Source organism: Setaria italica, chromosome II (assembly GCF_000263155.2).
Source record: "Setaria italica strain Yugu1 chromosome II, Setaria_italica_v2.0, whole genome shotgun sequence".
NCBI lineage: Eukaryota > Viridiplantae > Streptophyta > Magnoliopsida > Poales > Poaceae > Setaria > Setaria italica.
Window position 1 is genome coordinate 19,257,626 of NC_028451.1, and position 72,089 is coordinate 19,329,714.

General features: G+C 45.7%; 1 protein-coding gene across 2 annotated transcripts; it reads left to right on the forward strand.

The window, feature by feature from the left end:
- The first annotated feature begins 22,721 nt into the window (after positions 1-22,721).
- Positions 22,722-41,283, forward strand: LOC101785847 (sulfate transporter 4.1, chloroplastic). 2 transcript variants are annotated; one of them, XM_004956281.4, is made up of 17 exons: positions 22,722-23,239; positions 24,158-24,206; positions 24,311-24,512; positions 26,613-26,781; positions 27,673-27,738; positions 27,849-27,956; positions 29,932-30,039; positions 30,114-30,179; positions 32,953-33,013; positions 33,134-33,261; positions 38,602-38,643; positions 38,915-39,031; positions 39,126-39,177; positions 40,031-40,169; positions 40,265-40,350; positions 40,502-40,593; positions 40,690-41,283. In XM_004956281.4, exons 1-17 carry the CDS (start codon positions 22,946-22,948, stop codon positions 41,014-41,016), a joined length of 2,106 nt encoding a protein of 701 aa, XP_004956338.1. In that variant the 5' UTR covers positions 22,722-22,945; the 3' UTR covers positions 41,017-41,283. The 2 variants fall into 2 exon arrangements, with proteins under 2 accessions (XP_004956338.1, XP_004956339.1); XM_004956282.4 differs by having other exon boundaries at positions 40,517-40,593.
- The last annotated feature ends 30,806 nt before the right edge of the window (positions 41,284-72,089 follow it).

Sequence of the window (72,089 nt, forward strand, 5' to 3'; positions counted from 1 at the left end):
TTCCATTTTGTATCCATGATTTGTATATTGTGTTCATTGAATATCCATTAAAGGCTACTTGAATTGATTTGCAATTATGTGAATTGTATGTGAAACTCTTTACTTGTATGGTTATTCTAAAGTTGTCCCTAGTCGGAGTTCATGTGAGGACGCACATGAATATTAGACTAGCACATGTATTAGTTGATGACTATGTTTCACAAGTCATGGACATGGAGATGTTGAACTAATAGTGTGGACACATGTGGAGACATGTGTTAGGACTGACCCAACACGAGAAGTAGTTCTCTTTTTAAACAACATATACGCTTTGTCCTTAGACCTGAGATTGTCGCATGTTTTCAAGATGTGGATCGACCTACTTAGGGGCTATCAAACGCTACGCCGTAACAGGGTAGTTATAAAGGTAGCTTTCGGGCTTGTCAAGAAGCATGCTATGAGACATGGTCAATCAAGATGGGATTTGCCCCTCTCTGATTGAGAGTGATATCTCTGGGCCCCTCGAGTGATCGGATCCGAAAATGCATGGCCATGCTACGTACGGTTAAGAGTTAACCTACAAAGGGATTCCGAATCACAGGATCGAGAAAGAGCGGTCGGCTTGAAGCTAGACCAAATATCGTGAGGCAAAGGGAATAGCATGTATATTATGTTGTGATGGTTCGTCTGATATGATCTTCGTGTGCATATAGGAGTTGGCACGTCTTGCTAGAGGCTGCTACCGACTATTGGGCCGAGTAGGAGTACTCGGGCCATGTCTATACGTATCCGAACCTTTAGGGTCACACACTTAAGGGGCTAGAAGCCCAATTCGGATCTGATCCGAGTTGGATTAGGTTTAGAAGTGCTAATGGGCCTCGGATCCAGAGGCCCGTCAGGAACCTCTATAAATAGAGGGGTGGGGGCGTCCTAGGGTTTACACCTTTTGGCGAAACACACCTGCCGCGCCTCCCACGCCCTCGCCTGTTGCAACTCGCGGATCTAGCAGTCCGGCTTGCGACGCTTCCTCCCTGCACGTGTGGATACCTTGGAGGTGTTGCGCCTGCAGCACTTGGATGAGCCATCGACGAGCCGCCGACAAGCCACGACGAGCCGACGACGAGCCGCGGCACCGGAGGCGATCTTGCTGCACGTGGACGAGCTGCTAAGAAGCTGCTGGACGTGATCGACTACGTACGACTACGTTGATTGACAACGTAGGACTACGTGATCGTCTTCACTGCATCGACGCATATCTACATCTTTCGCACCAGTAGTGCGTCGAGTGGTAATCCCGTGATCCTTATACGGCAGTTCTTCCTGGTTATACGCGGTAGAATTTTTGAATTGCGCTAGTGTAGCCTACCTCGTATCTCTACAGTCTTCACTGCATCGACGCATATCTACATCTTCCGCACCAGTAGTGCGTCGAGTGGTAATCCCGTGATCCTTATACGGCAGTTCTTCCTGGTTATACGCGGTAGAAATTTTGATTTGCACTAGTGTTGCCTACCTCGTATTCCTACAATCTGACCTTGGAATCTAACAACACCTCACTGATGAAATAAACAAGCCTCTGTATTCTGTATACATGGCCTGGTTCTGGTCTTTCAACCATGATTGACGTGCTGACTATGTTAGTAGTCGTGGCGATGTAAAGCAACAAGTCTTCATTGGGGTTTGGCACCATGAGGACCAGTGGCATCAATAGGAAGTCCATTAATTGTTGCAAGGCTTGATCTGCCTCCTCAGTCCACTAAAATTTGTCTTGCCGCTTGAGTAGTTTAAAGAAGGGTAGGCCCCGTTCTCCAAGCCTTGAGATGATTCTATTGAGGGCTGTCATGAATCCAGTTAGCTTCTGGACGTCCTTGATGCATGTGGGGCATGCATGTTGGTGATGGCGAAGATCTTCTTGGGGTTAGCTTCAATTCCTCGATGACTAATGACGAACCCGAGTATTTTCCTGGAAGGTAAGCCGAAGACACACTTTGTCGGGATGAGCTTCCACTGAAATTCTCATAAACTTGCGAAAGTTTCTTCCAAATCCACAATGAGATTGTCGGGATTTCTGGTCTTTACGACCACGTTGTCCATGTACGCCTTCGCATTGTGGTGTAGCTGCTTTTTGAAGCACTCCTGGATTGCTCGTTGATATATAGCGCCTGCGTTCTTCAACCTGAAAGACATTGTTGTGTAGCACAAGGCTCCGTTTGGGGTGATGAATGCGGTCTTGATTTTGGTCTTCTACCTTAAGAGATAACTAGTGATACCTCAAGTAGCAATCGAGGGAACAGAGTAGGGCGCATCCAGCTATGGAGTTGATGACTTGATCAATCCTAGGGAGCCCGAAGGGATCCTTTGGGAAGTGTTTGTTGAGGTCTGTGTAGTCCACACACATCCTCCATTCATTGTTATTTTTCTTTTGCACCAGGATGGGGTTAGCGAGCCATTTTGGATGATAGACTTCTTTTGTGAAGCCTGCAGCGAGTAGTTTGGCTAGCTCTTTCTTGATGGCTTCCCTTCTATCTTGGGCGAATCGTCACAAGCGTTGCCTTTTTGGTGTAGGTCTCAAATTCACGTTGACTGAGTGCTCGATCAAGTCCTTGGGCACCCCCGAGATGTTCGCTAGTCTCCACACAAAGATATCTCGGTTGGCCCAGAGGAAGCTGACAAGGGCGCTTTCCTATTTAGGATCTAGCCTTGTGCCAATTAGGGTTGTCTAGGAGCTATCACCAGTCTCAAGGTCAATGGCTTTAATGTCTACTTCACTTGCCAACTTGACCTTGGTTGCCCTCGACTTCTTTTCTGGAATTTTGAGTTCTAACGGGGACAATTTCTTGGATGTTGCATCATCAAATTTGGTACTTGTGTGGTTGCTGCTAGCTCAACGGCTTTAGTGTCGCAATTGTACGACCTCTTCAAGTCTCCGCGGAGGGAGAGTACTCCCTTGGGTCCTGGCATCTTGAGTACTAAGTATGCATAGTGCAGGATGGCCATGAATTTGGCCAATGCTAGTCTTTCGAGGCTAGCATGGTACAATGTTTCGAAGTCTGCTACCTTGAACCGGATGTATTCTATCCTGTAGTGTTCTTTGGTTCCAAAGATAACTGGCAAAACCACCTGCCCGAGGGGTATAGCCGCGTTGCCCAAGACGATCCCATAGAATGGAGAGTTCGTTGGGGTGAGCGTATCGGTGATGTTGAGACCCATCTTCTTGAGTGTCTTGGTGAACAATGCACTAAGACCGCTACCACCATCGATGAGTACTTTAGTGCATCTGGAGCCAGCGATGACTGGGTCCAAGATGAGGGGATATTGTCCTGGGTCTGAGAAACTAGTTCATTAGTCCTTCTTGGAGAAGGTAATTGGAACTACGGACCATTTGACGAACATTGGTGCTATAGGTTCAATGGACATTATCTCTCGAATGGTGAGCTTCCGAGACCGCTTAGTAGTGGTACCCGGAGTTCCGTCAAAGATGACGTTGATGGTGTGGGATGGATTCTTGAACTTGCCATTGTTACCATCATCTTCATCTCCCATGGCCTTGCTGTTGTCTTTGGTGCCAGATGGTTCTGGCAGGTCCTTCGTGACTCGGCATAGACTGAAACAATCTATCGTAGAGTGCTTGTGATATGGGTGCCATGGGCACTGTTTCTTCAGAAGCTTGTTGAATGAGGGCCTTTCTTGATTCTTGCTGCCACCTTTCTTGGACGACTGTGACATTACCGCGACAGTATTGTCTGGCTTTCACTTGTGGTTGTGACCAGCGGAGTAGTTATTTTGGTTATCATTGTTAGGGCAATTGTTGCGGTTCTTGTCATTGTGTTGGCCATTGTTCTGATTATTGTTGCTCTAGCCCTTGTTGCAATTGGACTCAAACCTTTTGATCTCCATGTCTTCTTCATCTGCCCACGCCTATAGCATGATCTTGAGAGATTTGACATCAGTAGGGCGTCTTCTGCTGAAATCCTGAAACATTAGGCGGTCGTAGAGGCCATTCTGGAAGCAGTCTATAATGTCGTGCTCTGTGATGTCCATGAGTGTGGCTTTCTTGTCGAAGATGCGACGTAAGTAGCTCCGCAGGGTCTCACCTTCTTGTTGTTTAACTTGAGACAAGTCAATCCTATTACCAGGACGCTGCATTGCCCCTACGTAGTTGTTGGTGAACACTACCTTGACATCTTTCCACGAGTCGATGGAGTTCTTATCCAATGGTTCGAGATATGTGAGTGGTGCTTCTTCCATGCAGACAGGGAAGTAGATGACTTTGGTGTCCTCATTTCCCCCAGCTGCTTGTACTGATAGCGACTAGCACCGTAGCCATTTGGCTGGGTCTTGCTTGCCATCATACTTGGTGGTACCTGGAGGTTTGAAATTTTTAGGTAGAATTGTCCCCTTCACATGTCTTGAAAAGGCGCGGAACCCATCAGAATCATCTCCTAGGTATTCGACTTCTTGCTCACGCTCGCGGCACCATCCATCGATGATGGTATGGGCATCGCGACTGGTGTTGATCTTGTTGCGGAGGTCATCTACTGGTCGTTCAGGCTTTGGGTTAGCTCCACGGTGGCCACAGCCTCCCAAGGGTCCCGCCCTACTACCCTTTGCTCTAGCTTAGTTTGGTTTGGCACCTCCAAGTTGGCTTGGTCTGGGCGGAGGGCCTCTATGGTTGTTGCCATGTTGACTATGTTGGGATGGGGAATGTTGGACAAACTGTATCAAATTTTGCTAATTGAGTTGTTCATAAGTGAGTTCCGTCAGTTGAGCCAACTGTCTTGTGTACTTGTTTTGAGGCATCACGCGGGTGATGAGATCATTAGATGCGATGGTGGCCAGAGGAGTACGACAATGATGCGTTTGAACTGCTTCAAAGGCGTTATCCATGTTCTGGATTCGTAAGCTCTCTACGAGGCAGCGGCACTCTGCTCTTGCAGCGTTTCTTGCTTGTCATCGAGTTCTTTGAGCTTCAATCTCTTCTCCAACAATGTTGGTGATGAGCTGATCCTACGAAACATCATCTAGGTTTCTATCTCATTGCTTTTCTTCTGTGTTCTCTTATCTAGTAATGAGTTCTCGTTCTGGAGAGTAGCTTCCTAAACATGAGGTGATGACCTCCGTGGTGCCACCTTCTTCGTAGATGGTCTACAAGGGAGTTCCCTCCTGGTACAAGAGGGTGTCGAGGTAGGTGATGGGGCGTGAATCATCATCCTTGGCGAGAGCCGGTGACTTCATGTTGGACTAGTAGATGAATCTGCCTTTGGGGGTTGATGTGATCACCAAGCCCAGTTGCGCACCTGATAAAGGGGTCTCCTCGTCCGAGTCTGAATAGTAGTCGAGGTCCTCGATCGTATCCGTATCAGGTTGTGATCTGGATAGGACTGCAGTGGTCACGTTGCCGAGTCCGAACAAGAATTGACTCTGGTGGTAGTTTGATTCACAGGATGGCTTATGTGCCAACTCGTGCGAGTCAATCCGTTTGGTGGAGAAAGTCAAGTTGTACTCGGACTCGTCCTTCCAGCCTCTGACTAAGTTAGAAATTGAAAATTCATGAAAATTCTTGACGTGATCCTCCAGAGCTTGACGCTTGAGCTTCATGGTTTGCTGCTTCTTCTCCGGGTTCAACACAATGTGGCGGTGGATATTTCCAGCACCGTCTGTGATGCAAACCCAAGAGCCGAAGATGAATGTCGCGCCTACTTCAAACATGACAATGGGCTTGATGACGACTTGGGCCATCGAGTTCTCCAATGGATTCTTGCCAAGTTCCCCTACTTGGTGTGCTAGCTGTCGGTGTTTAGACCTGACAACCTACCGAGAGGGGTGCCCGAGGTAGTGTTTTGGTTAGTGAGGCTCGTCGAGATCAGGAACAAGAAGGTAAACGCAAACACACGATTTAGACAGGTTTGGGCCATGGAATAGCGTAATAGCCTATGTCATGTGTGTTGGTTGGATTGAATTGCTTTGGAGGGGGTCCCTGCCTCACCTAATATTGTGGAGGGCAGGGTTACAGGTCAATTGTTTACAAGAATACTAGTTGGATTCGACTAGACAAGTTCTACTCCTACTACTAAGAGTACTTTTCCTAATCCTCGACTTGTTCTTGTCTTGCCACGTATACTATGCCATGTTGCACCATACTCTCCATGGTAGATACGTCTCGGTGTCTAGCCTTGTATTTAAGACCGTCCAAACCTACTAGTGGGCCCATAGATGTATGTACAACAACTGGGCCCTTGGGCAATGGCTTTGGGGCTGGCACTTCTACATTTGCCATTGAATCAACTACCTTGTGCATCAATGTAACCACACTAGCTACAGCACTTGGAGTAGTCGTTGTTCATTCAGGTTCCTCTTGAGGCATGAGAATTGCCAGCGCCGGGGTAAGACCTTTTGATGAGGGGCCAAGGCCATCAATACTTGATTTTTCGCCAAGCCTCGATAATTCCATATTAGAGGATTTCCTGCATAAGACAAAGCATTAGCGACACAACAAGATGATTTTGAGTTACAATTACTACTCAAAAGGAGCATAAATATTACTTTGAAGAGCTCCTTAGTTGTAGGGTGGGTTCACCAAATAGTCACAGTGGCTTGGCAGTTAAAGATGTTGCTTTCAGCACGGCCTGCACATCCACAATGGGATCTTGACCACCCTTGACCTTCGCCTCGACTGCTTGAGTTGTGTCTGCACTAGTAGGGTTCACCACCTGGGGATCGACCTGCCGGCATCTTGAGGCTATGGATCATTCTCAATCTTGATCAACTCCTTGGTGATCGGCAACTGGTTTTGAGCAGCCATAGCAGCCGTCTTCTCCGCTTTTATCGCCTTGTCGAGTACCTGCAACCTACAAGTATCATCTTAATTAGACATGGTAGTGATATTGGAGACACCTTTTGGGAGTATACGATACTCAAAACCTTGTCCTTCCTCATAGGTAATTACCTTGGGGGGCACATTATTTGCAGCAATGGATTTCTTCACGGCCCGTTTTGTAGCAATGGTCCATTTCTTCTTCGAAGGTGGAGGGATTGCAGTTTCAAGCTCATCTATAGCCAAGCGTTTCTTCACTATAGAGGAAGACTCAACCTTCGCAAATGGTCGGGCCTCAACTTCATATTTCTCCGTGGCATCAGAACTAGTGTCGCTCGAGGACTTGACTACTTCCTCCTCCTTGTCATCACCTATCACGCCTTCCCGTGTAAACACATGAGGAGCTGCTTCACAGACTTCTTTGGATTCGGGAGGAGGAGGCGCAAAGAAGTAGAAAGCAACATCTTTCTGCAAAATGAGACAAGTCAGTTGACAAGTACATTCAAAATAAGTACTTGGGGGCTGAGGCCATGGGTACTTACAGGCTTTGGCGGGTTGGCGGCACTAAATTCCCACACAATAGTGGGGATCTCACCCACATTCTTAAACATTCGCTTGAGCCTCACCATTACTTCATCCGTGCTGATTTCCTCTGGGAGAATCTGGAAGGATCATCCATGCCGGTGTACTCATAGCCTAAGTGACAGCATTGTTGCAGTGGCTAAATTCGTTGCTTCATAAAGCTGAATGCAACGCCAAGACCGGTCAGCCCTTGTTCCTTCAGATCTCCTATCTGCTTCAACAGCTCGGGTACTTGTAGGCAATCGCCATGCTTTGGCTCATCAAGCCAACAGTTGTTCCAAGAGAGACGATGCCCTATCAACTTTGGTAGTTTCGGATCATGGTTGCCAATGTAGCACCACTTCTCCTTGCACCTGGCATTGGAGTCTATCAACTCATAATTCATATACTAGCTACTCATTGCCTCCCACATCTAGATCCCGGTACCTCCAACCAAGAGGGTATGATCTTTTGCATGTGGAGGCTTCACACAGAATAATTTCTGGAACAATTGAAAGTGCGGCTGATCCCTAGAAAGGCTTAGCACAAATGAGCAAACATTGTAGTATGGAGGATCCCATTGGGGTTCAGATACACCAACTCCAATTTATAATAATGCAGTAAACCCCGGAAGAAATCTGAAGAGGGCAATGCAAGGCCTCGCTTGATGAAGTGGGCAAAAATTACCGTCTCATCGGGGTAGGACTCCAAAGGGCAGGCGTTGCCATATGTAGATCTTCAGTTGATGAATTCCTAATCTTGGAGTAAATTGGCAGCTACGATTGCCTTGATATCCTCCTCCTTCATGATTGACCGCTTCCAGGCACATACAGGATTTGGCGGCATAGTCTGATCGGTCCTCCCATACTTGGGTGCTGGCAATTGCGGCTCCTTCTTCTTGTCGGACCTCTTATTCTCCTCACCCTTGCCCACTTTGGATGCAGCAACCTTCCTTCCCATCTTTGATGTCACAAGTGTTTTCAATCGAATTCGCTCCGGGGCTGCTTGGTTGGGAGATGCTGGCGCAAGTGTTCGAAGATCGAACAATGGCGGTGGCGCTAAGGCTACTGTGTGGAGGTTGGAAAGACAACTGGTAGAAGTAAAACAGAAGGGATAACTTGCTCCGTTATTTATCCCAGTGGCGCGGTAACAACGGCACAAATAAAGAGATTTTGGTTTAAAGGATCACGGCTACCACGTCCACCGCGGCGGCCGCTACGACAGCGAAGAAGACAACAGCCCGAGCCCCAACCCGGCGGGGCCCCGGGCCTTCTCCGCGCGCATCCTGAACGCGTCGTTCCGACCACGCTTCAGGCAACCGACGAACGTGGACAAGTACTCCGGGGAGACAAACCCCAGGCTATGGCTCAGCAACTACCGGCTTGCATGTCAGGCCGATGGGGCGGACAATGACCTATTCATCATCCACAACCTACCACTCTTTCTGGCCGACTCGGCGCGAGCCTGGCTGGAACATATCCCATCTGGTCGCATCCGCAGCTGGAATGACCTGAAGGAGATATTCGTGGGAAACTTCCAGGTCATGTACATGCGCCCTGGCAATTCCTGGGACCTCCGGAGCTGCCGCCAGGGGACAGACGAGTCCCTCCGGAAGTACATCCGACGCTTCTCTAGGAAGCGCACCAAGCTCTCCAATGTCGCAGATGCCGACGTCATAGGGGCTTTCCTGGCAGGGACCTCCTGCCGGCCCCTCGTCCACGAGCTGGGACGCCGGGGCCCGAGGACCACGGAGGAGCTCCTCAACATCGCCACCAGCTTCGGCTCGGGCGAGGAGGCCGTCGGAGTGATGTTCGATCACTCCAAGGGCAAGGCGAAGCGAGAGGAGGACGCCGATGAAGGTACCTCCAACCGTCAGCAGAAGAAGAAGAACAAGCACCGGCGTGAGGCTCCCCTCGTGGCCACTGTTGAGCGCAAGCGGGGAAAGCCGCCCCCTGAAGGCACCCCTGGCTTCTTCAACAAGCTACTCGAGGGACCGTGCCCGAACCATGAGTTCCCCGTGAAGCACGCCTACAAAGACTGCAACCTCATGAAGAGGTACTTTGTAGGCAACCTAGTGAAGGGCGACCGGAGACGGAAGCCCGATGAGGAGAAGAAGGACGGAGAAGAGAATGAAGACGGCTTCCCCAAGGTGGACGGCTGCTTCATGATCTTCGGCGGCCCAGCGGCTTACAACTCGAAGCGCCGCCAGAAGCTAGAGCGCCGCGAGGTCTACGCGGCCGAGCCTACTACACCGGCTTTTCTCGACTGGTCGGGATCTGCCATCACCTTTGACCGGTCTGACCACCCGGGGCACGTCCTGCAGCCAGGACGCTACCCGCTCGTCGTCGACCCCATGGTCGGCACCACGCGCCTCACCAAGGTGCTCATGGACGGAGGCAGCGGCCTCAACATCCTCTACGCCGAGACCCTCGATGCCATGGGGATCGACCGCACCCGCCTCCGCCCCAGCAAGGCACCATTCCACGGTGTCGTGTCGGGGAAATAGGTGATGCCTCTCGGGCAGATCGATCTGCCCGTCACTTTCGGGACCCCTTCCAACTACAAGAAGGAGGTCCTTACCTTCGAGGTGGTAGGTTTCCGTGGAACCTACCACGCCATCTTGGGGCGGCCGTGCTACGCCAAGTTCATGGCCATCCCCAACTACACCTACCTCAAGCTCAAGCTGCCGAGGCCCAACAGGGTCATCACCGTCGGTACGTCTTTCCAGAAGGCGTACGAATGCGACGTAGAGTGCTGCGAGTACACCACAGCCATCACCTTCATGGAGAATTCGGTTGTCCAGCTGACGGAGGGAGCCGAGGATCAGCCTGACTCCAAGCAATCGGCCACCTCTTTCAAGGCCACCGAAGGCGCCAAGGAGGTCCCCCTCGACCCCAGCAGCTCCGACGGCCGGACCGTGCAGATCGGCGCTACCCTATCTCCCAAATAGGAAAGCGCGCTCGTCGGCTTCCTCCGCATGAACAGCGACATCTTCGCGTGGAAACCCTCGGACATGCCCGGCATTCCGAGGGAAGTCGCCGAGCACTCCTTGAACATCAAGGCCGGCTCCAAGCCAGTGAAGCAGGGTCTACGCCGCTTCGACAAGGAGAGGCGCAAGGCCATCGGCGAGGAGCTCCAGAAGCTTTTGGCAGCTGGATTCATCAAGGAAGTATACCACCCTGAGTGCCTAGCTAATCCTGTTCTTGTACGAAAAAAGAATGGGAAATGGAGGATGTGTGTTGACTATACCGGTCTCAACAAGGCGTGCCCAAAGGATCCGTTTCCTTTGCCACGCATAGACCAGATAGTCAACTCAACTGTCGGGTACGAAACCCTTAGCTTCCTTGATGCGTATTCCGGCTACCAGCTCGCAACCTCTTTCAGCACCCCCTTCGGCCCCTATTGCTACGTAAAGATGCCTTTCGGCCTCAAAAACGCGGGGGCTACATTCCAGCGATGCATGCTCAAATGTTTCGGGGACCTCATCAGGCAAACCGTTGAGGCTTACGTCGACGACATAGTAGTCAAGTCCAAGAAGGGCGACCAGCTCATTCCCGACCTTGAACTAGCCTTTGAAAGGCTAAGAGACAAGCGCATCAAGCTCAATCCTGAAAAGTGTGTTTTTCGGGTTTCGAGGGGCATGCTGCTGTGTTTCATCATCTCCGTACATGGCATCAAAGCTAACCCAGAGAAGGTAGCGGCCATCAGCGAGATGGGGCCGATCCAAAACATAAAAGGAGTCCAGCGCGTCACGGGATGCTTGGCGGCCCTGAGCTGCTTCATCTCGCACCTCGACGAATGAGGGCTCCCTCTCTACCGACTCCTGAAGAAGACCGACCGCTTCGAGTGGACCGCCGAGGCCCAGGAGGCACTTGACCAGCTCAAGGACCTCCTGACGAAGGCCCCAATCCTAGTCCTGCCGACTGACAGCGAGCCCCTCCTGCTCTACATCACAGCGAGCACCCAGGTGGTTAGCGTGACTCTGGTGGTGGAGCGAGAAGAAGAGGGACACGCCCTCAAGGTGTAGCGCCCGGTGTACTTCGTCAGCGAAGTCTTGTCCAAGTCCAAGGCGCGCTACCCGCAGATCCAGAAGCTCATCTACGCCATCCTCATCATGAAGAGGAAGCTACGCCACTACTTCACCTCCCACCTGGTAACGGTTGTTTCGTCGTTCCCTCTCGGCAAAGTGATCCGAAACTAGGACGCCACGGGACGGATCGCGAAGTGGGCGCTTGAGCTCATGGACCAAGGCATCACCTATGCCTCCCGCACTGCCATCAAATCCCAGGTACTCACCAATTTTGTAGCAGAGTGGGCGGAGATCCAGACACCACCGGCACCGGAGAAGCAGAAATACTGGACAATGTACTTCGACAGATCGCTGATGAGGGACTGCGCCGGAGCGGGCCTCGTCTTCATCTCTCCCCTGGGCGTGCGCATGAGGTACATGACCTGCCTCCACTTTCCTGCATCTAATAATGTCGCTGAGTACGAGGCCCTCCTCAACGGGCTTCGCATCGCCATCGAGCTGGGCATCCGGCGGCTGGACGTCTGGGGCAACTCTCAGCTAGTCGTCGAACAAGTCATGAAGGAGTGGAGCTGCCATGACCCCAAGATGGCGGCCTACTGCAATGAAGTTCGCAAGCTTGAAGACAAGTTCGACGGACTAGAGCTCAACCACGTCGCAAGGCGTTTCAATGAGGCAGCCGATGAGCTGGCAAAATCAGCGTCCGGCCAAAAGCCCGTACCCAACGGTGTCTTCGTTAGCGACCAGTTCAAGCCCTCAATCCGTTGCCAAGAGCCGGGGAGGGTCAGCGACGCGCCACCTGCCCCGGACTCGGGCCCTAGCCCGGGAGGGGTCGGCAACGCGCCACCTGTCCTGGGCTCGGGCGTTGACCCTGATAGGGTCGGTGACGCTTCGCCTACCTTAGACTCAAAGGCCGACCCTGCCGACCCCGAGGTCATGGAGATCGATGCAGACCCAGCAGCGGGGCCCGACCCCCCGCCCGACTGGAGAGCCCCGTACCTCAACTACCTCATCGACGACACGCTCCCGGCAAACAAGACGGAGGCACGTAGGATTGCGCGCCGCGCCAAATCCTTCGTCATCATCGACCAGGAGTTCTACATGTGGAGCCACATCGGCATCCTCCAGCGCTGCATCCCGATTGAGCAGGGAAAGGAACTGATTCAGGACATCCACGCTAGAGCCTGCGACCATCACGCCGCGCCAAGAACCCTCGTGGGAAATGCTTTCCTGCAGGGTTTCTACTGGCCGACGACGGTCGCCGATGCTACCCACGTGGTCCGCACCTACGAAGGGTGCCAATTCTTCGCGCGCCAAACCCATCTGCCCACGCAGGCGCTCCAGACCATCCCCATCACGTGGCCCTTCGTGGTCTAGGGGCTGGACCTCGTCGGGCCCTTCAAGAAAGCGCCCGGGGGCTTCACCCACCTGCTTGTCGCCATCGACAAGTTCTCCAAGTGGATCGAAGCACGACCGGTCACGCAAATCAAGTCCGAGCAGGCGGTACAATTCTTCACCGACATCGTCCATCGCTTCGGAATCCCCAACTCCATCATCACGGACAACGGCACGCAGTTCACCGGGAAGAAATTTCTCTAGTTCTGTGATGACCACCACATCAGAGTGGACTGGTCGGCCGTGGCACATCCCCGCACGAACGGACAGGTTGAACGAACCAATGGCATGATACTTCAGGGTCTCAAGCCACGGATCTTCGACTGCCTCAAAAGGTTTGGCGGCCAGTGGGTCGCGGAGCTCCCCGCAGTCCTACGGAGTTTTAGGACAACCCGCAGTCGGGCGACTGGCTTCACCCCGTTCTTCATGGTCTACGGGTCCGAGGCAATCCTGCCCACTGACCTGGAGTATGTTTCGCCAAGGGTCAAGGCGTATGACGAACAAGGGAACCAGGCATCACTCGAAGACACACAAGATCAGCTCGATGAAGCATGCGATGTGGCCCTGCTGCACTCGGCCAAGTACCAGCAGGCCCTACGACGGTACCACAGCTGCAAGGTGCAAGGTCGAGCCTTCAACGTCGGCGACCTGGTGCTCTGCCTCGTCCAGGACAACAGGGGTCGGCACAAGCTGACCCCTCCATGGGAAGGTCCCTTCATCGTCACGCAAGCACTGCGACCAGGCACGTACAAGCTGGCGACCCTTGACGGACAGATCTTCGGCAACGCTTGGAACATAGAACAGCTACGACGCTTCTACCCCTAGCTTTTGTTTCCAATTTCTGTACATAGACACTTCTGTAAATTAAAAATTTACAGAAAAAAGAATTTTGAGTTGGTTTCATTCAAGTTTCACGTTGAACTCAGGCATATCCGACCCTGGCTCTGCCTCAGGGCCGCATATCCCTCGGGGGCTATCAGGGGCTCCGGCCCAAGCCACTTGACATCCTCTCAAAATGCTTTCTCTTTCCGAGCCGACCCTCTTTCTGAACTTTCGGGCATGAAAAGGAGAGAGTGCACGAACGGTGCTCAGGCAAGACTGATCGGACTGCGAAAAAACCTACGCCCCAGCGGCTACGGTGCCTTCGCCCATCAATGCTTACTGACACGCCCGACAACACGCTCTAAACTTTCCAAGTACAAAAAACAAGAAAGAGGATTGAAAACTTTTTCGCGACAATTTATAGAAAAGGCCTCTATGGCCATCACAAAACAAGTCCAAAACTAATGTATTTACATCTGGGGCGCCAGCCCGATACAGCTAACTCGTCCGGGGATCTTCAGGTGGGACAGCTTCATCCTCCAGAAGCTTTGCCAAGGCCTCCGCCGGGTTGAGCACCGACGCGTCGATCTTGTCCAGCTCAGCCTCAGAGTAGCAGGCTGCATACCCCCCGCTCATCCCGGTGAAGTTGATGCTGGAGTAGTGGGAGCCAAAGACCCCAAAGGCCCACCTCACGCTGGTGCGGAGCGCTTCCAGGGTGATCTCGCGGGTCCAGCGGTACGTCCCGAGGACAAGAGTTGCCATTGAGCTCGTACCCTCCCCCTGGACCACGCTGAGGCCATCGCAGATGACACGGACCGCATCCCGCAGGTGTAGCATCATGCTATTCCCTTTGCCTCACGATATTTGGTCTAGCTTCAAGCCGACCGCTCTTTCTCGATCCTGTGATTCGGAATCCCTTTGTAGGTTAACTCTTAACCGTACGTAGCATGGCCATGCATTTTCGGATCCGATCACTCGAGGGGCCCAGAGATATCACTCTCAATCAGAGAGGGGCAAATCCCATCTTGATTGACCATGTCTCATAGCATGCTTCTTGACAAACCCGAAAGCTACCTTTATAACTACCATGTTACGGCGCAGCGTTTGATAGCCCCTAAGTAGGTCGATCCACATCTAGAATACATGCGACAATCTCAGGTCTAAGGACAAAGCGTATATGTTGTTTAAAGAGAGAACTACTTCTCGTGTTGGGTCAGTCCTAGCACATGTCTCCACATGTGTCCACATTATTAGTTCAACATCTCCATGTCCATGACTTGTGAAACATAGTCATCAACTAATACATGTGCTAGTCTAATATTCATGTGTGTCCTCACATGAACTCCGACTAGGGACAACTTTAGAATAACCATACAAGTAAAGAGTTTCACATACAATTCACATAATTGCAAATCAATTCAAGTAGCCTTCAATGGATATTCAATGAACACAACATACAAATCATGGATACAAATGGAATATCATCATCTCTATGATTGCCTCTAGGGCATACCTCCAACAGTCTCCCACTTGCACTAGAGTCAATCTAGAAGGTACCTAATACCCATAGCTCTTACATGCGCATCATGCTTAGCCTGCGGGAGTGGTTTTGTCAACGGATCAGAAATGTTCAGATCCGTGTGTATTTTGCATATCTTGATCTCACCCCGGTTAACAAAGTCTCGAATGAGATGAAATCGCCGCATTACGTGTTTGTTCTTCTGGTGGTTCCTTGGCTCCTTTGCTTGAGCAATTGCCCCATTGTTATCACAGTAGAGATTCAATGGGCTAGACGTATTTGGGAACACACCAAGCTCAATGAGGAAATTCCTTATCCAAACACCTTCCTTCGCGGCTTCCGAAGCCGCGATGTACTCGGCTTCTGTCGTAGAATCGGCCACCGTCTCCTGCTTGGAACTCTTCCAACTAACAGCACCACCATTCAGTGTGAACACAAATCCTGATTGTGACTTTGAATCATCTCTGTCGGTTTGGAAACTAGCATCGGTGTAACCTGTTACAATGAGCTCCTCCTCACCTCCATAGACGAGGAACATATCTTTAGTCCTTCTCAAGTACTTAAGAATGTTTTTCACCGCTGTCCAGTGACTCTCACCTGGATCAGATTGGTGTCTGCTTGTCATACTTAACGCATATGAAACATCTGGGCGAGTACTTATCATTGCATACATGATAGATCCAATAGCCGAGGCATATGGCACTCTACTCATGCGATCCCGCTCATCAGCAGTCGAAGGACACTGAGTCTTGCTGAGATGTATGCCATATGACATAGGCAAGAACCCTTTCTTTGCCTCTTCCATGCTGAACCGCTTCAACACTTTGTCAATGTAAGTATCTTGGTTTAAATCTATAAGCCTTCTCGATCTATCTCTATAGATCTTAATGCCCAGAATATATGCCGCTTCCCCTAAGTCCTTCATCGAAAAACTATATTTCAGTGAAGTCTTTACGGACTCAAGCATAGGAATGTTATTTCCAATCAGTAATATGTCATCCACATATAATATTAGAATTACTACAAAGCTCCCACTAACCTTCTTGTAAACACAAGACTCTTCTTCGTTCTTGGTGAAGTCAAACCCTTTGACCACTTCATCAAAACGAATGCTCCAACTCCTAGATGCTTCCTTCAATCCATAAATGGATCTCTGAAGCTTGCATACCTTTCCAGCATTTTTCGGATCGACAAAACCCTCGGGCTGTATCATATACACGTCCTCAGTTAGGTTTCCATTCAGGAAAGCTGTCTTGACATCCATCTGCCATATCTCATAATCGAAATATGCAGCTATAGCTAGAATAATCCGAATGGACTTAAGCATCACTACGGGCGAGAAGGTCTCGTCGTAGTCAACTCCTTGAACTTGTCGAAAACCTTTTGCGACAAGTCGTGCTTTATAGATGTGAACATTTCCATCCATGTCCTTTTTCTTCTTATAGATCCACTTGCACTCTATGGCTTTAACACCATCAGGTGGGTCAACCAAGTTCCAAACTTGATTGTCTCCCATGGACTCTATTTCGGATTGCATGGCACTCTGCCATTTTTCGGAGTCTGGGTCCATCATTGCTTCTGGATATGTCGCAGGCTCATCATTGTCCAACAATAATATTTCCCGCATTTCGCGGAGCCTTGCCGACCTTCGTGGTTGTGGCGGTGCTTCTCTTGCCATGGGTATCTACACTTGTTCTGCTACGTTAGCATCACTCATTGATTCTTGCCCGATCGGCTCATCTTGAACTTCTTCAAGATGCACTGTCTTTCCACTCTTTTCTCCTTTGAGAAACTCTTTCTCTAGGAAAACCCCGTTCCGAGCGACAAACACTTTGCCTTCTGATCGGTTGTAGAAATAATATCCCAAAGTTTCCTTTGGATATCCCACGAAAATGCACTTATCCGACTTGGGTGTGATCTTGTCCGACTGAAGTCGCTTGACAAACACTTCACATCCCCAAATCTTTAGAAAAGACAAACTAGGAACCTTTCCAGTCCATATCTCATATGGTGTCTTAACTACGGATTTAGATGGTACCCTATTAAGTGTGAAAGCTGCTGTTTCTAGAGCGTATCCTCAAAATGACAACGGTAGGTCCGACTGGCTCATCATTGATCGAACCATGTCTAACAAAGTTCGATTACGTCGCTCGGACACACCGTTTCTCTGAGGTGTTCCAGGCGGCGTAAGTTGTGGAACAATTCCGCAACTCTTTAGATGATTGCTAAACTCGTGGCTCAAATACTCGCCTCCACGATCAGATCGTAAGGCCTTAATTTTCTTGCCACGCTGATTTTCAACTTCATTCTGAAATTCCTTGAACTTTTCAAAGGTTTCAGACTTGTGCCTCATCAAGTAGACATAGCCATATCTACTAAAATCATCAGTGAAGGTTATGAAGTATTGGAATCCTCCTCTAGCCGTCGTGCTCATTGGTCCGCATACATCACTATGTACGAGTTCCAACAAGTCTACTGCTCTCTCAGGAAATCCTGTGAAAGGCGTCTTGGTCATCTTGCCTAGCAAGCAAGCCTCACATGTCTCGTATGATTCAAAATCAAACGAAGTTAGAAGTCCATCAGAATGGAGCTTCTTCATGCGCTTTTCACTTATATGACCCAAACGACAATGCCACAAGTAGGTAGGACTCAAATCATTAGGCCGAGGCCTTTTAGCACTTACATTACAGACAGGTGAACCATCAAGATTTAAAACAAATAATCCATTCACAATGGGTGCAAAAGCCATAAATATATTATTCTTAGAGATCACACAACCATTGTTTTCACTCGCAAATGAATAACCATCCTTCATCAAGCATGAAGGAGATAAAATATTTCGACTTAAACTAGGAACAAAATAACAATTATTCAACTCCATAATAAATCCTGACGGGAGGTGGAGTTGCATCGTCCCGACGGTCAACGCAGCAACTCTTGCATTATTGCCCACGCGGAAATCAACTTCTCCTCTTTCCACGCTTCTACTTCTTATCATTCCCTGCATCGAATTGCAAATATGAGCAACCGATCCGGTATCAAATACCCAAGAATTAATAATTGTATCAGCGAGAAATATGTTGTCTATAACATTAACAACAAGCGTACCTGAGGTAGAAGTACTCTTACTTCCGCCATTCTTCAACGAAGCTAGGTACTGCTTGCAGTTTCTCTTCCAGTGACCAAGTTCATGACAGTAAAAGCACTCTTTGTCTGGAGCAGGTCCAGCTTTAGCCTTGGGCGCTGGGTTTGGCTTGGACACTCCAGCCTTGCCCTTCTTCTTCCAAGAATTGCCCTTCTTCTTAAAGGTAGGCTTGTTCTGTACAGCCATCACATGGCTGGTACTAGCGCTTTTCTTAATGTCTACCTCTGCTGTCTTGAGCATACCACACAGTTCATTCAGACCCTTCTCCGTCCCATGCATATGGTAGTTCGAGATGAAGTTCCCATAGCTAGGCGGAAGAGATGAAAGAATGAAGTCAGTGGCCAACTCTTTGCCCATTGGGAAGCCCAGCTTCTCCACTTGCTGAGTGTAACCAACCATCTTGATTACATGTGGTCCTACTGCTGCGCCTTCTGCTAACTTGCACTCCAGAAAGGCTTTGGACACATTGAACCTTTCGGTCCTAGCATGTGTCTGGAACATGTCCTTGAGCGCCACGATCATATCGTGTGCCTCATGATTTGTTTCGAACTGCATCTGCAGCTCGGGTTCCATGCAAGCAAGCATAAGGCAGCTTACCTCAAGATTAGCATCAAATGCCTTCTCGTAAGCAGCCTTAACGGCAGCAGATGCATCATCAGCAGGTACTGGTGGTAGTGGGGTGTCTAGAACATCTTCCTTTTTATCGGCCCTGAGAACAATTCTCAGGTTACGGATCCAATCCGAGTAGTTTGTTCCATTCAACTTGTCCTTCTCAAGGACCGAACGCAAAGCACACGATGTGGTGGTGTTGCTAGGTGCCATTTAATCTACAATAAAAGTAATGCAAAATACACTAAGACAAACGTATCCATGATAGAGCAAATTACATTAAACTATTTTAACAGAATCTACTCCCACTAAAATCAATATCCATCTATTGAAACTTAGTGATTCAGAATCCACAACTAACAAGTCTACTAGTGAGCTTTAGCATCACCGCTAGCAAACGAGGTAGATCGGTAAGCAACTTTTGCTAATCATATCACATATGACTCCTGTTGTTGGGTGACATCTCTATGTCTCGGCGCCCAACCTTTATGCCCCAAGGTCCTTAACCGTTAAGATAACCTTGTTAAGCAAACCAACCCTTATGCGTGTAAGTGTCCGACACAAACCCGTCTAGTCAAGGAAAACTAGTGGCACCCTAATTTCATAGACCCACCACTAATTGTACAAGACATGGGACGGTGCAAGTTTTAGTTGGGAGGGCATACTAACTTAAACTTTGTGAGGGATCGTTCTACTTCTAACATCACAGCATGCAGAAAGTAAAACATAAACAGAATAGCATTCACACAGCTCAGTATGGCCCGTTTTCATATGGTGATCTCCATCTCCATAGAACCTGTTCATCATGGTGATCTCCATCTTCATGTTCCATGTGCGCCATCCTCCTGGTGATGAGTCCTCCAAGAACTAGAACATGCTATTACGCCTAATAGCTAGTAAAGAATCTAGTAATGAAGATTACATAGTTGCTTGGATCATCACAGATTGGTACGCAGACCATTAAATACAATAAAGTGACAACACATATGGCTCCTGCCGTGTTGCCGTACGCGCGACATGCAGGTCACGAATGAGTTACACACATGCATCACATACACAAGGGGGCTATACTGATCACAAGATACATACATACATCCTGCAAAACAGAGTTAGGCGTCCTAACGTTCCAAACTTCGGAGGCCCGAAACTCCATCTTCCAAGCCGAATTTGGGAAATCTAATTTCGCCGAAAATGGCAAAGCAATTGAATTTCATGTGTAACTTTTTCTGTAGATCAATTTTCATATAAAATTCACCCCGATCCGAGATCGTACCGAAAAGTTACGGCTGATTTACCGAAGCATACGCATACGGCAAAAATCCTGACCCCGGCAGTAGATCCCATCTACTATTGCACATCTAATGCGCCTGGCGTATGACCCTGGATTTTGATTCGACCAATCATATAGATCTTCACTCACTGCAACTGAATTTACGTGTATCACTTAACTCCGATGGCGGAAACCGACCGGTAGGAGTATGTCGTTACACTACCATTGTAGCAAGGGCACGAAAACAGGACATAGATCAAACGGAAAACTCGCATATCTCCATATGCACACATCCCGAATCCAAAACTAAGTAGCTACGGCTCTGATACCACTGTTGGGATACGAGGTAGGCTACGCTAGCGCAAATCAAAAATTTCTACCGCGTATAACCAGGAAGAACTGCCGTATAAGGATCACGGGATTACCACTCGACGCACTACTGGTGCGGAAGATGTAGATATGCGTCGATGCAGTGAAGACGATCACGTAGTCGTACGTAGTCGATCAACGTAGTCGTACGTAGTCGATCACGTCACGTCTAGCAGCTCATCAGCAGCTCGTCCACGTGCAGCAAGATCGCCTCCGGTGCCGTGGCTCGTCGTCGGCTCGTCGTGGCTCGTCGGCGGCTCGTCGACGGCTCGTCCAAGTGCTGCAGGCGCAACACCTCCAAGGTATCCACACGTGCAGGGAGGAAGCGTCGCAAGCCGGACTGCTAGATCCGCGAGTTGCAACAGCGAGGGCGTGGGAGGCGCGGCAGGTGTGTTTCGCCAAAAGGTGTAAACCCTAGGGCGCCCCCACCCCTCTATTTATAGAGGTTCCTGATGGGCCTCTGGATCCGAGGCCCACTAGTACTTCTAAACCTAATCCAACTCGGATCTGATCCGAATTGGGCTTCCAGCCCCTTAAGTGTGTGACCCTATGGGTTCGGATACGTATAGACATGGCCCGAGTACTCCTACTCGGCCCAATAGTCGGTAGCGGCCTCTAGCAAGACGTGCCAACTCCTATACGCACACGAAGATCATATCAGACGAACCATCACAACATAATATACATGCTATTCCCTTTGCCTCACGATATTTGGTCTAGCTTCAAGCCGACCGCTCTTTCTCGATCCTGTGATTCGGAATCCCTTTGTAGGTTAACTCTTAACCGTACGTAGCATGGCCATGCATTTTCGGATCCGATCACTCGAGGGGCCCAGAGATATCACTCTCAATCAGAGAGGGGCAAATCCCATCTTGATTGACCATGTCTCATAGCATGCTTCTTGACAAACCCGAAAACTACCTTTATAACTACCCTGTTACGGCGTAGCGTTTGATAGCCCCTAAGTAGGTCGATCCACATCTAGAATACATGCGACAATCTCAGGTCTAAGGACAAAGCGTATATGTTGTTTAAAGAGAGAACTACTTCTCGTGTTGGGTCAGTCCTAGCACATGTCTCCACATGTGTCCACATTATTAGTTCAACATCTCCATGTCCATGACTTGTGAAACATAGTCATCAACTAATACATGTGCTAGTCTAATATTCATGTGTGTCCTCACATGAACTCCGACTAGGGACAACTTTAGAATAACCATACAAGTAAAGAGTTTCACATACAATTCACATAATTGCAAATCAATTCAAGTAGCCTTCAATGGATATTCAATAAACACAACATACAAATCATGGATACAAATGGAATATCATCATCTCTATGATTGCCTCTAGGGCATACCTCCAACAAGGTCTCCCTAATGGAGCTTGGCTCCCACTCGCGTACGGGTTCGTACACACGGACAGACGAGCAACGATGTCAATGTGGGTCGAGTGCGTCCGCTCGATTTGGCGGATGTATTCGACTTGCATTTTAGGGGAATATTCCCCTTAGGGATGGACCCAACCCACTTTATTTTTTAACTAAACGTGGGTCGAACCCGCTCCAACCTACTTGAACCCCGAAACCAAATACACCCTTATTGCGCAGCTCGAGATAAAGGTGGAGAAGCCGCTCAAAAGTCTCAATAAGGGAGTGTTTGGATGCACCCGCTAAAGTTTAGTACCTGTCACATCGGATGTTTGGATACTAATTAGGAGTATTAAACATAGGCTAATTACAAAACTAATTGCACAGATGGAGTCTAATTCGCGAGGCAAATCTATTAAGCCTAATTAGTCCATGATTTGATAATGTGGTGCTACAATAACAATTTGCTAATGATGGATTAATTAAATTTAATAGATTTATTTCGCAAATTAGTCGAGAAGTTTTGCAATTAGTTTTATAATTAGCTTATATTTAATTTTTTCCTAATTAGCATCAAACATCTAATGTGATACTGTTAAAGTTTAACACCTGGTCTCCAAACACGTTTTTTTTTCGACCACGAGCACTGGAATGCACTGGTCCACGTATCCCGTCCAGGTACATCACAATTATAGGACAATGCCCGGATTCGCGTATTCCGTGCAGTTATCTTTTACATCAACGCCTCAGCGGTCAACCTCATGGACGAGTTGTCCAATCAGCATCGTCGAATCGCTTCTCCTGCTCGGGGAGACGTACAGATACAGCCATTCCAGGCCGGCAGGCCGCCCCCACACCGTTGGAATTCGGGTGGCAGACCAGTGCTCAAAAAAAAAAAAAAAATCCCCGCCGTCGTTCGCTTCCGCCTCCCGCCTCCCCTTCACCACCACCTCGGTTGTCCGCCGGCCATCTTCGCTGCTGGCTCCCGCGTCGCCCCGCGGGCAATTGAAGCCAGAAACTCAATTGATTCTTTTGAAATTGAACAAGGGTGGAACCGTCAAATCAAATGGAGAGGTCTTACGCGTCAAGGAGCTCCGGCGAGCTAGCCACAGCAGCTTCTGGAGGCGGAAGGCCGGTGAGGGTGATACCGCTGCGGCAGCCACCGGGTTTTGGGTCGATCTCCTCCTCCTCGCCGCCCTGGTGGCGGGCGGCAGTGGGAAGGGCTCGGGACATGGGGCCACTGGAATGGGCGGAGGCGGCCCTGCCGTGCGTGGCGTGGATGCGGAAGTACAGATGGAAAGAGGACCTCCAGGCCGACCTCGCCGCGGGCATCACCGTTGGCGTCATGCTTGTGCCCCAGGTACCCGCCATACGATAGATTTTTGTGTTGCTTGGTGATCATTGAGTATCTCCTTGGAGGAATGAGCTTCCAATAGTTAGTGATGCAGAGTCGCAAATTATTTGCAATCGACACAGATTAGAGTTTTAGGATAATCGCGTATTAGAAAGATCATCTAGCTAGTTTGTTGTGTGTTCTTCAGTCCTTAATTTATTGGTTGCTCCTTTGCTTGTCTTTATACTAGTGTATGTTTGGTTTTCCGTTTGTGCCAAAGTGGTCACAGAATGTTGTAAAAGGCTATTCTAAGTATGTGTTAGTGCACCTTAATGGAGTTATTTGGGTGCATAACTAATGGATCCTTGCCTTTATGTTGTCATGTGGCTTTGAGATAAACATTGTTCTTGATAAACATTTGTTTTCTACTACATTACCGAGCTTGCCTAAATGACAAGTTGAATGGCCCATTGTTAAACCTTAGGACTACAATTTGGATGGTTTGCTTGTGTCCAGTCTTTTCATGTCATTGTTTCTTGGTCGTGTACTGCTGCTGCTTGATTAGGTGCAACTTTCGATAGGGTTCATCCTTTTCTTTTGTTGAGCCTCTAAATAGAATGATAAATTGTCTATTAGTTTTCTGTTGCAGACTGCAAATATTCGATAATCTTTTATTTTCATAAATGTGGTCAATAAAACAACCAAGGCCTATGATAATCAAAGCAACATCCCATTAGATGAATCATCTGTACTTATTCGGTCTCCTCAGTTCTTGCTACAAATGGTCCTTTCATATTTTTCACTTGACTTGATTGCCAAAATTTCCATACTAAATAGTAATAAAGAAAGCATTTACACAAATATGTTATTTTTTTAGTGTACCCTCCATTCCATTTTACCTTTTCTCCAAAAATCAGAACATAAAATTTTTGTGCTATACTCTAGGCAATGTCATATGCAAAGCTGGCTGGCCTTCACCCAATTTATGGGCTCTGTAAGTGTTCCCATATTTAAAGCTCCTCTCCATATTTTCCTCTATGTTCTCAAGTGATCTCAGTTGGTAATGCAAACCATATCTTTTTCATTTCTTCTGAACAGACACAGGCTTTGTTCCGTTATTTGTATATGCAATATTTGGCTCATCACGACAACTAGCAGTTGGTCCAGTAGCACTTGTTTCTCTGCTTGTATCCAATGTTCTTGGGGGTATAGTTAATTCATCTAGTGAGCTGTACACAGAATTAGCCATATTGCTGGCATTCATGGTTGGGATATTGGAGTGCATGATGGGTTTGCTAAGGTAATTCTGTTTACCCAGGAAACTTGGAGCTCATGTTTATTTTTCATGTCAGAGCATTTGAAATTTCAAGCATTGATGTTGACCTTTACAGAGAAGAATGTTTGAAATATGTATACAGATTTACCCTTGTACCACAATTCCAGAACTCCAAAGGTGGAAACATGAAAATAATCATCTATTGCTTATTGTCTGAGGCTCTAAACAATAGAGCACTGCCAATGTCAGTAGTTTAAAATCTAGTTTAACATTTTAAACTTCTAGCTAAATATCTCCATTATTTATAATGTTATCTTTTGCAATGGTTTTGGCCAAAGTGCTACGGTGCTATTCCTGGTAAATTTAGAAAAAGTGCACCTGAAGTCTTACATTGAAGGGGAAAAAGAGCATATCCAAAAGCAGCATTTTCTCAGAAGGTTGCCTGTAGGTTACTCTACTTGAAGACACAAACTTTAGTTTCCTCCCTCTACATGTTAACAGAAACTTTAATCCCCAGTCATTGTAGAAACAGAGCACTAAGTTCCCATATCAACACAATATCTCCTGGAGATAAGTTGGCTTTTTATTGTAGTGTCTGCCTGTTTGCTCCTCCTTTTCTGTCTATGATGGACCCACAACATATTAAACAAGAATTTGAGAAAAGAAAAAGAGCTACATGCAGTCATACGCATTTGCAATTACTATTATTTTGCTTTTCGGGGTGTCAAGCACAGCTATATAGTCATACCACCTGGTTTACTCAAAGCTTAAAGCTGAACTGTTACATCGAGAAGTACAAGGTTAAATCTACTGTGCAGCATAATCTTCAAAAATTAAAGATAAAATTAGTTTACCTATCACTAGATTTGCAGTTAACACTACTGCATTTGTTCGTGTGGTTATTAACCCCGCCGTTTGCGTTTGTGCAACTGAAAGACAAGACCCTCAGGAACAAGGTCCTAAGGACCACGAGGCATAGGCACAACCAGATAACACCATAGCATAGTTCTATAGCTATGAAAAGTACCTGGTGTCTGTATCAGGAAAAACAGCAATATGTGGAACATTTGACGGGTAAAGGATTCACTGTTTTAAAAAATTGAGTGAAATTATAGGTGTAGAGAGCTATGGAAAATATTAGTTATACACTTAACACTTACATGTCCAGCTGGTCCGTTATTTCTGGTCTTGGTTGTTGTACGAAGATTGAGGATTGGGTGCCAGCTACTGACCTAGATACCAGCAGGCCAAAGCCAATTCGATTTCTTACATGAGCACAACTACCTTGAGAACATCTCCTATGTTACCACCCATTAGGGTGTTACCATGTTACCAAATTCAAAATGCATGTCTACAGTGATCGAAAAATTCAAACAAAAATATGAATGGACAGCTCATGTCATCTTCTACCATCATGCAAAATTTGAGATGCAACCGAAACTTGTACCAGATGCAACAAAAAAGTGAAATCTGCACATGAACAGTTGTGGGTTATGAGTCTGTGAAGAATAGTTGCAACTAGCACTATTCATGTGCAGATTTCACATTTTTGTTGCATCTTGTACGAGTTTCCGTAGCATCTCAAATTTTGCATGATGGTTGAAGATGACATGAGCTGTCCATTCATATTTTTGTCTGAATTTTTCGATCACTGTAGACATGCATTTTGAATTTGGTAACACGGTAACACCCTAATGGGTGGTAACACAGGATATGTTCTCAGTAAGAGTAAACTTCCAAGGAACATCAGCAGCCTACAAAATTTGCTGGTCAGCACCATATCTGCAGAATGGAGCTGCATATTTTGCAAGGCTGAATAGCAGTCTACCAAATTTGCTTATATGGTGCTCAAGCACAACACTCACCTATCAATAGTTGCTTTTCAAAATTATACTCAGACAGGAACCATTCTATTTTTAGTGTAATAAAGAGACATATTTTTTGTAATTAGAGAGAGATAAAATGCCCCCATTCTAGCTAGTATTACATCAACGTAAGTCATACTTTTCCGTGTAGTTGCAATGCATGACTTCATCCTATGCTAGGAAAACAAATATGTCATCTTGATATGCTTATTCTCACTGAGAATGTATGACCATTTCATATGTTTTATTTTGTATACAGGCTTGGTTGGCTTATTCGTTTCATTAGCCATTCTGTAATATCTGGGTTCACTACAGCTTCAGCCATTGTTATTGGTTTATCCCAGATCAAGTACTTCATAGGTTACAATGTCACAAGAAGCAGCAAAATTATACCACTTATTGAGAGCATAATTGCAGGAGCTGGTCAGGTGGGTTTCCTTGTGTGTCCATGATTTTATTTATTGCCTTTACGCCAGCCTATATTCTATTTCCCTGTTCTCTTCTTAGTTTTTTTTACCTTTTCATTTCCCTCAATCTTGCATTGCATTGGATTGTTGATATTAAATTGTGGCTTGAAGGGAATTGAAAAGGTAAATTAACTGTAGGTTAAGAGTTCATTAGACTATAGAAACCCTTTATTATCCATGCTTCACTATGAAAGGCAAAACTCTTGCCATTATTAAATACTCCCTCAGTCCCAAATTACTTGTCACTTTAGTTTTGTCCTAAGTCAAACATCTCTAACTTTGACTAAATGTAAGTTTCCATAATGCTAAACATATACACTATCAGTATATCTTACATTGTAGATTTAATGAAAATAATATGATATTGTAGATGTTGGTACTTTTTTATATAAACTTAGTAAAAGTTAGACAAGTGACTTAGGACAAAGCCGAGGTGACAAGTAATTTTGGATGGAAGGAGTATATGACAATTAGGACAAGCAAACTAGTTTATTTTTGAACTAATTAGCTTGTGCTAAACGTCATTTATTTAAGGATGAAGGTAGTATAACGCTATCCATTTTTGTTTCTAGATGGAAAATAAAAACCGAATAGCAATAAAACCATTTACTTTATGGGCCTCCAGACTGCCTTTGCGCCATTGTGAAACCAATTGCTTTAGTCCCTAATTGCCAGCTATCAGTATGGCTAATAGTACTGCGAAAAATTGCTTAGACTACATCGGTACCACCTTGCTTAGTCACATCGCCAAATAATATTAATGCATTATTTGTTTCCTTCAGATTGTTATATTAGTTCTGATGTTTAATTTACACACGTTCACTATCTTAACAAAGCAGTTCCTTTTTGCAGTTCTCCTGGCCTCCATTTGTCATGGGATCAGCTTTTCTTACGATTCTTCTAACTATGAAAAATATAGTAAGTTTCTATTTTTTTTATTTATCATAGAAATTTTCAGTTAACTGTTTGACTCCAAATATTTTGTTCAATTATTTTTATGTCATGCTTGTGACCCTAAAACCTTGCAGGGAAAATCTAATAAAAGATTGCGTTTCCTAAGAGCTTCTGGTCCTCTTACAGCAGTTGTGCTTGGAACGATTTTTGTGAAAATTTTCCATCCACCAGCCATATCAGTGGTGAGACAAGCTCATCAGTTTATTTATTTATAGTTTGGTTAGGAGATATAAACCATGCATGGTCTTTACAAGAACAAATTGCAAATTTAATCTGATAACAACATTCTGTAATGTTTTGGGCCTATAACTGCCAATGATGTGTTTTATTACCATACCTTACTCATTCAAGAGCCCAGTATGTATAGTTTGCCTTATATTTGTCTAATCTGCAGTGTGGATTAGTTCATGTGTTCACGCATGACATGTACTTCTGTGATTTTTTTACATACTTGTAGAATAATCCTTATGCACTTGCCACAAATTTCACCAACGGGGGTCTTTTGCCAATATGCCACTAGATAATCTGATTCAAATTTTAAATATGTGTCATTTTTTATTCTCTTATTCTTTTCACTCTTGTAGCTTACTTTCCTCTCAAGAAAACATGTGATAACAATTCCTTCGATGATTGGTGGGAGACAGCAAGTAGTAGAGTAGAAGGCCAAGTTAAAAAGGGTCTGAACTCCATTATCATTCTTGGGGCCTGGTTGGTTTGGAATCACCGAAACTGTTGTGTTTTTTATGGGATTTCTCCTAATCTTAATGGAGTTCTGTCAATTTTTCGGGAGGAGCTGCTCATGTGGAAGCTGGCTGGGGCTAGAGGAGTTTCTCATCTCCTTGCCATGGTGCCTTCCACAGTTTAGTTTAGCAGTGGTCTTGTAGGGTCTGGTCTTTTCTTTTGTATTAAAAGGGTGAGCAGTTTTTTGTAAAGTGTTCTGGTTTTTCTGCTCAGGTTTTTCCATAAAAACCTGGCTGTATCCTGGGTTTTCCTAAAAGCCGTTTCTTCTTAATATATTGATACGCAGCTCTCCTGCGTGTTCGAGAAAAAAGATATTTTAGCTGAAAAGAAATGCTTGTTTGTATACATACTACAGTAAAAAACAACAAAACATCTACCTTGCGTGCTTCATTATGTAGTTTGTAGGTGTGGGTTACGGGAGTGGGGGGTCGGTTTTACAGACTACTTCTCAATTTCTTTCATTTTTCTTATGGTCAGCAACCACTTTGGCCCTTAATGTGCTGCCTGGACATACTTTTGCTCCCTGACCTCTCAAGTTCACCCATCAATATTTGTATTGGTTCCATATTGTCTCTTTACTTGCTGGGATCACCGCCTAAATTTGCTGATTAACACCCAGTACCTTAGGCAGCGAAGGGAAGGAAAAAAATACAGGCAGTTTTGGCCCTTTATCTACTGCTAGTTTGCTGAATATCAGTGAAGCCGTAGGCCTACTCTTTTGATCCAATTTCAACAGTCCTACCCCTACTTTTCTTAATGCCCCGATCCCCTTGCTGTAATTAACTTCTTAGCATCCTTAGTTCCTTAAAGAATGAATGACAGGCAAAATACCTTGTCAGTGACTCAGCTGGACCTGAATGCCCCGACCCCCTTGTGCTCACATCTTCCATCAAAAGATTTAGTTGGTCAAAAATAAGAATACCTTTTATGAACAATAGAGATATTTCCCATACTATTTAAAAAATATAGATTTATGATCCTATATCAAGGAACTATAGATTTAGTGCTACAATGTTTCACAAACCTACACATTTTAATTGCCTATCATCATATTATTGTTACTTGGATGCCCAACTTGCAGTGTAAGAAAACCTTCAAATGCATCATCTTGCATTCCATGGTTCCATCAGACAGTGTGCCTCAATGTTATGTTTTGCTGTAGGTGCAGCATACTATTTAGATACAGTGAAAGATAACAGCAATGGTTAAACCTGGTGTTTTATGGTGCAATGGAGTCCAGTAATTATATAATAGTTTCTTCAAAAATGGTTTTAATTATGGAGTTTTCTGTTAGTTTAGACATATAATTATAGTTACATAAAAAATTACTCAATTTATTACCATGCTTATGTCAAAATACGCCACACTATGATGGATAACTACATCATAAGTAACTCTATGTCTCTCCTATTTTAGGTTGGTGAAATACCACAAGGTCTTCCCAAGTTCTCAATTCCTCGAGGATTTGAGCATGTAATGTCGCTTATGCCAACTGCAGTACTTATCACTGGTGTTGCCATTTTGGTAAGAAATTTTTTTAAAACTAATTTCCTTAACTTTCCTTAGTGGATATTAAGCAATTGACCATATAATTTCAGGAATCTGTTGGTATTGCTAAAGCTTTGGCGGCAAAGAACGGGTATGAGTTGGACTCCAACAAAGAGGCAAGCCATTATCATTGACTAGCCTAATTAGTGTTTGTTGATAGAGGCTGATGAGCATTGTTATCACATATGCAGTTTTCTTTGTATCACTTCATGTTATATAACTAAACAATGAAATTTCCATGCACAACTTGAGGTAATAACTGTTAGACTGCTGTATAGGTCGGCCCTATGGGCCATGGGTGGTAGGCTGTGCCGGCCCCTTTGGCCGTGCGCCTCCCCCTTCAGGGGATGTATAGATGGATATTGGATTAGGCAAGGATCACTGTCGGTTGGTATTGTTTTCCAAACCCTAGGTCATCCTTGCCTATATATGTACACGAGCCTAGGCTCTCCATAATCAATCTATTATTCCTGAGCCATATTACTTTCAATAACTAGTGAACTAAAGCTTTTCTGCAGGAGCAGTCAATGTACAACTATAAAAAGATTTTTTGTTTGTGGGCCGCTCCCCTCTTCAGCTCTCCGCCCTAGGGTTCCAACGTTCCCTCGCCTCCTCCTGGCCCCTCCGGCATCCTCGCCAGCAGTGAGGAGCAGGGAATCCCTCCAACCTTATTTTTTTCTCCAACACGCAAGACAGCTGCGTACCATTTCATTAATAAGAAGAAAAACCATGAACAAAAGGTACAATAAAAAGAAAGTGTCTAAGCCCCACAAAACACACCCAGCACACCCACACATAGGACTAGACTACAGAAGTGCCAAATAAAGATTACAGCGACGAAAACGACCAGGTCTGCACTACTGGTCTAAGTACCTGAGGCAAGAGACCTAAACAGCAATTCCCTAAGCAACACCAATCTTATAGATCTACTAGTTTTAGTACCTGTTAGAGCATAAATAAAGTTTCCCCAAGTGGATTGTAGCCCTATGTGCCGGTTCCCCAAAATCTCCATGACTTCGATGTGCTGGTCCACGTCTGGGTGCCCAATTTGCCTTAATCTAGTTCTTCTATTCTTCATCCTGCTGCTATTCCTTTGGAGAATCCATGGAGCCTCAGCCCTACCTCCATCGGTGCTCGGCGGCATCGCTGCCATGCACGGCTTCACGGGCTGAGTCCACCCGAATGGTTCAACTCACGGTCATCCACCTCAAAGCAGTCAGTGTCGTGGTCGCGGCCATCGACCACAAGGGCCACGGCTTCTCCTAGGGTCTGCATAGCCACCTCCCAGACGTTGGCCCGGTCCTGGATGACTGTGATGCCATCTCCATTCCCTTTCGCGCTGACTACCTGCCCCCGCTCCCCTACTTCCTCTATTGGGAGTCACTCTGCAGCGCCATGTTGCTACTGTTCCACCTTAGGCGCAAGGACCTGTGGCGCGACAAGGCCGTGCTCAACAGTGCCATGGCGGGGTCAGCCCACGGTTCAATCCACCCTAGCTGTCCAAGCACCTGTTTTGCGGTGACCATCACCGTGTTCTCCATCAAGTCTGAACCACGTTGCCGGCTCCTCCCTTGGTTCCCAGATCCGAGTGCACTCATGCCAGGGGAGGCCCTGCTGTGGATGGTCCTGTGCTGCCTCTCCTCCACCGCGCGCGCGCCGCCCTCACTACCTCTGTTGCTATCAACATGGCCCTTGCCATTGGCATCTTTGTGAGGCTCAACAAACTTGTAGCTATGAACTGCATCAGCGTTATATAAGCGGCCATGTTGAACCTGTTGTTCAGGTTGAGCACCGACCATCTCCAAGAGTGCAGTCAGTGATCCCTGGATTTGACAATGGGTCTTATGTTCTCTATGACGAGCCCAGTGAAGCATCTACGAGATACATGGCTCATTGCTCCTATACCTCATCTGCCAAGTCTGTGGAAGCAGCCAGAGGGGTCACCGGCAGGTCCAGCAGTGAGCACGGCAAGGTCCTAAAAGAATGTCCTTGTTGCAGTCCACCTCAGACTCCTCCTTTGCCGTGGACACAGTGGGTCCCCAAAGAAGACGTCTACTATATCTGTGCGCAATCTCCGAGTTCCTCTTGCTATTTCAAATGCCTGGTCATTCTTAGTTTCTAGTTGCAGCAAGGACTTCCAGGATGAAAAAAACTTGAGTCTATGGCGTCTAGTGACTCCTTTTCAATAGCTGAAGCTACGTCTTCGTAATCAAGGGCAGTCAACTCTGATCCATGTATTCTTTCCTTATCGAGTAAATACAAGAGTTAACGAAACAAATCTATAGTAAGATTTAACTTCGTAGGCTGCAACATTTAATATGCCAATAAAGAATGAACAAAATATTATCTAGCTGTCTATGTATCTTCTTGATCACTTAAGCTTCTATTAATCACATATTGAGCACTTCAAATTTAACAATAACAATTTGACACCAAAGTATATTATGTTTGAGCTAGTGTGACACACAGCTGTCCTTTTTTCTCAAACTACGCAGGAGAGTTGCGTGTCATTTCATTTAAGATAGAAAGAAAAGGAATACATGAGTCCAGGGCAGACCCCCGAGTACAAAGAACACCCCCCACACACACACCGGAGCACTACAATACAGACATGCCACGAAACAGAAAGAAAACTACAATAGACAGCTGTGCTAACTGGTAACTACAGAAACTTAGGTCTCTTTATTTCATAGCATATGAAATCTTAGAATACTGCACAAACTCAACTGCTATCTGAAAGGTGCTCTTATGATTCAGAAATTTACCATGGTTGAAATAACAAATTTGGTTTACAGAATTATATGGAACTATATGTGCTTTTGTATTTAGAAATACACCTTTCCTCCCTCTCAATATATAAATGTTTCATTCGTGTTTTCTTTGGCACAGTTATTTGGTCTGGGTATAGCAAATATCTGTGGTTCATTCTTCTCTGCATATCCTGCCACAGGTAAAATATTTTTAATAATATATAATGAGAAATAACCCAGTTCTCTTCTTGATATGAATATCGTGTTTTAGCTGCTAGAGCAAAACTTTGCAAAGCTAATATTGCTGGCTGTCCATGCAGGCTCTTTTTCTAGATCAGCTGTGAATCATGAAAGTGGGGCAAAAACTGGGTTATCTGGAATCATAATGGGCATAATCATTGGTAGCGCTCTCTTGTTTATGACACCATTATTTACTGACATACCTCAGGTAAGATAGATATATGTCATTATGGTACTGTGTTTTTAACATATGCTTTTATGTTTTTTTTGGTGTGGAAACCCACTTTTAGCCATTTGTATTGTTAATGTTTCGAGATAACTTCAATACGGAAGTAGACAGCATTGCTTGAAAGGATTAGGGTATTGGACGGGGTAGATAGAACATCGGCTTGGAATTTTTTTTCAACAAATGAAGGTTTATCGATCTTGGAACAATACCTCAAGGTGATACAATCGAACCAAGACCACTTCCAGCCTATGCATCACTAAGACACAAGCGGTCTAAACCAAAGTAAAAAAACAAACGACATGACAGCTACCATGCCAGTCATCAAACACAAACATCGTGTTCAACATCATCCATCACCATTTGCAACATTTGTACCGCATAGTCCTCATCATCCCACCAGCACCAAGCTCAAGGTGGAAGGGGAGGATCTGGAACATTGAGTTTGAGCAAGTGAAGCTGATGTTGCTCTTAAGTTTGTGCTTTAGTGAAATAATCTGCCACGGGCAGTTCTGAGGGCAAATACTTCTTGAGCATCAACGCTAGTATGCTTTGTCAGCTCATGCTTCATAGGATCATTCGCAATATGTTGTCACAGAGAAGAGGTGTGAGGCATCACAAGAGATACTAAATTTAGCTAACAACCATCGAAACCACACCATCTCTGAAGTGGAAGTAGCAAGTGCTCAAAGTTCTAGCTCTCTACTAGATCGAGATACAGCTGCCTGCTTCTTGGACTTCCACGTAAGAGAAGAGCCAAGAAGGATATGGTAACCTGTGACAGAACGACGATCTGTTAGTAAGCATGAAGCGGAAGCAGACTGTCACGAGCATCGGACAAAAAATGAGATGAAATTCCCCTGATGTAAAATAAACGGAATTAGAAGCACTCTCAAACGTGGGCACTATCAGGTATTGTAGCGGTGAGATAAACAAGGTGGCCCACAGTATGCCTCTATTGTGAGGGGTCCTCAAGAAGTGTACCATCAGTGCAAGTGAAGATCCATAGGTATTACAGTCGTCCTATTGTCAGTAATTCCAGAACTAACAATAAGATCATGTGTTTGAACTGAGAAATATAATATCCCTTGCAGAATGCAAAACTTCAATCCTAAGAAATAATTGAGAGGACCCAAATCAAACATATGAAATTTCTTACCAAGCTGCTTTTTGACATAAGTAATTTGTTCCACAGATCTCTCGTAATCTACATATCATCAACATAAAGTAGAAGTAAATTTCGTCCACGTGGAGAGAGATGAATGAATAGAGCATAATCATGATGACTAGGTGAAAACCAGCAGGTCGTGTCACAAAGACAAAGAGATCAAAACAAGCAAAAGGAGCTTGTTTAAGACCATGACGAAGACGACAAACATGTCCTGAAGGAGCATTAACTGCAACCAGAGTACAGACGGTAGTCATATGAGCAACAGGAGCAAAAGTCTTATCATAAGCTTGTCCCTGAGTTTGTTGGAAAGCTTAGGCAACAAGACGAGCTTTATATCTCTCAATAGAACTGTCTGACTTGGTCTTAATTTTGAATACCAACTTGCATGTAATGAGAACTACATGTGATGGTAACAGAACAATATCCCCCGTGCTTGTATGACCAAGAGCAGCAAGACATAGCAAACTGCTATTTTGGAAATTAAAAGCTTCCTGACAGGTGGATGGCTCATGAAAACAACATTTAGATGTGGAAAACCTTACTTGTCAGCTAGCTCAATAGTGGCATATCCTGTAAATTATATCTGGACCAGCCTTTGATTCATCAGAAATAGCATGTAGACCAGCCTCATCAGAAATAGCTTGACTCATCAATATTGTTAGATTCATCAATAACAGGAGCGTCAAGACTGGATAAGGAGGTCGGATTAGGCAGAAGCTCTTTGGGATGATGAATGAATACTTGTGTGAGGGTGAAGCTTGGGCTGGAGTTGGAGTAGAAGGTGAAGGCCCAACAAGAGTGGGTGTGATGGAAGGAGTGGGGCCAGGAATTAATATAACGGGTGGTGATGTTGTAGTGACAGCATCAATGGATGAAGTAGGAGAAAGACAGAAACGATGTGGACTCTATTGGACAATTGAAGGTTGAGTAGAAGGGTTGTAAAAGAAAGGATGATCCTCAACAAAGTTCACATCACGAGAGATTTGTATGCGAAGAGAGGAAGGATCATAACACCGATAATCTTTATGCTCAGGTCTATACCCTAGAAAAACACTCATCCAACTGGGCAGTCAACTTAGTCCGCTCATAAGGTGCACACATACATCCAAAAAACCCAAATATGATTCTAGCTAGGAGAAGTACCCAATAGCACTTCACCTGGACATTGGCCAGATAGATTGGATGATAGTTGTCTATTGATGAGATAAATTGCAGTAGAAATAGCTTCACCCCATAAGTGAAAAAGAACAAAAGAGGAAATGAGAATCATTTGAGTAGTCTCTACGGCATGGCGATGTTTGCATTCAACAATGCCATTTTGAGCATGAGCACATGGACACGACAGTTAAACAACAGTGCCCGCAGAGGTCAAAAGTGGCGGAAGACATTAGATAAATACTCACCACTAGAGTTAGAATTAAAAATTCTAATAGGAGAGTATGAACAATGTGAGTGAAAGACATGTAAATGGAACACAACTGGGAGAGATGTTTCATGAAATAAATCCATGTATAACGAGAATGATCATCAATAAAAATGACATAACATTTTTGACCGTTCAGACCCCATACATATGATGAATAAGATCAAAAAGGTCTAGCCAAATGAGGAACTAAAAGAGTATGGAAGTTGAATATGTTTTCTGAGCTTGCAAGCCTTACAATGAAAGCTAGACTCGAAGGACGTATGGCCTAAACAACCTTTTATTTATGAATGTAGACAAGTGAGATCCACAAAGATGACTAAGACGATGATGTCACTTGGCGAAGGACAAGCCGGACGTGTGTCGGATGACACACGGGCGGAAGATTGAGGAAGACATTGGGTGTTGAGAACATAGAGGCTAGGGGATCCTCTATGGATATGGCTAGTCCCAATCATAGTTCGGGTTCGACGATCCTGAATAAGGCACGATGAGTCATCAAATCTAACAAAACAATTGTGATCGGTTAGTTGACCAACTTAAAGAAGGTTCATAGACAATTGGATACAAAAGAGACATCAGGCACATAAAAATGAGATGTGCAACGAGAACCCTCATGAGTGATATAGCAAGATGTACCATCGCTATCTGAATACAAGCACCATCAGCAAAGCAAAGCGTAGCTGGGATCTGTCAGATATCATATGAAAAGAGGCCCCTGAATCAAGCACCCAAGATGAAGATGGAGCACTAACAGGTGAAGCGGCAGCAACAGGCACGGAGCCTTTAGGAGTAGGTGCTGTACCATGACCACGAGCAGCATGACATGCACGATACTCAGCCACCATCTCTGAAGGCGTTACTTTAGGAGGGCATTCTTGTTAAGCATATCAAAGCCCATGTATACTATATGCCCACATGGCCCACGAGGACTATATATGCATCATCCCTAATGGACAACATAACTGATCAAACGTCAGGTCAAGGTCAGGTTCGGGTCGGGCTGAAAAAACCTGACAAAAAATAATGAGCCTACCCGTGGTCGGACACGAAACGAAAAAAATCCAACCCGTGCCCACCCACTAGATGGCCCAATGCTAACATAGCAACAAGCTAGGCCTTGTTTCGTAGATCTGAATGTACATAATTCAATTGATAGGTCAACAAGAACAAAAGTACACAAGTTGACTTGAGAACAGCAAATCACAAGTCAAAAAATACTCGTTCTCAAATCAACATGAGTTCACAAATGACACATCACAATTTGGGAGCTTCAACCATCACCTATTGACATACCCTTATAGACAATGCTTAGACTTATGTGATAATTGTCTCAATTAAATGGAAAATATCTATAAGGGCATAAATCCAATTGACAAGGAAGCTGTAATGGGCTCAGGGGGCCCTGCTGGGCCTGAGGTGGCTGGCAGGCGTGCTAGACCGGTGGCGTCTCTTCCAGGGGCGCGCCAACAAGTGCCCTAGGAATGGGCAGCACTTGGCCATTGCCGGGTCCACCAACGCGTATCTTTGGAAAGTTGATTCTTAGTCATTGTAAGAAAGGTAGATGGCATATGAATCGTTGGTTGCATTGAGCCTCAAGGTAGAATATAGGCGTACAAGACTTGTGCGACAAGAAGCCTACCTGAGATATTTCCTATACTACCAAATGTACTCTAACATCTCCACCCAATCATAGCGGTAGCAACACGAACAGACAGATTGGAGAACAGTGGAGACATCCCCTCGCGGTCGAATGAGTAGCCCCTTAGTGCTGAAGTAGCCGAGGTCGAGGTGGTTTTGGTTGAAACCGTGGAGGGTCCAAAGCGTCAACGTAGGCGCACAAATGCACAAATTAGCAGCTTCTTGCCGAAAAGTTCAACGGCACGCCGGCTAGATGGCGATGGTAGATGGTGCAGCCATACAGCGCAAATGCGTCTTCCTTCAGAAACATCGACAATGGTGTCCACGAGCTTACTGCAATAGACGCAGGCAGACGAGGACCAGCAGCATTGATAGCACCAAGGCCTGAAAAGGTGGCGACGCCGGTGGTGATGGCTCGATCACAAGCGTCGGATTAGGAAGGGATGGGTCCTATCTATAAGGAATCCAATCCGAGCCATCTTAGGCTGCAAATAATAGAGTCCTTATATAATTGAGGGAGATGTACGCATTGGAATTCAAGGAAGAAAGCAATTCCATTGCCCCCAATCTCTCCCTCCCCGCGTCCCATCTGCCCTAGCCGCACCCCCTCCCCCACCGGCGACCCTAAACAGAAGCTAAAAGTTCTTACTAGGGGCACACAAGTGGGTTCTAATACCTCATGAATAGATATATTGTTGCTATAGTACCACTACAGCACCCACTTCACAGCCGTGTAGTGTAAATGTTCATAACTTTGAGTTTAGGTTTGACTTCTGCATTTTTGGTTTAAGCTGTAAGATCCTTTTAAGTTCAGACCTCACATCTCACTCTGATCCAAGGTGAGATGATGTCTCCTGTAATTCGATCTTTCTTTCTCTCTTAATACAAAGATACGCAGCTCTTCTGCGTGTTCGAGAAAAAGGTTGCACATGCCTATTTTGGCCTTTTTCTCTCTCTTGATGCAATGATACACAACTCTCCTCTCCTGTGTGTTCCAGATAAATGTAAATTTGGGTTTACTGTGATAAATAAATAATGTAAACCAGAGTACACTTTTATGCTAATTTGATCTAAATTTTTTCCCCAGTGTGCATTGGCTGCAATTGTGATTTCTGCTGTTACAGGCCTGGTAAGGGCATTTTACCGCCATACTTATCACATACAATGATTGAAACAGATATTACTGCTGTATTGATGCCTGCTGTGGCACTAGATTGCAATTTGGAAAGATATAAAGTTATGATTTCACTATTTGTTATACCTTTATTTTTGTTATATAAAATGTGATCTTAGTAATTCTTAATGTCTTAGTTTCTGTTCCGTGCTGTTTTTAATTCATTTTTTGTGGTTAAACGTTGCATATCATTTCTCATGGATATTGGTGTACTAATAACATTCAGGTAGATTATGAAGAGGCCATCTTTCTGTGGGGTATTGATAAGAAGGATTTCTTTTTATGGGCAATCACATTTATCACAACATTGATTTTTGGCATTGAGATTGGCGTCCTTGTTGGTGTAAGTCGAAAGCTATCTGTTTTAAACTGATCACGGATTTGTCAAATTTGACATGAAAGCAACATCTTTTTAACTTTAACATTTTCCTTTGTAGGTTGGATTCTCATTGGCCTTTGTGATCCATGAGTCGGCAAATCCACATATAGGTAGGAGAGCTGGTTGCAGTCAGCTAAATAGTGTCGTAGTTCCCTGGATCATGGATCGTTAGATTCAGGGTTTAGTCTTACATTTGCAACCTTTTAAAAGTAAGAGTTAAGGGGTGCATCTCATCAATTCGCAAATTGGAATTGGGACAGCCTAAACATTTCAGTGTATATAATAAAGAAACAAGTGAACAAACCGTGGAAAAGAAGCGAAAAGACCAAAGAAGATCGCTAGACCTAACACATACAGGAAGCTACCGAATATTAATAAAGGAAAAGATGAGTCATGACTCGTAAGCAGCTAGGTAGCCCACCGGCCCACCCAACATAATTTCCCAGGTGCCTCCAGCTCTTGTCATTGACTACCCTCATGCCATCACGCTGGCCAATGTCACAGGAATACAACAGTAACCATGGTCTACAAGCAACAACAGAAACAGAGGTGCAATTGTGCCAACACCCTGTCCTCTTGCTGTGCTGCCAGCCTACTTTTATGTGAAGACTCTTCCCGTTCACCCATCATTTCCAGCTGGCCATCCATTTGCACACCTCTCCCTCTCCCCTTCCCCCAAGTCTCAAGAACCAGATTCTACTACCAGTACCAGTACAAATTCTATCAGCGGCAATCTGATTCACAATTCACTGAGGTGTTCTGCAAATCTTGCAAACACAAAATATATTCAAAGTTTCAAATTTTGCTAAAGTAGGCCACTACCTGAGTCCTGATGGTACTGGGAGAACAGATATTGGTTTGAAATATTTAATACATTGTAATCTTCACTGTTCTTTCTGTAACTGTGTTAAAGATTTTTAACTCTGGTTGGGGCTGATCCATGTTTTCATGGTCCTTGTACAGCTGTGTTGGGCCGTTTACCTGGTACCACTGTATACAGGAATACGTTACAGTATCCTGAGGCTTATACATATAATGGGATAGTAGTAATTCGAATTGATGCACCCATCTACTTTGCCAACATTAGCTACATCAAAGACAGGTAAATTTATTGGTCTGTTTTCATCATTTCTGCTATTAAATGTTCTTTGTTACAATATAATGCAAGCTCTTCTGGTAATTGTAATCCTATGTCAGGTTGCGTGAGTATGAGCTCAATCTTCCAAATTCAAACAGGGGACTTGACGTTGGAAGGGTCTATTTTGTGATCCTTGAGATGTCCCGTAAGACTTCTATTTTCTATTGCATTGCTTACAAGAGGCTCGTGAAACATTGCTGTTGGCAACAAATTGTTCTCCTCGGTTGTGATCCTTTCGAAAAGAAACTGATGAGCTTTTATTTGGTTTCCTGGATCACTTGTTAAAATGATAAAAGGTTTTGGTCATGCAGCTGTTACATATGTTGACTCGAGTGCTGTTCAAGCTCTTAAAGACTTGCACCAAGAATACAAAGCACGTCATATTCAGGTTCTTCTCATGGGCACACTTAACTGTTGCACTGAAAAACCAGTAAATGTGTGCAAAAGCAGTATTTCAAACCCTAGGAGCCTTATTTTGTTGCAGATTGCCATAGCGAACCCAAACCGGCAGGTGCACCTGCTGCTGTCTAGATCAGGCATCATTGACTTGATAGGTGATGGGTGGTGCTTCGTGCGAGTGCATGATGCCATGCAAGTATGCCTACAGCATGTGCATAATTCATCTTCAAGTGCATTGAAGCTGGCATCACAGGCATCAGGGGACTCGGCCGATTCCATTTCGACTCCCAAGTCAGAGCAGCAGCGTCTAAAGCAGGATGGCTTCTTCATTAACTTATGGAAGGCACAGGACGGGAATGCTGCTGACTCCGGTGGTGAGGTGCAGCCACTGCTCCGGCAAAATCTTGTGTGATACTACCGGGAGGGACTCACTCCCTCACTGGCCTATATGCGAATGTATTTATTTGTTGTTGTTCTCTTATTATTATGATGGGAAGGGAAGAGACGGTAGCGCGCCATCGTTATTATGCGGTTTCTTTTTCCCTTTTTGCTAAATATAGGGGTGCCTAGTGATCGGAAATGACTGTAAATGACATTCCTATAATCCTATTATGTACAATATGGAATAACAGTTGGAACATTTTTATTTGGATGAAAGAGATAGCTTTTTACTCGCAAATTGAGAACAATTTGACCTTAGTTTTACAAATGCGTAGTTCGATCAGCGATGAAGCAGAAAGATTTATGGCCTGTGAGGATTCTGCGGAATCTTAGATTCCATCACCTTATGCAGGGGTACCCATTTTGAAAATAGGAAGTTAAATTCATTTCAGGAAAATTACATCGAGGTGGTCTGAAGTTTTGGAATCACTTCTGATCTCGGCATAGCAGGATGGACATTGCCTTTAAAACAGAAAACAAATATTTCAAACATGCACTTCCGAGGCTTTTCCATCCGTTCTCCGGGGTGCATTGACCCTCGGGCCCTATGTTGGCCGCACATTTCTTTTTGAGGTGACGCGTACTCCCAAACCTGCTCAACTCGGAACACTGGATTACCCGAGGTACTACGGGGTGTCTTCCATAGACTAAAGTCTAGTTCGTGTCACATTGAATATTCATATGCTAATTATGAGGACTAAATATGAGCTAATTATAAAATTAATTATATAGATGGAGACTAATTCACGAGACGAATCTATTAAGCTTAATTAATCCATCATTAGCAAATGGTTACTGTAGCATCAAATTGTCAAATCATGGACTAATTAGGCTTAATAGATTCGTCTCGCAAATTAGTCTACATCTGTGCAATTGGTTTTGTAATTAATCTATGTTTAATACTTCTAATTAGTATTTAAACATTCAATGTGACAGAAATTTGACCTTCTAAAGAACCAAACACCCTAAGATCATAGCACTTAGACTCGTGGTTGTACGGGTATTTGCGGGAGGTCGCTCCATAACTTAATTTTTAAGTCCAACTCAAGCAACCACCATCTCACAAACAAATACATCTAGCAAATTCACGTTTGCCTGAGTCAGCCTAAAGTTCCATATTGCTATAAAGATTACCCGAACCTTCGAGTTGCATAGTTTATTAATCAATATTAAATTACATAACCCAGCCCTTGTTGAACAGACTAAGCATCAACTACATATACACGGTTGAACTAAGACTTCAAGGAATTAAGTCATGAAGAGTACTAGTGAACTTCCTACATGGGTCCTAGCATATTGACATCTAATGAAAGCATAAAAACAGTGATATTCATATTTAGTGACAACTCATAGGTAAATCAAGGTGCATAAGGACACTTGACTTCTTCCTACAGCTCAGGCTCTTCAAACTCATAGTCTTGCAGGTTCTCGAACGGCATGTCGTCTAAACGCAACATACGACAAGCATACAAGAAATAAATAAGAATAATACACCAAACATGGTAAAAATAGTATGAAACATGCTGTAACAGATAACACTTGTCGCCACAAACTTGTGAGCGCAAGAATCACTAGAAATGGAGCTACAAGTGAAAAGATACGATCGTTTTACTATGCTAATCAATGAACAAGGGCTACATTGGAGTTCCCTATGGAAATTTCAGATTCCATGAACTTAGCCTTTATAACCTTATCATAGAGGGTGTCTTTTGGTAGGCTAAAACTACTCTTGCTGCTTGTTGGGTCTACTTGAATTTCCTCATCAGAAGCATATGATAATTCTTGAGTAACCGGCGGTGGTACCCAGTTTGCCTCTTCATCTGTGAAGTTAGGGGATGGTCCTAACAAATAGGACATGCCCCCAGTGTTTTGCTGTGGCTCTGCCTCCTGAGGTAGTGGTTGCTCTTGACTCTTGAGATATTGCTTGCCCATTGAGTGTCACCACAGCTTGATCATGGGGATAGGTAGAGAATGGGCCATCCTCTGCATTGACGTGGAGACATGGCACCATAGTGTGTGGAATATGGTAGCTGTTGTTGGCTTCCATAACAACGGTAGGGCCGGGAAGAATTGACACCTTTCGTGAACGACGCTTGCAATATTGTTTCAGCATGGTGAGGCATACAAGTATTTAATCTTGTCGGGTTCACATACCCACACTGGTGGGTTCATATACCCACACTGGTGCAAAACTGGATTTTAATCCCGGTTGAAGACACACCTAGATCTCCAAAATCCAACCGGGACTAAAGGTCCCATCTTTAGTTCCGGGTATTTCACCTTTAACTAAATATCTCGTTTAGTCCTAGTTGGTAACACCAACCGGAACAAAAAGATTCCAAAAAAAAATAAAAATAAAAGTGGGTCGCGGACCGCTCGTGCCCCCACTGCCGTGCTCCTATTGTAGGCTGTGCGCCACTCCATGGCCTTGGTCACGGCCGCTGGCGCCCCGTCGCCCCTAGCAAGCCGGCCGCGGGAGGTGGTCCTGGCCACCGCGTGCCCCGCCCTCACCCCGCCGCTCACGCCAGCCTGCCCACGCCACCCGCCTACCCGTGCCACCTGCCGCTCCCGCGGGCTGCTGCTCACCCGCCTGGAAGAAAGGGAGAGGAGGAGGAGAGAAGATAAGGAAGAAGAGCGCTGCCTACGCGAGATAAGAGAGAAAGGGAGAGGAGGAGAAAATAAGGTGAAGAGAGAGAGGGGGCTATGTGAAAAGGGATCTTTTAGTCGTGGTTGGAGCCACCAACCGGGACTAAAGGCCCCCCTTTAGTCCCGGACTAAACGCTCCACTAGATTCCCTCGTCCCACTAGCCATTATAACCGGGAGTAAAGGGGGCTCTTTAGTCCCGGTTGATATTATCAACTGGGACTAAAGCTCTCGTCGTCGGTGGCCATTTGACCTGGGACTAAAGGTCTTTTAGTCCCGGGTCAAAAATGACCGGGACTAAAAATGCTGGACGCATCCGGGAACAAACTGTACGGAGAAGATGAGATACTTGGGTGTAGAAACACTTTCCTAGAAAGTTCAGGTGCCTCAAGTGACCAATCAATCCTCTTCTGTGAATATGGTTTGAGCAATTCCGGAGCAAATCTGTTGTTCGAGTTTTACAACTTGTCTCCACCTCTTGTTGTACATGCGGTATTGGATAGCATGATAAGCTTGTCTAGCCCAATATCTTTGCCAACGTTAAGGATCATGTTCAATGCTTCTAGTAGCTGCACTTCAACATGCTGCATAGGAGGGAGAGAAAAATTTAGCTCAACTTCAAGAGGAGAAACATATAGAGAAGTTGCACACTGGTGGGATTTGTTCGCGCTCTTGCAAAGTTGTTGAGCAGACCCAATATTCCCCTTTGCCTCAACCATGACAGAGCGCTTCAACAAGCCGCGGGCCTCAATCATAAGGGCATGACGCTGCTTCTTGGCTCTTGAGGTTACACGCTAATGATCCTTCTTAGACTCCATCAGTTTGAACCAAGGTAATAAATAGCGAATAGTGGGTTGGTAGCAGATGGACGTCGAGGTAGCGAATTGTGGATAGCGGGCGATACTGCGGACAATAAGTTCCAATAACGGCACCTAATAATCTCACATAATTTTAATTATATATATATATATATATATCATGAATAATAAGTATAAATAGATATTTAATTGCATACAAACAACTGATGTTTCACATGCTTAAATTAAGAGTGTAAGACGGCGAAGGTCCATGAGGATTAGGAGGAGCTCGAGTATGTGAATCAGCAGCGCTGGTGAAAGGCGGCGGCACCGGCGAAGGGTGGCAGTGGGCAACCAACACGGATGGTGGCGGCGTGTTCTGGATGGCGAGCCCGAATGGCCGATGAGGGTGCACTGGTGGAGTCTGTGTGGGTGGGCTGGGCTATTAGGATTTTTTTTCCACGCTATTACAGCCTGCTACCAGCGCTATTGCGGCCCGCTATAGCGTAATTGCGGCCGCAAAGTTCCAAACCGCAACAGCCCGACCGCTACCTAGTAGTGATAGCGGCAACCACTACTGCGGCCACTACCGCCGCTATTTAGTACCTTGGCTTGAATTGAGCTGGCTCTTGACTCGGGTGAATGTAGATGTTGCCGATGTAGTAGAAGATGACAACTGGTGGCAGTGACCCAAACTGAATCGTGACAGGGGCAGCAAAGTGGGTTGGAGTAAACCATCCTTGATATGAATCCGTTGAGTTAAATCCTGATCTTTTGACGAGGGGATGAGATGACGTTCATGGCTCGACTACAACCATGCAAGGATGCTGCGCTTTAGCAACCGATACAACACCTCTAATGGTCGCTGCAATCTTGTGGAGCATGATCAACCAAACCACTAGGGTAATTCCTACAAGCAATCGAGGAACAAGTAAGAACAAGTAGAACAAGTAACTCAATTGCAAATATGGAGATAGAAACAAATCTAAAATCACAAAGTTGGGGCTCTGAATCGAGTAGAACGGATGGTCTAATCGACACATGCATCTGCAAGGAGTAACAATGGCTAAACTTTCAACAAAACAAAATCTCCTCTATTTGTGGTGGCTCTAATCCTTATTAATACCTAGGAGGACGACCAGGGGGTCCTGGTGTCGTGTTCCAACCCTAGGACATATCCTTATTAGACCCGACTTAATACAAGGCCCATTGGGCCAAAATACGGCGACGCAACACCTTTGACAGAAAAACCTCCTAGTAGTAATTTGATTATTGCGGCCACCTCAGGAAAGATATAGACATGAATCTGAATCCATATTAAAATAGACTTCACTGATAGAATTGCCCGTGCAACGCACAGGTCTTTACTCTCTCTAAAATAATTATCTTCTTATTCATGTTTCATAGTGCTATATCATTTTTCTTCTTCTCCTTCTCAAATTTTTGCACAAGGAAAAATTAAAGAAGTAGATAAGCTATCACAAGAAAACTTCATGAATTTCATATCAGGTACCCTTCTTGCAGCGTGATACGGCACAATCTTCTTGACTTGTTAGGTTGGCTAGTGTGGTGAGAAAATGGACAAACAGGTGACGTCATGTTTGTCGAGAATGAACACTTTACCATCAAATGTCAGTTGTTCCCTGCTTGTTGTCCTTTGGAGTTTGGATATCCTAGTCATTAGGTGACGCCATTTTTGTTGAAAATGTTTGAATGGACACTTTGCTTTTAAAAGTCAGTTGTTTGCCTGCATGTTGTAATTCCGAGTTTGCAACACCATTTTTTTCATTCTTATTGAGCTAATGCAAAATAGCACTTAGGCCAATTGTATCTTCGGGTGGGCACATAATTACATTATCCAATGCGCTTCTCTACGTTCACTGCCTTTCAGATAACATATGGCACATGGTTCGTCAGTGCTTCCAGAGCATTAATTCAGTGAAATGTGCAGACAGTACTACTGATTTGGTTGTAGTGACATTTGTACAAAAGCGCTTCAATTGCGTACCAAAATACCAATGCGTATTGCCAATGGGACAGGAACGGTAAGACCAGTAGTAGCTATTTACAAAGTTGAGAATGACACATTTCTTGACCGATTTAAATTATCCTACGACCAAAATATTTTTAGCATCGCTTGCAGAGTTACTCCAAAAACATTCTCCAGTCTTCAGGCTTCATTTATTGCAGTCTTTAAAGAAAGATGTTGTCTTCAGGCTTCACTTATTGCAGTCTTTAAAGAAAGATGCAGGAATATCTTGTGGCGATGCTGATGAGGACATCACCTGTTCGGATACAACCACATTAATAAATTTTGATTCACAGGTGAAACAATTCTTTACCATGATTGTATTTGATACATTTGATGAATTGATGTTGCACCACGATATGTGTTCGTTGTCAATTTCAGAAATACATACATGGATTAAAAATAGTAACACACATGGAAGGTATGGAGGACCAAAGAAGTATATTGGGGGCCAAGTCTAAGTATTCCCAATGTCCTCCACCAGGCCACCACATCACTTTTGGACCAAGGAAAGAAAGAGTTCCAATCCAACACGTTTTGGGGCTGGATTCGGACTGCAACTGTGTGTCAACTTGCAACGGCTGCCATGACCTTATCCGGACTCCGTTTTGGGAGTTCAAGTACACCTTGGAATCCTTATGAAGTTTATTTTCATATGGATCTGGACTCATATTCATATCTATTCTGAGGCGGCCGCAATCATCGAAATACTACCGAGAGGTTTTCTATCTAGAGGTGTTGTGTCGCCTTATTTTGGCCTAATGGGCCGTGTATCAAGTTGGGTCCATTAGGGACATGTCCTAGGGTTGGAGCACGACCCCAACACCCTCCTGGTCATCCTCCTAGGTATTAATAAGGACTAGATCCACCACAAACAGATTGGGTTTTGTTTTGTTGAAAGTTTAGCCATTGCTACTTCCTTGTAGACGTGTGTGTCGACTAGACCATCCGTTCTACTCGATTCAGAACCCCAATTTTGTAAGTTCAGATTGGTTTCCATCTCCATATTTGCAATTGAGTTGCTTGTTCTACTTGTTCTTCGATTACTTGCAGGACGAGTGCCCTAGTGGTCGGGTGACGCGCTCCACAAGATCGCGGCAGCCATTGGATGTGGTGTATCGGTTGCTAAGCGCAGCTTGGAAGGCTGTAGTCGGGCCGTGAACGTCATCTCCATACACCAATCGAGTTATCCACACCCCTCTCATCGAAAGATCGGGAATCAACCCTAGCGGGTTCATATCAGTGATGAGGACATCACCTGTTCGGATACAACCACATTAGTAAATTTTGATTCACAGGTGAAATAATTCTTTACCATGATTGTATTTGATACATTTGATGAGTTGATGTTGCACCATGATGTGTGTTCGTTGTAAATTTCAGAAATACATACATGGATTAAAAATAGTGTTAAACACACATGGAAGGTATGGAGGACCAAAGAAGTAGATTGGGGGCCAAGTCCAAGTATTCCCAACGTCCTCCACCAGGCCACTACGTCACTTTTGGACAAAGGAAAGAAAGAGTTCCAATCCCATACGTTTTGGGGCTGGATTCGGACTTCAGCTCTATGTCAACTTGCAACGGCCGCCATGACCTCATCCAGACTCCGGTTTGGGCGTTCAAGTACTCCTAGCATGGCCATGCATTTTAGGATCCGATCACTCGAGGGGCCCAGAGATATCACTCTCAATCAGAGAGGGGCAAATCCCATCTTGATTGACCATGTCTTATAGCATGCTTCTTGACAAACCCGAAAGCTACCTTTATAACTACCCTATTACGGCGTAGCGTTTGATAGCCCCCTAAGTAGGTCGATCTACATCTTGAATACATGCGACAATCTCAGGTCTAAGGACAAAGCGTATATGTTGTTTCAAGAGAGAACTACTTCTCGTGTTGGGTCAGTCCTAGCACATGTCTCCACATGTGCCCACATTATTAGTTCAACATCTCCATGTCCATGACTTGTGAAACATAGTCATCAACTAATACATGTGCAAGTCTAATATTCATGTGTGTCCTCACATGAACTCCGACTAGGGACAACTTTGGAATAACTATACAAGTAAAGAGTTTCACACACAATTCACATAATTGCAAATCAATTCAAGTAGCCTTTAATGGATATTCAAGGAACACAATATAAATCATGGATACAAATGAAATATCATCATCTCTATGATTGCCTCTAGGGCATACCTCCAACACTAGGATGGCAAGGAGAGGTGTACACCTCCTTAATAAAGATATGTTGTTGTGTTGCACTATCGGCAAGAGTCGCATTTAAGGATTCAACACATACGTTCCTGCCTGATTGGAATACTTCTGGGATTAGGGAACTAATGGAACGATGACTCTTGCAGATGGCACACTGCACCCGATCCGGCTCTGTGCCTAGTGGCAGTGAGCAGAGGCAGGACCTTCCCCTACCTCCGCCCCCACCTTCGCTGGAAGCCATCTTGGTGGCTCAAACTGAGATGCTGAGGCACATTACCCAAGGGCAACATCAACAGTCCCATGGAGGGAGGGCTTATCAGCAACCTCAGGTTGCTCGTTATGAAGACTTTTTGGGCACGCAGCCCCCGACCTTCCACAAGACAAAGGACCCTCTCGACGCCAATGCATGGGTTCGCACAATCGAATCAAAATTCGAACTCCTCACCGCCCCGTGCCCCGACCAGAACAAGGCCCGGTTCACAGCTCAACAACTGCATGGTTTCGCCCAGCTTTGGTGGGACCACTACCACGCCATGTTGCCGGCTGACCATGTTGTCAGCTGGAATGAGTTCAAGACCGCCTTCAGAGGGCACCATATTCTAGAAGGTCTCCTAGAGCCTAAACTCAATGAGTTCCTGGCTCTTACCTAGGGATGCCGCGACGTTCTACACTACGCGCAAGCTTTCAACGACCTGTGCCGCTACGTCGGCTATCACGCGGATACCGACGAAAAGAAGAGGGATAGGTTCCGCAGAGGTTTAAGCCTGGAGCTCAAGGAGAGGTTGAACCCTATCAAGGTGGATACCTATAATGAGCTGGTGAATCTGGCCATCTCTCAAGAGGACTGTATGCAGGCCCTCAAGGCCGACCAGAAGCGGAAGGCCTCAATGGCATCGTCGAGCCCACCCGCTCGGAGATTCAAAATGGTTTCCCCTCAGACGCCCCACAGGCCACAACAGTTGGGACGATGGGTTGCTCGCCCTCCACCATCGGCAGCACCTCGTTTCCCCGATTTCCACCCACAGGCACCCCGGCCAACCTTATCACCGCCGCTACGCCCTATAAATGTTAACCACTACTTCACCTGCGGCAATGAAGGGCACTTTGCCAAGGACTGCCCCAGAAACAAGAACTAGCTGCCCAGCCAAAACCTCACAGCTAATAGGGGAAGAAAGCCCAAGGTGCATGTTCGCTAGGGTCGGCTCAACTACACCAGCCTAACCGAGCTCCCCGAAGGTGCGCCAGTGATGACGGGTACCTTCCTTGTCCATAATCAAACTGTTATTATTTTGTTTGATTCGGGAGCATCTCATAGCTTCATCGGGAATAAGACTGGTGAGAGATGTAAAGCATTGGTCACACAAAAGGGTCATATATGATCTCCACCCCAGGAGGGAAAATAGCTTCAGACAAGATAGTTAACCTTGTGCCTATCCAGTTAGGCTAGATTCTTTTTAGGGAAAATCTCATCATCCTTGATCTAGAAGGGATAGATATCATCTTGGGGATGGATTGGATGGTGACACCAGGTGGTTCTGGACGTATCAGCCCGAGCTCTCCACATAAACTCACCTTTGCATGGCAACTCTACCCTACACTTGACCCACCCTGAGTACGCAAATCCTTGTGCGTATCCTGTAACAAAAGCTCGGATAGAAGACCTTCCTATTGTCCGCGAGTACCCCGATGTGTTTCCGGATGACTTGCCCGGCATGCCGCCAGATAGGGATATCGAGTTTGCCATTGAACTACAGCTAGGCACCGCCCCAATATCAAAAGGACCCTATCGGATGCCACCCGCCGAGCTGGCCGAGTTGAAAACCCAATTGCATGACCTGTTGGAGAGAGGTTATATCCGACCCAGCACTTCACCCTGGGGTTGCCCAGCCCTGTTTGTGAAGAAGAAGGATGAAAGTCTACGCATGTGTGTGGACTACCGACCCCTCAATGCGGTGACTATCAAGAACAAGTATCCCCTTCCCCGCATTGATGTTCTGTTTGACCAGTTAGCTGGAGCTAGAGTGTTCTCCAAGATTGATCTTCATTCCGATTATCACCAAATCAAGATCTGACCCTGTGACATTCCCAAAACTGCTTTCTCCACAAGATATGGACTCTACGAGTACCTGGTTATGTCCTTTAGACTCACCAATGCACCCGCTTATTTCATATATCTCATGAATTCGGTGTTCATGCCCGAGCTGGACAAGTTTGTGGTGGTGTTCATTGATGATATTCTGGTATACTCGAAGAACGAAGAAGAACATGCTGAGCATCTTCATGTGGTTCTTCAGCGGTTGAGGGATCATCAGCTTTATGCCAAGTTCTCCAAGTGTGAATTCTGGTTGGAGAGTGTCAAGTTCTTGGGACACACAATCTCTCGGAACGGCATAGCAGTGTACCCCAGCAAGGTACAGGAGGTCATGGACTGGAAGACACCCACTTCGGTTCAGCAAATCTGCAGTTTTCTTGGACTAGCAGGCTACTATCGGCGTTTCATTCCAGATTTCTCAAAGATAGCTAAGCCGATGACCGAGCTACTGAGAAAGGAAGTCAAGTTTGTGTGGAGCCACAAGTGCGAAGAAGCTTTCCACACCTTGAAACGCCTGCTGACTTCTGCCCTAGTTTTAGCTCAACCCGACCCTTCCAGGCCGTTTGACGTGTACTGTGACGCCTCTAGCACTGGACTTGGGTGTGTTCTTATGCAAGACAAATGAGTCATTGCCTATGCCTCGTGTGCGTTGTGACCGCATGAGCTGAACTATCGGACCCATGATCTTGAGTTAGCAGCAGTGATTCATGCCTTAAAGATATGGAGACACTATCTAATGGGCACCCACTGCAACATCTACACCGATCACAAGAGCCTCAAGTACATCTTCACTCAAGCTGACCTCAACATGCGCCAAAGAAGATGGTTGGAGTTGATTAAGGATTATGATTTGGAAGTACATTATCACCCCGGCAAGGCCAACGTAGTAGCAGACGCTCTCAGCCGCAAGAAACATTGCAATTGCTTGTCGGTAATCAACTTCACAGAAACTCTGTGTCATGAGATGGGAAAACTTAGTTTGGAAGTTATTTCCCATGGAACCCTCGGTCATATTTCCCTTAAGTCTGCTTTGGAGGACCAAATTGGGTCGGCACAGTTAGAGGACGAGTAAATAAAGCGAATTAAAAGGAAGATTTCATGGAAGGATGAAGGGTACAAGCAATTCCGACATGATAAGAATGGGAGAGTGTACTATGGGAACCGACTTGTTGTCCCATCCGACCCCACTCTTAAGAATCAACTCCTAGATGAAGCTCATCTCTCCAAGTTCTCCATCCATCCTGGCAGCAATAAGATGTACCATAATCTCCGTCAAACTTTTTGCTGGAGTGGAATGAAGCCAGAAATTGCACGCTATGTCTCAGAATGTGACACCTGCCAACATGTCAAGGCCAGCCATTTGAAGGTAGCAGGTACCCTTCAACCGCTACCTATCCCATCCTGGAAATAGGAAGACATCAGCATGGATTTCATTGTTGGACTGCCCCCTACATCTTAGCGACATGACTCCATTTGGGTTATCGTGGACCGCTTCACCAAGTCTGCCCACTTTCTTCCTGTTCACACCACCTACTCGGCCAAGAAATATGCAGAGCTGTATCTTGACCGCATTGTTTCTCTGCACGGTGTGCCTAGGACGATCATATCTGATCAAGGTGTTCAGTTTGTAGCGCACTTTTGGGAACAGCTACAAGCATCACTTGGCACCAAGCTCATTCATAGCTCAACCTATCACCCGCAAACCGATGGTCAGACCGAGAGAGTAAATCAGATCCTTGAAGATATGCTACGAGGTTGTGTCATCCATTATGACAAGAATTGGGATAAGTGCCTACCGTTGACAGAATTCTCCTACAATAACAGCTACCAGGCTAGCTTGAAGATGGCACCGTTTGAAGCCTTATATGGTCGGAGTTGTCGGACGCCATTGAGTTGGTCACAAGTTGGAGAAAGCCAAACCTACGATCCTGATCTAGTAGTAGAAGCTGAAGCACAAGTTAAGGTGATTCAGGCAAATCTCAAGGCAGCCCAATCTTGATAAAAGAGTTACTCCGACAGGAGAAGGAGACCCTTGCGGTTAACCTTGGTGATCACGTATATCTTCGAGTCTCCCCGACCAAAGGAGTGCAACGATTCGGAGTAAAAGGGAAATTGGCTCCCTGTTACATTGGCCCTTATGAGATTGTGGAAATTTGTGGACCTGTTGCTTACCGGATCCAACTACCCGAGCAGCTCTCGACCATTCATGATGTTTTCCATGTCTCCCAATTGAAGAAATATGTCCAAGTCCCAACTGAGGTCTTGAAACAGGAGCAACTTCAAATCGAGCCCGACCTGACCTACACCGAGTACCCGGCCAAAGTCCTCGACCATAAGGAAAGATGCACCCGACGGCAAGTTGTGAAAATGTACAAGATACGATGGAGCAACCACATAGAGGAGGAAGCAACCTGGGAAACAGAGGAGTGTCTGAACAAGCACTTCAAAGGTTTTCTTTTCAGCCAAGAAGGTAAGAACCGCACATCCCCACTGGTTGCCCTTACATCTGAATCTCGGGACGAGATTCTTTTTAGGGGAGGTAAGCTGTAACGACCTTGGTTAAATTAACCAAGTTGATTTTAAGACAAATCCCAAATCTGCAGTCTCCATCATCCTGACCCCTGAAAACCCAAAAATCGCACCAACCCGGCAAACGGCAGCTCTTCTCTAAGTCCCGAAACCAGTGTTCCTCCAAAATCTTAGAGCTGTGGGAGAGCCAGAAACTGGATGGTGGACCCACAACCAGATCCCCCGGATCTCTCGAGTCAGACGTGACAGAGCCAGCATGCGCCTCGCTTCAGAGCCTCTCCGCCGCATGGGTCGACCTCCTTGACGAGCGCCGCCTCACCCAGTCGCCGGCCGCGACAAGATAGATCAGCGCGCTTCCTTCCCAATCGCGCGCGGAAGCCCCTGCATGTTGGGATACGAGGTAGGCTACGCTAGTGCAAATCAAAAATTTTCTACCGCGTAAACCAGGAAAACTGTCGTATAAGGATCACGGGATTACCACTCGACGCACTGGTGCGGAAGATGTAGATTCGCGTCGATGCAGCGAAGTCAATCAGCATAGTTGTACGTAGTCGATCACATCGACGTCCAGCAGCTCCTCAGCAGCTCGTCCACGTGCAGCAAGATCGCCCTCGTCGGCGGCTCGTCGTGGCTCGTCGGTGGCTCGTCCAAGTGCTGTAGGCGCAACACCTCCAAGGTATCCACACATGTAGGGAGGAAGCATCGCAAGCCGGACTGCTAGATCCACGAGTTGCAACAAGCAAGGGCGTGGGAGGCACGGCAGATGTGTTTCGCCAAAAAGGTGTAAACCCTAGGGTGGCCCTACCCCTTTATTTATAGAGGTTCCTAACGGGCCTCTGGGTCCGAGGCCCATTAGTACTTCTAAACCTAATCCAACTCGGATCACATCCGAATTGGGCTTCCAGCCCCTTAAGTGTGTGACCCTATGGGTTCGGATACGTATAGATATGGCCCGAGTACTCCTACTCGGCCCAATAGTCGGTAGCGACCTCTAGCAAGACGTGCCAACTCCTATACACACACAAAGATCATATCAAATGAACCATCACAACATTATATACATGCTATTCCCTTTGCCTCATGATATTTGGTCTAGCTTCAAGCCGACCGCTCTTCCTCAATCCTGTGATTTGGAATCCCTTTGTAGGTTAACTCTTAACCGTACGTAGCATGGCCATATATTTTCGGATCTGATCACTCAAGGGGCCCAGAGATATCACTCTCAATCAGAGAGGGGCAAATCCCATCTTGATTGACCATGCCTCATAGTATGCTTCCTGACAAACCTGAAAGCTACCTTTATAACTACCCTGTTACGGCGTAGCCCCTGTTATGGCGTAGCGTTTGATAGCCCCTAAGTGAGTCGATTCACATCTCGAGTACATGCGACAATCTCAGGTCTAAGGACAAAGCGTACTTGTTGTGTAAAGATAGAACTACTTCTTGTGTTAGGTCAGTCCTAGCACATGTCTCCACATGTGCCCACATTATTAGTTCAACATCTCCATGTCCATGACTTGTGAAACATAGTCATCAACTAATACATGTGCTAGTCTAATATTCATGTATGTCCTCACATGAACTCTGACTAGGGACAACTTTAGAATAACCATACAAGTAAAGAGTTTCACATACAATTCACATAATTGCAAATCAATTCAAGTAGCCTTTAATGGATATTCAAGGAACACGATATAAATCATGGATACAAATCGAATATCATCATCTCTATGATTGCCTCTAGGGCATACCTCCAACAGTCTCCCACTTGCACTAGAGTCAATCTAGAAGGTACCTAATACCCATAGCTCTTACATGCGCATCATGCTTAGCCTGCAGGAGTGGTTTTGTCAACGGATCAGAAATGTTTAGATCCGTGTGTATTTTGCATATCTTGATCTCACCCCGGTTAACGAAGTCTCGAATGAGATAAAATCGCCGCATTACGTGTTTGTTCTTCTGGTGGTTCCTTGCCTCGTTTGCTTGCGCAATTGCCCCAATGTTATCACAGTAGAGATTCAATGGGCTGGACGCATTCGGGAACACACCAAGCTCAATGAGGAAATTCCTTATCCAAACACCCTCCTTCGCGGCTTCCGAAGCCGCGATGTACTCGGCTTCTGTCGTAGAATCGGCCACCGTCTCCTGCTTGGAACTCTTCCAACTAACAGCACCACCATTTAGCGTGAACACAAATCCTAATTGTGACTTTGAATCATCTCTGTCGGTTTGGAAACTAGCATCGGTGTAACCTGTTACAACGAGCTCCTCCTCACCTCCATAGACGAGTAACATATCTTTAGTCCTTCTCAAGTACTTAAGAATGTTTTTCACTGCTGTCTAGTGACTCTCACCTGGATCAGACTGGTGTCTGCTTGTCATACTTAACGCATATGAAACATTTGGGCGAGTACTTATCATTGCATACATGATAGATCCAATAGCTGAGGCATATGGCACTCTACTCATGCGATCCCGCTCATCAGCAGTCGAAGGACACTGAGTCTTGCTGAGATGTGTGCCATGTGACATAGGCAAGAACTCTTTCTTTGCCTCTTCCATGCTGAACCGCTTCAACACTTTGTCAATGTAAGTATCTTGGCTTAATCCTATAAGCCTTCTCGATCTATCTCTATAGATCTTAATGCCTAGAATATATGCCGCTTCCCCTAAGTCCTTCATCGAAAAACTATTTTTCAGTGAAGTTTTTACGGACTCAAGCATAGGAATGTTATTTCCAATCAGCAATATGTCATCCACATATAAGATTAGAAATACTATAGAGCTCCCACTAACTTTCTTGTAAAGACAAGACTCTTCTTCATTCTTGGTGAAGTCAAACCCTTTGACCACTTCATCAAAACGAATGTTCCAACTCCTAGATGCTTGCTTCAATCCATAAATGGATCTCTGAAGCTTGCATACCTTTCCAGCATTTTTTGGATTGACAAAACCCTCAGGTTGTATCATATACACGTCCTCAGCTAGGTTTCCATTCAGGAAAGCTATCTTGACATTCATCTGCCATATCTCATAATCGAAATATTCAGCTATAGCTAGAATAATCCGAATGGACTTAAGCATCACTACGGGCGAGAAGGTCTCGTCGTAGTCAACTCCTTGAACTTGTCAAAAACCTTTTGCGACAAGTTGTGCTTTATAGATGTGAACATTTCCATCCATGTCCTTTTTCTTCTTATAGATCCACTTGCACTCTATGGCTTTAACACCATCAGGCGGGTCAACCAAGCTCCAAACTTGATTGTCTCCCATGGACTCTATTTCGGATTGCATGGCACTCTGCCATTTATCGGAGTCTGGGTCCATCATTGCTTCTGCATATGTCGCAGGCTTATCATTGTCCAACAATAATATTTCCCGTATTTCGCGAAGCCTTGCCGACCTTCGTGGTTGTGGCGGTGCTTCTCTTGCCAAGGGTATCTCAACTTGTTCTGCTATATTAGCATTACTCATTGATTCTTGCCCAATCGGCTCATCTTGAACTTCTTCAAGATGCACTGTCTTTCCACTACTTTCTCCTTTGAGAAACTCTTTCTCTAGGAAAATCCCGTTTCGAGCGACAAACACTTTGCCCTCTGACCGGCTGTAGAAATAATATCCCAAAGTTTCCTTTGGATATCCCACAAAAATGCACTTATCCGACTTGGGTGTGATCTTGTCCGACTGAAGTCGCTTGACAAACACTTCACATCCCCAAATCTGTAGAAAAGACAAACTGGGAACCTTTATAGTCCACATCTCATATGGTGTCTTAACTACGGATTTAGATGGTACCCTATTAAGTGTGAAAGCTGCTGTTTCTAGAGCGTATCCCCAAAATGACAACGGTAGGTCCGACTGGCTCATCATTGATCGAACCATGTCTAACAAAGTTCGATTACATCGCTCGGATACACCATTTCTCTGAGGTGTTCCAGGTGGCATAAGTTGTGGAACAATTCCGCAACTCTTTAGATGATTGCTAAACTCGTGTCTCAAATACTCGCCTTCACGATCAGATCGTAAGGCCTTAATTTTCTTGCCACGCTGATTTTCAACTTCATTCTGAATTTCCTTCAACTTTTCAAAGGTTTCAGACTTGTGCCTCATCAAGTAGACATAGCCATATCTACTAAAATCATCAGTGAAAGTTATGAAGTATTGGAATCCTCCTCTAGCCGTCGTGCTCATTGGTCTGCATACATCGCTATGTACGAGTTCCAACAAGTCTACTGCTCTCTCAGGAAAACCTGTGAAAGGTGTCTTGGTCATCTTGCCTAGCAAGCAAGCCTCACATGTCTCCTATGATTCAAAATCAAACGAAGTTAGAAGTCCATGAGAATAGAGCTTCTTCATGCGTTTTTCACTTATATGACCCAAATGACAATGCCACAAGTAGGTAGGACTCAAATCATTAGGCTGAGGCCTTTTAGCACTTACGTTACAAACAGGTGAATGATCAAGATTTAAAACAAACAATCCATTCACAATGGGTGCAAAAGTCATAAACATATCATTCTTAGAGATCACACAACCATTGTTTTCACTCACAAATGAATAACCATCCTTCATCAAGAATGAAGGAGACAAAATGTTTCGACTTAAACTAGGAACGAAATAACAATTATTCAACTCCATAATAAATCCTGACGGGAGGTGGAGTTGCATCATCCCGACGGTCAACGCAGCAACTCTTGCAGTATTGCCCATGCCGAAATCAACTTCTCCTCTTTCCATGCTTCTACTTCTTATCATTCCCTGCATCGAATTGCAAATATGAGCAACCGATCCGGTATCAAATACCCAAGAATTAATAATTATATCAGCGAGAAATATGTTGTCTATAACATTAATAACAAGCGTACCTGAGGTGGAAGTACTCTTACTTCCGCCATTCTTCAACGAAGCTAGGTACTGCTTCCAATTTCTTTTCCAGTGACCAAGTTCATGACAGGAAAAGCACTCTTTGTCTGGAGCAGGTCCAGGTCCAGCTTTAACCTTGGGCGCTGGGTTTGGCTTGGACATTCCAGCCTTGCCCTTCTTCTTCCAAGAATTGCCCTTCTTCTTAAAGCTAGGCTTGTTCTGTATAGCCATCACATGGCTGCTACTAGCGCTTTTCTTGATGTCAGCCTCTTCTGTTTTAAGCATGCCACACAGCTCATTCAGACCCTTCTCCGTCCCATGCATATGGTAGTTCGAGATGAAGTGCCCATAGCTAAACAGAAGAGACGAAAGAATGAAATCAGTGGCCAACTCTTGGCCCAGTGGGAAGCCCAACTTCTCCAACCGTTGAGTGTAACCAGCCATCTTAATTACGTGTGGTCCTACTGCTGCGCCTTCTACTAGCTTGCTCTCCACAAAGGCCTTAGACACATTGAACTACTTCTTGAGTACATGCAACAATCTCAGGTCTAAGGACAAAGCATATATGTTGTGTAAAGAGAGAACTACTTCTCGTGTTGGGTCAGTCCTAGCACATGTCTCCACATGTGCCCACATTATTAGTTCGACATCTCCATGTCCATGACTTGTGAAACATAGTCATCAACTAATACATGTGCTAGCTAATATTCATGTGTATCCTCACATGAACTCCGACTAGGGATAACTTTAGAATAACCATACAAGTAAAGAGTTTCACATACAATTCACATAATTGCAAATCAATTCAAGTAGCCTTTAATGGATATTCAAGGAACACAATATAAATCATGGATACAAATGGAATATCATCATCTCTATGATTGCCTCTAGGGTATACCTCAAACACTGCAGTCCTTTCCGCCTCGCCTCGTCTCGCTCGCACCCTCGCCGGCCGCGCCAAGGCGCCCTGTCACCGTCGCGACAGAGGATTTGCCGCTGCCACGCCAGACTACCTCGCATCCCGCACCCATCACCTCACCCGGATCCCCGACTGCGTGCCCTGATGCCTTCCGGCTTTTCTATCTTCCCCCCCCCCCACATAGTCGCGCCACCCACGCGCGAACTCCACGACGATACCGCCCTCGCCAACCACGGCTCCAGTAGAGATAGCTCCTTTTTCCGCCTTGCCAGTAACGTGCCCCGGCAAGTCGCTGTTCTGCGCTCGCAAGTGACAGGGCGAGCGGCGGCACTAGGGCAATGTAATATCATCATCTCTATTATTGCCTCTAGGGCATACCTTCAACATGGAGTTGCGGCGTGTTGACGGTGGCGAGCCGGGGTGCTGGAGAGGCAGAACGGCCCAACGTATGATGATCAAAGGGGGACGGTAGAGGGCACCAAGCGGGGGTTACAGTAAGAGTTCTTAAAACCCTTCTTTTGGGAAATGGTGAGGACGACGAGACGAGGAGTTCTTGAAATCCCCTCTGCGAACTGGAGTGGGAATTGGCGATGACGGCGAGGAGGAATTCTTGAAAACCCCTCTTGGAACTGTTGCCGACCGCCGGCCTCTCCATTCACAATTAAGGTGGCGCCACATCTCGGTGAGTGTGCACGGGAATTGGAACCGTCGCACCCGTGTGAGTATTTTGCTCAAAAAGAATGCAAGTGTGTAGTTAATAGAAAACACTTAAGTAGAGATGTGGTTGATAGCATCTACTGCACCACCTTTGGTCCGTGTTCGAACCCGTGCGGCAGCAAAATTTTTGCTCCCTTTTTAGGGCTCTTTAGCAGACCTGTTATTCAATGTCAGCCTGCTTCCCTTCCTGGGCCGGATCAAGTGGATCCGTTGGCTCACTCAAACCTGGAGTGGCTCCACAGCAATTTCATCTCAGGCCTGCCTTTGAAATAGGCTGAGGCCTTATTATCTGCGGGCTCCATCATCACACGTGGCCACGATGTCGACATGCTAGACTGGGCAAGCAGACCCCATATCTACACATGGCTGCCAGGACTACCTTCTGCACCCACTGCGCGTACACGTGGACCACTGGGACCCACCCGACATGACCAGCATTTACAGGTGGTAGCCACATCGGCCTACTGGCCCACACTCGTACACATGGACGACTGGGTCCCACCTATCCAGTGGACCCCACGTTGACATATTTGACCCACACCCCTGACACGTGGACTGTTTGGTCCCAGTCACCACACGTGGCTGCCAGGTAGACATGTTGGACCAGTCAACCGGGACCTACAGTTACACGTGTTAGACATGTCGGCTTTCTGGGCCCGCACTCGTACACGTGGATGACCGAGTCCACCTCTCAAGTGGACCCCGTGTTAACATATTTGACCCACAACCCTGACACGTGGACTGGCAGGTCCTCATCCCTACACGTGGTAGCCACGTAGACACTCTGGCATCACAAGTGGACCTATGGGCCCAATGCTACATCAGGCCCACCGGTTCAATGACGAGTCGCTGGCATCACATATACAAGATGTTTGTGATGCACCATTTTGTGATGATATGACATGTTGTTCTATGACACGTGTTTTTTCGTCATAATTCCATAGCGGTCGAGGGCTCCCGCCGACAATCTATGATGAACCTGAGATTTTCATCATAGATGTGGCATGTTCAATGATGAAGTTTTAGAACAGCATGCGCAAAATGTCATGGAAGCTACTATTTCTAGTAGTGCCGGGAGCACTCCGCCGAGGCGGCGCACGAAGCGCTCATTGCCCTGGGAGTGCAGGTGTGCTTCCCCCCTCTTTCCCCTTGTCACTTTTCAGCATTGCCTCGAATTTCCTCCTAACTTCGGGCGAGGTCTTACCCTTGTCCAGGTTGCCGTGTTGGCCCAAGAAACCTCAGCAGCGTCCTCCACTTGAGAGAGTGCCTCCGAAGCCCGTGTGCGCGAGCTGGAGGCCACACTGGAGGAGGCCCGCAAAGCGGAGAAGGAGGCCTCAGCTTGCACCATGTAGGTGGAGAAGGACCAGGATGTGGTGTGGGAAAACTTGGGGATAGAGAGGAAGGCCCAGGAAGATGCCGAGCTCCAAGCTTCCACAGTGGCTACTCAGCTCCACCAGGGGGCTTCGGCCGCGTGGAAAGCTGTGGAGGATATGAGGGCCACCCTCCTATTGGGGAAACCACTTTTGGAACCCACTTCGAAGGTTGAAGTCCCTCTAGAATTAATCTTGACATCTTGTTTTGCTTTGTGGTGAATTTTGGGTGCAGTAAAGAAGAAGGCGTGGACGAAGGTCTCTTTGGCGTACGAGTGGTCCTTCAGAACACGATGATGGAGGGCTTATCGTCAGGACTCCATGAGGGGTTTGTGCGCTTCGTCGATGTCTTGGCTTATCCCTGAAAGGAAGAACAGGAGCGACCCGACAGAGGGCCCTTCGACCTCCGAAGAAGCCAGGCACACGTCGGAAGACCACGATGGCCGCCACTTGGGATGAAGGAGCCGTACGAGGAGCAGCTAGAAGAGTCCGTACGAAGGCCGTATTCCCCGTTGTACCCCGGAATATTCCTCAAATCTAGCCGTTAGGTAACGGTATTTTGTAACTGTACTTTATGGCGGTTGATCTCCCTATAAATAGAGGCACCATTGTAACTAACGGGATGGCTGGTCCGAAGTCAATGAATGTTACTTGCATTTATTGTTTTGCATTTATCTTTCGTAGCTCATTTTTATTTTCGGTCTGTAGAAAGGAAATAAAGGGCAGACACTCGCTAAAGGCACTTTGTCAGGGGAAGCCTAGCCCCTGCTGAAGGATAACTCAGAAACAATTGTGATGGAGTCCATTCCGAGGCCGTCCTACACCAACATTTTTGGCACCCACCTCGTGGTAGCCTCATGACCACATTGCTCCATCAAAGAAGAAGGTACCGACAGGGCCTACAGACGAAGGAGCCATCATCACTCACCCGGACGCTGGAGAGGAACGAGGAAGTAGAGGTAGAGCACATAGTAGACGGCGAACTGGAAGTAGGCCAGGAGAGTTTGGGAGTCGCATCTGAGGACATTGCGGCACTAAGGAGAATTGAAGTTGCGGTGACTGAGGTGGCAGCAAGAACGCAGCAAGCCGCAGTGGCTCGCCCATCAACTTCTCAAGTGCATACAAGGCAGTCAAAGGGTTAAGCGCTAGCTGCATCCAATGCAGAAGAAGAAAAACTAAGGCAAGCATAGCAAAGATACAAAATCCTCCAAAATCAGATTGCAAATAAGAAGAGGCAGCTCACCGAAGCAATACAATATGAGGAGGTGGAACCTTCAGAACCATCCTCCGAGGCTCAATTGTGGAAGACCATACAAGAAATGCAATGTAGACTGAATGACCTCCAGCAGAATAATAATGCTTATGGAGTGCAACCAATGCTTCATCAGGCGAGGGCGGAGACAAGGGCACAGGACAGGTTTGTAAACGCTTTGACTACTCTGTTGTCCCTTGAGATGGAGGAAACCCCATGGCCTCCAAGGTTTAATGCAATAACCCTTTCGCAATACGATGATGAATCTGACCCAAAGGAGTTTCTCATGAAATATGAAGCAGCCATCAAATCCAATGGAGGTGATCACACAACAAAAGCAAAGGTCTTCCTTATGGCTTTGAAAGGACCCTCACAATATTGGTATACAAACATCCCGACGGGGCAGATATCTTCTTAGTTCCAGCTTCAAAACAGGTTATTGTCCAGTTTCAAGGGAATGTAGATGGAGGAGCTCAATTCAAATGACTCCATCCACACTTGTATCCAGGGGGAAAAGGAAACTTTGCAAGGCAGATATCTTCTTGGTTCCAGCTTTGAAACAGGTTATTGTCTAGTTTCAAGGGAATGCAGATGGAGGAGCTCAATTCAAATGACTTTGTCCACACTTGTATCCAGGGGGAAAAAGGAAACTTTGCAAGGGCACATGCACAGAGTCGTCAGAATGAAAGCTAGGGCTCCAAGGGTGTCTGAGGACAGCATAATTGATGTCACAATAGGAGGCATGAAGGTAGGACCCTACCAAGGCCATTTGGATAGGTAGCGGCTAGACACTGTCCAGGAACTATTCGAAGTGATGCAAGAATACTGCAAAATAGACAAGGGACGGAGGTGGAGAATTGATAACCTCATCACCCAGAAGTAGAGACAAACGTAGAATCAGTGGGGACAGCCGAAGCCTTAGCAAAATGAGGCCTCTAAACAGCAAGGAAGGCCATTCAACAATGTCTCCAAGGGGCAAAACGAAGGGCTTAGTCAAAATTTCAACTTCAACCGAAGGGGCGAAAGAAACAATAGAGGAGGACGAGGAGGTAGAGGAGGCAGAGGCCAGCAAGAGACGTATTATTGTTGGCTTCATGGCACAAACAAAGGGCACCACACGCATCAGTGTGCCCCCGGTATACAAAAAAAGAAGGAATACGAGGATGAGCAGAAAGGTGTCTTGGTAGGAAGCACAGTAAATCACGTTGCGGCAGCCGGGCAAATCCAAGCTCTGAAACCCTTCATATACTCATCTCACCCCTACAAGATGCAGCCTTATATGATGCAACAAGTATTTCAGCCATCTACGCCATAGTTGCCACCACCACCACCACCACCACTGCCCCTACCACTGCTAACACACCATCCGGTGTTCACTCAAACCTGGACGAAGAACACATCGGTGCTAGGTTTTGATCCTATCAACTACCATCTGCCAGCAAAGCCAAAAGCAGAAGTGCAAACTTCCAGCCATGAAGGACCTTTAGAACAAGGAGGACCCCTCAAAATGGTAAACATAATCAATGTCATCTCCGGAGGATCGAATGAGCGAATACCCATAAGCAAGAAACAGAGACAAGAATATCACCGAGGGGTAAACCATATATGTTCAAGGAAGTATTTCCATTTTCCATGGGCACATATTCAATCTTTTTCATAGCAGCAGATGTTAGATTGTAGCATTATCCTCACAATGACCCTCTCGTCATTGGAGAGAACATCGGAAAAAACATAGTATACTTCTGCAAAAATGATGTGGGCCGTATCCTCGTAGACAATGGAAACTCGGCAGACATTTTTACATGGAAGTGTTTCACAGACATGAAATTCACAATGCAAGACCTGCAGAAAGCAGACCATCCATTGTATGGCTTCGAAAACAAAAGAATCGAGGCACTTGGCAAAGTCAATGTCAATGTTACCTTCGGAACAGGACCAATGATGAGGATAGATGTCATCACATTTGATGTCACTGGTTTCGATTGCCCATACAATGCCATCTTCAGTAGGAATAAAACAAACAAGTTCACGGCAGTGATTCACCAAGGGTACCTACTGATGAAGATACCAATGGCAGTCGGAGTGCTCTGTATATATGGGAATCCGGATGATGCATGAAAAGCAGAAAGAAACACATCAAACTTGAACAGATAGGTCCATGTCATTAACGAAGGGCAAGATGAAGAGCAGGCCTCCAAGGCAGAGAAATAAGCTGAAAAGCAGATGAGGGAATCGATGAAGCATGCCAAGCAAGAAAGAATGGAAGCCTTAGACCATATGAAAATAGTCCCATAATGCGAAGATGTCCTGGACAGAACAATAACTATTGGGAAGGAAATGGAAGATGAAGAAGAAAAGTGCCTCTCATAATTTTTGAGAAACAATCAAGTTGTATTTGCTTGGTCCTCCAGTGACCTTAAGGGAGTTGACAGGAGCATGATTGAGCACCAACTGAACACAGATCTGAAGGTCTAGCCCTGAATTCAAAGACAAAGGCCAATGTCTGATGACAGACAAAGGGCAGCAGAGGCGAAGGTCCAAAAGTTGTTAGATGCGGGCATAATAGGAGAAGTTCAATACCCAATCTTGGTCAAAAATGTAGTCATGGTGCCGAAAAGAATGGCAAGATGAGAATGTGTATCGGTTTCACAGAGCTTAACAAGGCTGGCCCGATGGACCCCTATCCATTGCCAAGAATTGACATACTAATTGATCAAGCGGCAGGCTATGAAATGTTAAGTCTGCTGGATTGTTTCTAAGGATACCATCGGGTGTGGATGCAGCGATCAGACGAAGGAAAAACTGGTTTCACCACACCCTTCGGAATATTTTGCTTCATTTGCATGCTCGAGGGGCTCAGGAATGCAGGCCCAACTTTCAATAGAATGATGAAGATAATCCTCAAATCACAATTGAATAGGAATGCTTCGGCGTATGTAAATGACATTGTAATCATGAGCCTCAAAGACACTGACCATATTACTGACCTTCGGGAGACATTCTCCAATATGAGAAGGTATGGGTTAGAGCTCAACCCAGAAAAATGCATCTTTGGAGTACGAAAGGGAAAACTGCTAGGTTGTATGGTATCCAAGTGAAGCATTCAGGCAAACCTAGAAAAATCAAAGCAATTTGTAGAATGCACCCTCAGAGGTCCAGGAAAGAAGTACAAAACTTGATAGGCCGGATAGCATCGCTCAACAGATTCATCTCAAAAGTAGCAGAAAGAAGCTTACCATTTTTAAGGGTCCTCAGAACAAATAGCAGTTTTCAATGGGGTCCGGAGCAGTAGAAAGCTTTTGAAGAATTGAGAGATTATCTGAAGAAGCTTGCCATCATGACAAGTCCCTCTCCGAAGGCAGAATTATTATTGTACATTGCGGCAACTGATACAGCTCTCAATGCAGTGTTAGTAGAAGACAAATTAATGCAACTGCCCATCTATTATGTGTCCGAAGCCCTGAGTGGCTTAAAGCTACTTTACACAGAAATGGAGAAAATGGCCTACATAGTGATCATGGCAAAGTGCAAGCTTCGGCATTCTTTCCAAAGTCACAACATAATAGTGCCAACCTCGTACCCTCTTCAGGACATGCTTGAGAACAAAGAATCAACAGGAAGAATGGGGAAGTTGTTCCGAGGTGTACCATAAAATTGCAAGTATTGGCAGACTTCATCACAGACCAGACACCAGAATCGTCATAGAATGAAGGCACAATCACCAATCCAGTGTGGGAGGTCTAATGTGATGGAGCCTACTGTCATGCAGGAATAGCAGCCTTGGCAATTTTGAAGTCACCATCGGGCATCAAGCTAAGATACGCATTGAGAGTAAATTGTGACAATTGCACCAACAATGTAGCAGAGTACAAAGGGTTGCTTTTGGCCCTTTGGAAGGAGAGGGCAGTGGGTGCTTGAAGGGTTGTGATCCTAGCAGACTCAGAGTTGATATCCGGACATGCAGACAAGTCTTACAAAGAAAAGAACCCGAATATGGCACGGTATCTCAAAGCTGCCCGAAGCATGCAAAAATACTTTCTCATATTCACAGTGAAAAGTTTGCCAAGAGGCTATAACAAAGAGGCTAACATCATTGCAAAAGCAGCGGCAACGAAAGACCCATTACCTCTGGATGTGTTCTATGAGACTTCGTCACACAAGTCAATAAACACAAATGAACCACCTGTCAAGTTCATGAATGCTATACACAGCAAAGATTGGAAAGCACCCATCATCGCATTCCTGAATGGATACTATGAACTGGAGGATGAAAAGGGTGGAAAAAGATTAGCACTTCGGGCAAGAAATTATTGCATGACGGGGGAAAACTTGTATAGAAAGGGAGTGTGTGGTCCGTTGTTAAAATGCATTGCCATTGACAAGGGAAAAGAGTTGTTACAAGAAATACACAGTGGAATATGTTCACATCATGTTGGCACAAGAGCACTGGTCAGCAAAGCTTTCAAGCAAGGTTTTATTAGCCTTCGGCAGTAGCAGATGTGCACGAAGTAGTCCGAAGTTGTAACAACTGCTAGCGGCATGCACCGTACAACAAGTTCACGGCAAATGAGATATAGTTGATACCTCTGATTTGGCCCTTGGCACGATGGGGCATCGACATAATGGGGCCATTGCCTACTACACAGGGAAATCTATCCTACACCATCGTAGCAGTGGAGTATTTCTCCAAGTGGATTGAGGCAAAAACCAGTGCAGAACATTACCTCCAGAATCTTTTGGCAAAACATCGTATGTCGCTTTGGAGTGCCTTACGAGATAACAGTCAACAATGGGAAGCGATCCAATAGTTCAAACTTCAAAGAGTTCTTTCACCACCTGGGTATGAAGCTGTGTTTTGTGTCGGTATATCACCCACAATCGAATGGGGCTGTGGATAGAGCAAATGGAATCATATTTGTTGGCATCAAAAAGAACATAACACATCTCCCAAGGGGAAAATGGGTGGATGAGCTGCCGAGGGTTATTTGGTCTCATAATATGAATGAATCAAGGGCAACTCAGTTCTCTCCATTCAAAATTCTATATGGAGAGGAAGCAATGACTCCAAAGGAAGTGAAGTTGGGCTCCTGACAGAGCAAGAGTCAACGCACGAGGACTTCGGAGTGTCGGTCGACAATATCGATGAAGTCAGAATGCAGGCATCAGAAAACCTCAAGCATTACCAGGAAGAAACGAAGAGGTGGCAAGACAAAAGGATAAAGCACAGGGGTTTAGATCCAACACTAATAAAGGGATCCGAGGCAATCTTCTCTATGCGCCACATGGCGCGTGTAGCAGAGTGTAATGAAGGGTGTTAGAATGCTTAACGGGGTCATTACAAAATTGAGAGAAAAACGATTTGGCCTCGGAGTTATGCTCTTCATATTTACGAATTGTAAGACTAGAAATCGTCAATGGAAACATTAGGATGGTGAGCGTGAAATTTTTCCCAAATGCCAGAAGACATAAAGTAGTTATCATAATGTAGCATGACAAGAACCACACCTTCAGTAACCTGTGCAGGATCCGATGAGGGGACCTTTGCAGGAACTAGCTTAAGTTAGTTACATGTCCTTACACAAAACTTGTTCAGAAGACACTCTCAAGACTCGAAAAGCTTCACACCTCTGGATGGGGCTCAACAACAATAGAAGCTCCACCCGAAGCAATGGCAGAAGCAGCAAATGAAGGGTCAACTTCGGCAAGCTTCGGAACGTCCTCCAAAGGGGCAGCTGGCACGGCAGAAGGAGTCGATGGAGCCATATAGAGCCATGTTAGAGTTCAAAACATCCGATGATGGGGCTACACAGACTTGGGAACTTCTTAGGCATCACATAACGAAGGCATAGTAGCCGTGGCCACATCAGTAGACATTGGCTCGGGCAGCGCAGCCGCTTTCTCAGAAACATGAAGCGACTGAATCCAATTATCTTCAAGCCCTTTGGAGGATGAAGAACCAACACATTCAGCATGTTTCGCTAGAAGGTGGGCAGAAAGATCTACCTAGAGATGAGGCCGGAGCTACACAAACAAAATATATAAGAATATAAGAATACGAAGGACAATAGAAAAATCTAGTTAATAACATGACGAAGTGAACCTGATTAGAAAGACACTCAATTTCTTCACGAGTTAGTTGACCACCCCTCGTCTTGAAGAAATTCATCATGAAGTTCTTCGAGATATTTTTTGGAAGAACAGGCATGTGCTCGGGAGAAAGCTCCGTGTCCGAGGGCCACAAATGGGACGCTTTGCCAAGAACACGAACATCATTCTTACTGAGCAACTTTTTTGACGAAGGGGCATCCACAAGAAACAGTGAACACATAGAATGTGCAAGGGCTCGGACACCTACGGGAGCGTTGTACATCTTCCTAGTTTTGCACAACAATTCGGCATAGATGCTAACCCAATCATAAAATTGAAGAACGAAGCAAGATCCAAAGCTGAACAAAGGGGGAGTCTGATTAAAGAATTCGAGGGATCGAATTATGTTGTCACGCAAACCCTCGATGCCCCTGACATCACAAGTGCGGTACTTAGAGAAATCCTTTTGCGATTTCTCAAGGTCTCCTGTTCTTTCTGTTAAATCCTTCATCAGCACCTCAATATTCTTCTTCATGGCATCACAAGATGAGAGGGCACGGCTAAGCTGCCCACCAAGAGTTTTGATCCCGTCTTGAGCTTTGGAAACTTCTTCGTTGGCTTTAACTTTATCAGCTGACAGCTGCTCGTTGAGGGTTTCCTCCGAAGCCAACTGAGATTCCAATTCAGCAATGCGATCTTGGAGCGCGGCAACCTCATTAGACAAGGTTGCATCTTCCTTTTCTTTGGCAATTTTGCAAGGGATGCATCGAGCAGCAACAAAACTCTTAAGAGCGAGATCCCTGCAAGCCTCCACCATCATCCCCAAATCAAGATTGCCAAACCTGTCTTCTTCATGGGGAAAGCAAAAACTATCACCGGCTTCGGAAAGAAATTTCCTATCGTGTCCACTGCTCCGAAGGGACAAAAAGTCAACGATGTGGCCCTTGATAAGTTTAGCATCATTAGGAGTGTTGATACGAAGGGCAGCCTCCTTTGGGTCTTCTGGGGTAACGAAGATGCCACTGCTTTCAGGATCATGACTACCACAAGCAGCCGTCGATGGAGTAGCAGAATGTCGAGTCCTAGAAGTTGATGATGAAGTAGATGACTACGAAGAAGTAGCAGTTTCCTTCTCCACGACATGAGGGCTAAGATCAACAGATTTAGAGGGAACTTGTTCAGCAATAGAGGAGTCAATACTCACTTCTTCTTCCTCGTCGCTCTCTGGTTGGAGGGGACTTAGCAGAACGAGGAGAGACTCTATAGGAGAGGATGCCCTAGCACCAGCTAGCGGAGTAGGAGGATGAACTTGATGAAGAGGCTGGGCGAGAATAGCAGCATCGCCAGGACGAGAAAGACTTGAACGCCCAGCTTCTTCACCATCACTCCCCTTGAGCATGGGCTCATCAGTACGAGCTTTCCTGGGCACACGAGATGCTTTTGAGCTAGGGCTGCAACCTTTCTTCGTAAGCTCAAGGTGCTTCGTAGTCTCGGGTTTCTCTTGGACCACGGATGGGATAGGCTTCAAAGCCTCTCCACCTTTACCTACCGCAAGCTTAGTTGCCTGCTTCTGAGCTTTCTACTCAAAATACAAAATATTCTTCTTCGTCGCCTCGCAGACAGGAGCATCAATCTTAAAGAAGGAAAAAATATGGTTCCTCCAAGATCCACCAAGCTTTTCCTACACTTCCTTGCATTCCGAAGGCGACTCCACCCAAAAATGAAATCACCTTATTCCTCAGCCTTGACGACATTTATCTCTGAAAAAAAAATGAGGAAGGAATAGATAAGCAACAAAGCATCACCAAAGGGAATTAAAGCCGGAGTGTAAATGGCGAAACTCACTTTCTTGGGTGAATCTGAAGAACTTGGTCCGATCAGGACCAAGGATAGGGCCATCGACTTTGGCCCAATCAGACTTAGGGATCTCCCAACCGCCTCAGATGGGCCACACACTAACCATACGATACTCTTCAACAATGTCGCGAGTGCTATACTTGTGAGCAAACAGACGAAGCATAGAGATAAATTTGTCCCCTTTAGAGCACAGAGTAAGATCAACCTTGTACTCTTTGTGCAGGGCAGGAATTGTCTTGGTAACAAGATGATGAGGCTCGCCATTATCTTGTGCCTCCACTTCATGATGTTGGAGCCAATCATTAGGTCACTTGTTACGATAGGCAGCTACAGGGGACACTAGACCAGTGCGATAAACAAAGTTGAGACATCCAAATTGAGCCTCTTTTTCAATAACATCACCACCTTCATCCTCTAAAAGATACTTGGGTTGGTGGTGGACCTTGTGGGCAGCAGCAAACCCTTTGGCAGAAACCAGAGGTTGTCCTCAGGTCCCAGCAACAAGAAGGTCCCAGAAAATGACAACCTTGTTGTCCTCAGGTTGAGGAATAACCTCGGAACCAGGAGCCCTGGCAGAGATGACCATCCTCTTGTCTTTCAACAGAACAATGCTTTCAGGTTTATATTGGCTCCGACTGAAGATGATGGTCTTAGGTGTTGCATTGTCTTCCTCTTCAACACCTGACGGACGCTTTCGTTTTGGAGCCATAAGAGGCAATACATGAAGCCTCGAGGAAATACTGAACTAAGATCTATGTAAATTACCAGTACAACGGATGAAGGGGGCTTCGAACCTCCAGCAATGAAAGCGATAGCAATAAAGTAAAAAGTTGGGGGCCCGCAAGGGGTATTTATAGGCTAAGCGGAAGAGAAACAGTAACAGGGACAAAAAGATGTAAAAACAATTGAACAAAATATTAATGAACTCTTTCAAATATTTGAAAGAATAAATAAAAAAGGGCAATCAAGTAAAATCCCGCTTGGGCTGACCTTGAGGAGTTCCAAAGGATGGTTGCACGATGATTTTTAAGATAGCAATTTCGGCCCATCAAGGAAAGATATGGCCCTATCTCACGAGGGGCTACTATTGGGGAAACCACCTTCAGAACCCACTTCGAAGGGAGAAGTTCCTCAGGAATTAATGTTGATGTCTCGTTTTGCTTTGTGGTGAATTTTGGGTGCAATAAAGAAGAATGCGTGGATCAAGGTCTCTTAGGCGTACCAGGAGTCCTTCGGAACACGATGATGGAGGGCTTACCTTCATGAATCCATGAGGGGTTTGTGTGCTTTGTCAACGTCTTGGCTTATCCCCGAAAGGAATTATAGGAGCGACCCGACGAAGGGCCCTTCTACCTTCGAAGAAGCTAGGCATGCGTCGGAAGACCACGGTGGCTGCCACGTGGGATGAAGGAGCCCTACGAGGAGCCAGCTGGAAGAGTCTGTACAAAGGCCGTATTCCCCATTGTACCCTAGAATATTTCTCGAATCTAGCCATTGGGTAATGGTATTTTGTATTTGTACTTTGTGGCGGTTGATCTCCCTATAAATAGAAGTGCCACTATAACTGACGGGACGGATGGTCTGAAGTCAATGAATGTTACTTGCATTTATTATTTCACATTTATCTTTGGTAGCTTGTTTTTATTTTCAGTTTGTAGAAAGGAAATT

What these genes read in the sequence shown, in the direction of transcription:
- LOC101785847 (XM_004956281.4), top strand. Translation starts at nt 22,946, where the DNA reads ATGGAGAGGTCTTACGCGTCAAGGAGCTCCGGCGAGCTAGCCACAGCA. An exon ending in TGTGATCCTTGAGATGTCCC is followed by an intron (nt 40,351 to 40,501) that starts GTAAGACTTCTA and finishes AAATGATAAAAG; the next exon opens with GTTTTGGTCATGCAGCTGTT. An exon ending in ACAAAGCACGTCATATTCAG is followed by an intron (nt 40,594 to 40,689) that starts GTTCTTCTCATG and finishes ATTTTGTTGCAG; the next exon opens with ATTGCCATAGCGAACCCAAA.